Genomic DNA, 72,089 nt, shown 5'->3' on the forward strand with positions numbered 1-72,089 from the left:
CCTGATCCGATGAATCTCACGCAGTAGATAATGCAGGGTTCTGGAGCTGAGGTGGGTGAGAGGACTCGCCCAGCCTGACTGCCTTGTTGCACAGGAGTCTTTGCTGCTTGGCCTGATACGAAGAAACCTGAGTAGCCCTGCAGGCCAATTCTGAGTCACACCTCTTATGGCAGCTCCCCTCTCGATCGTGACGATGATGATGATGAACACCTCTGGGCATCCAAGTTTATACTTTACCCCATTCACATCCCATTCTCTTGCTCTCCCTCTAATATCAAGTCAACCAATTAGGTTTTGACATAAGATTCACTGATCTTCAGCCCCACCTTATTATCCTCTCCATCTCTGACCTTTCACCCACTTTTAACTAAGACAAAGGTCATTTCATGCCTTTATTCGGTTCATTAGCATTTCATTCACTTTAGCAGAATCCCTTTAAAACCAATTTTTCCCTTTTAAAACTACTCAGACTTCAGCAGTTTATTTGATCACGTCAACAAAGAGACTCTAAATGTAAGAAGAAACAGCACGATAAGTGACACTTTTCACATTTACTTTTTATTCTTTCAATTCAGCTTTCCAAAAAGTATTAATGCCTGAACATTCACACAATGTAATCAAATAAAGTTTCACTTTACATTTCAGACTGCAATAACCTGAGAGAGAGAGAGATAAGATAAAACTTTATCAATTCCTCGGGTGGGTTCCTCTGGGAAATTCGGTTCACAAACACATTTTTTTATTTGCTTTTTACACACACAAGAAACTGTAAAACCCAGAGCGCAAAAACAGAGGTTCAGGAAAATCTGTGTCCACAATCAGCGAAGAAGTGTAAAAACTGTTGAAAGGGAGAAAAGAGGAAAAACTTTGTTTAAAAAAAAAAAACCCGGAAAAGATCGTAAGAAAAAAAAAAAGAAAAAAAGTTGGAAAAAGTCTAAAATCCCTGTTCACAAAAGGTGAAGAAGCGTAAAAACTGTTCAAAAAGTTAAAAAACAGTGTTTAAAAAAAAACAGCAAAAGTGTGAAATGCTTCTCCAAAAATAGAAAAAAGGTTAGAAAAGTGTAAAAACTGTGTAAAAAAACAGACAAAAAAACAACAGCAAAAACAAAAACGTGTAAAGCGATTGCCCAAAAAGAGACAGAATATTGCAAAATGTCCAAAACGAAATCAAAGGTTGAGAAAACTGTAAGAACCGTATCCAGAAAAGTTGAAAAAGTGAAAAAACTAGGTTGAGAACCCCCCCACCCCCCAAAAAAGACCGAAATCTGTGTGGCAAAACGGGAAGAAAGCTGCCAAAGTCGTGTCTCCGTCTTTGGTGTGGATACGATTTTTAATTAAGGCCTCCAAGCTAAGACTGAAAACCAAAAATCATATAAACTACAGTGAAATGAGCAAAAGTCGAAGTGGAACCCATCTGAAAAGAATTGTGTTTAAGGGTTCAGCAGGACTAGAGAACAATACCTGAACAAGTCTGCTGAAGCCCTTAAACACAGCCTCTCAGTGGGTAAAAAGGTTTCAACTTACCGTCAGAGGCTGAAGAAAAACTTGGGCACATAAGAGCCGATGTGTCCACACCGAAGCTGAGAGACAGGCTGCTGAAGTGTTTTCAGCTTCGTGTGAGGCAAAACAGACAAGCCGCTATTCCCGAAGCTGAGCGGTCCCGAGAAATTTCCGTTTATTAATGTTGCATGTGTGAGCAGCATGTATGAGACACCTCTTTGCTCTCCGCTAGAATGGCTACACTCCGAATTACGTCACTGTTCTGGGGCGTGCTCTGCGTATGCGTCCTGGCTTGCACTGCTGAAGGCGAGCTCAGCGGTTCTTCACACACACGTGACAAAAAAGTCCCAGCTGAGTCTGGAAACAACGTCACTCTGACATGTCGAGCTCCAAACAACAAGTTCATAGTTGTGAACTGGAGCAGAGCTGATCTGGGAGAAGAATATGTGCTCTTGTACCGGGACGAGCACTTTGATACCACCAAGCAGCATCCATCTTTTAAGAAGCGGGTGGCTCTGCAGGACAGACACATGAAGGATGGAGACGTGTCTTTGATTCTGGACAATGCGACGACTGCGGATGCTGGAACGTACGAGTGTCGCGTCTTCATGGAAGAAACACGCTCGTGGGAATCTATCTGCACCTCACACCTGTTTCTGCTAGAAGATCAACCAGGAGGACTGAGAGGGGACGGAGTCAGAAGAGGACGTGCTGGACTGATAGCGAGCGCGTCACTTTGTGTTGTGCTTGTTATTGTTGTTGTTGCTTTTCTGACCTACAGAACACATGGACAGAGTCAGGATTCAGAGCGTCCTCCTGCTGAACTGCAGACTGTCTGAAATGTCTCAGAGCGTTTTGCAGATGAACTTTGAGTCTCCTGCTGCTGAGCAGAGACAGACAGCATTCAGCAACACTCCACACAGACCACTGATTTCACTCTGACACTACAGGAAGGACTTCATCATCCTGCGGGCTGACGAGTACATTTACTGTAAATATTTTTCCCCTATTGTCTATGAGACTGACCAATAGGAGCAGAAAGTACTCAGCTGAGCCAAACTTTAAGCAGCTGTTACTGAACCCAGCCTCAGTGAGAATGAACTGTTCATTGTCCAACACAAGCTTCATGTTGGAAACATCAGCAGGTCTCTTCTCTGACTCAGTCCAGCTGATTATTTGTCATTGCAGGCTGATAATCCAGATGTTTCTACACTAATGTGTAAAACATCAGTTTCTCGGTTTCAGATTATTATTTATTTGTACCACTTTGTTATTTTCCATTTTAAAGGATTCAATAACTGTCAGATAACCCAGGAAATTACACGAACGTGTCAGTGTGCAGCAGTTATTAGTTTTATTGTGTTCTCTGTTGTGAGTTGTAAAGATTTAAAGCAGAATATATTGTTGTAAATGATTATTTGTGGATTATCAAATTTTCCTTCACAATAAAGTCAAATGTAACTAAAGTATTAGACAAACTGCAGCAACTCCTTTAGGAATACTAATTTATTAATGCCTGAACATTCACACAATGTAATCAAATAAAGTTTCACTTTACATTTCAGACTGCAATAACCTGTTCACAAACACATTCTTTATTTGCTTTTTTTTTTTTTTTCACAAGAAACTGTAAAACCCAGAGCGCAAAAACAGAGAGGTTCAGGAAAATATGTGTTCACAATCAGCGAAGAAGTGTAAAAACTGTTGAAAGGGGAAAAAAGAGGAAAAACTTTGTTAAAAAAATGGAAACATTTTGTAAAACATTTGTCCAATAAGACAAAAAAAAAAGTTCCAAAGAGTCTAAAGTTCCTGTTCACAAACGGTGAAGAAGTGTAAAACTGTTCAAAAAGGGAAAAACAGGAAAAACTGTTTAAAAATAGCAAAAACCTGCGAGGAGGAGTGGAGGACGGCAGCACAAAGGAAGAACCTGGATTTAAGAAAGAATTTTTCAAAGAAACCTGTAAGTCACTTAAAGCCAAGCTCCCTCATAAAATGTGTCCGTCACAATAACGTTACAGGCTATGCTAGGCTTTGGCACACGTCAGTCTAAAATTGTATCTTACCAACGTTTTTTGGAAACTAACTGCACAACATGCAGCACTATTAGTTCTCTCAGTCTCAGAGCAGCATTTCTAATTTTGATTGAAAGTGTCAGAAAAAACGGCAGCCTCGAGCAGCCAGGATATTAGTTTACAGAGGCTGTTAAAATTATATGTCTAACGTTAAAATGTTTGTCATACAATAATTTCATCCTAATGGTACTGACATATTCATAGGGTTAATTTTTGACACAAAATATCATGAGGTAGTCATGATTTTGCAAATATTCCACCTTGTAGTGCAGTTTGCACGACAATTGTTAGGCTGCTGATGTAAATTGATTGATTAGTGTAGATTTGACAAATAATCTGAATTGACATGTCTCACTTTTTATATGGCACGAATCAATGTGTTATTTTATCAAGAGGCAATATGTCCTAGTGCAGTCAGAGGGGGAAATCCAGGGCCAAAGGTCAGGCATATCAAGCACATAATAATAATTTTGTGGTCATCTTAGATGAGTAGTTTTATGGACAAAAACCACCAGTTCATTTAGTGTTCCCTTAGTGCTAATGCATAAGAGAAGTTGGTGTACTATAACTGAAGTAATCTTGTTAAGATAAGATAAGATAAGATAACCTTTATTAGTCCCACACGTGGGAAATTTGTTTTGTCACAGCAGAAAGTGGACAGTGCAAAGTTATATAGCAAAAATTTGAATACAATAAGAATAATATACTGTACACAACTGTACAGAATAGAACAGAATAAAATAGTAGAATAAAATAGAATAAAATATATATTAGGATAAAAATAGAATACAAATGTTATATACAACTGAGTAAAAATACAACTTACAAAAATACTCAGCAAAGAGTATTGCACTTAGTCTTATTGCACATGTGTGGGTTTGTGTGTGATCACCTGCAAAAATCTTTGTTGTGGAGTCTGACAGCAGTGGGGAGGAAAGACCTGCGAAATCGCTCCATCCCACATTTAAGTCCTTAAAGTCATATTCTTCTATTGTCTTGACTGTATTTGAAGCTGTTTTTATTTTTGTATGATACCTGATTTATATGGAATATGGCTGAAGTAAACTAAAGTCTAAAATACTTAGTGAGTCATTTGTTTAATAGTAATTTAACATTATATAATTCACATATAAAACTATGAATTGTAATTTTAAATGGTTTAATAGCATGTAGAATAGCATATGTAGGCAAGTGGAAGAGCATGGTAGCTATGTGCGGATGCTCTTCGTGGATTACTGCTCAGCTTTTAACACCATCCTTCCACACAAACTGGTGGCCAAGCTACAAGACCTGGGGCTTCCATACAGCACCTGCATGTGGATCAATAGCTTCCTCTCGGGCCGTAGACAGAGAGTCAGAGTTGGCCATCACACATCCTCAGCCCTGAGTCTCAGCACTGGCTCACCCCAGGGCTGTGTGCTCAGTCCACTGCTCTACTCTCTCTACACACACGACTGCACTCCTCGCCACCACAGCAACATCTTTGTGAAATTTGCAGATGACACCACAGTGGTGGGGCTCATTTCCAAGGGAGACGAGTCTACGTACAGAGACGAGGTGGAGCAGCTGACGTCATGGTGTAAGGCCAATAACCTCCTCCTCAACACTTCAAAAACCAAAGAACTCATAATAGATTTCAGAAGGAAAAAGGCAGAGATCCAACCACTATTCATAAATGGGGACTGTGTAGAAAGGGTGGCAAGCTTCCGCTTCCTGGGAGTCAATATAGAGGAGAACCTTTCCTGGAGTGTGAACACCTCCGAGCTGCTGAAAAAGGCCCAACAGAGACTGTACATCCTGAGAATTCTCAGGAGGAATAACATCACACAGAGACTGCTGGTGTCCTTCTACAGAGCCACCATTGAGAGTGTTCTAACTTACTGCATATGCATCTGGTACACTAGCTGCACAGGGGCTCAGAGGAAAGCACTCCAAGGGATCATTAACACTGCCCAAAAGATCACTGGCTGCCCTCTCTCCACACTGGAAGTTCTACACAATGCCCACTGTTTTAAAAAGGCCCAAAACATCATAAAAGACACCTCACATCCTGGCCACTCCCTGTTCGAACTGTTGCCCTCAGGCAGACGGTACAGGGCAATCAGAGCAAGGACTAATAGACTCAAACACAGCTGTTATCCAACTGCAATAACACATCTGAATACTACAAAAAAATGTCCATCACGCCACTCTTGTGTTAATCTATGCACGGTCTGAAGCATGTGTGTGGGAATGTATGTGAATGTTTTACTGTTATATCTTATTAGTATTTTAAGTATTCTATCTATTTTATTTATTGAATTTTATTGTTTTATTTATATTTTGATATTGCTAGGGATGATGCAATGATCGGGGACCATTCTTCATTTCGTTGTTCTCATGACAATGACAATAAAGTTTCTGATTCTGATTCTGATTCTGATTTCTCCTTTTTTATCAAGAAGCAAAGACAGAAAGGAAAAAAAAAAGAAACAGGGCAGAGTTCGGTGGCTGAAACACCAATGCCAAAACCAAATCTACGCCCTTGTGTTGACAGATCGTTTTTATAATTATAATTAGCTAAGCAAGCTGGGCCAAGTGATGGTTTTTTAACTGGTGGTTTAATTTCTTCCAGCTTGAAGGCCAGTGATATGTAGTACAGTACTGAAAAGAAACTTAGGGTTTAAAGTATAAGAAATCTGCTATTTGTAAGGAAATAGTAACAATGTTAAAACAGCCAGCTGATTCACAGATATGAATTGTTTGGAATTCTGAGCAGTAACATATATTTACAGACACAGTTAAAAAAGGGTCATGTAAACTACTTAAATGTATATCTTTCAAATTACAAAAGAACTATGTAAAACCAGTAAAAGATTTAAACAGCACACTCTCTCTCTGTTTGTGGCTGTATAGACATCCTCTTATTCATGCCATACTTTACTAATGCAATATTACTGAGAGAAAGGAAAAAAAAAGGACAGATCACATAATCTCATAACTTTAACTTCCATAACTAAGAGATAAATAGGAGAACTTACGAGTATCTTCAATGATGGCAGCATTACTTTGGTGTGTGATGCTACCTGAATCGCTTCTTCCTCTGCAGTGGTAGATACCTCCTTGTGACACATTAATAGCTTTCTTCCCTTCATATTCTGTCATAGGCTCGTCTTTAGAGCCATATGTGGCAGCTCTGTACCACAAAATGGTCCAGTTGTCAGAGCCGTCCACAAAGCAGCTCAGTGTCACGTTGCCCCCTAGTGGTATCTCATACCTCGTTGGTCTCAGTGTGGCAGTGGGTGTGTCAAAAAGGTACTTCGCTTTTCCAGTAGTATTTAGAGAAAAGCAGAAAGAGAGAGATTTGTTTTAAAAGCTGTTGTTTCAGTTATTTCATCTTCACAACAAAAGCAAGAGAGTTCAAACAAGCGTCATAAAAGACAATGTTCAACTTGATCAGCTAAAATAATAGCTTGAATTAGAATTGTCCAAATTCGGATGTTAGAGGTATGTATAACTCTGAGTGTGTTAGCTTTCCCTAATACCACATATAACAGCTGCTGTTTTATCGTGAGTCCAGCTGGGTCTAGGACCTCAATAAACTGAATATGAACTGTTTACATGAAAATATCTATTTAGGAGATAAAAAATAATCTTTGGTCTTCTTAACATGAGAATAAATGCAAGACAGCTAGCTGGGTCACAGACAAACTGTATAAAATGCATAAAAAATTATGTAAGCAACTTAAATTTATAGTCTTTATTTTGTAATAGGTTTTTTTCTTCTTTTTATTTGTTCTCATATTTACTCTGCACCCAATATTAGTTTTTATCTGACAGGAAGAGGTCTTTCCAGAGGCTTTTGGTGTCATTGTCATGATAGCACACTTTAGACAGTGTTAGAAATATCGTCATGCAGCCACAATTTGAGACAAGCTGGTCATCTTACAGTGCAGGTACAGAGATTAATTGTTACATATGTATAAATAGATATGTATATATCTATGACAATGCTCAAGGTATGATATATATATATATATATATATATATATATATATATATATATATATATATATATATATCATACCTTGAGCATTGTCAGAGAAAAGTGCTGCAAGCTCTATAACAATTGTTAAATCAAGACATTATCACATTATCAGACAATCAAAATCATTAAACAATGGAAAAAAAGAAAATTAAAAAAGATTGCTATACACGTCACACACACACACACACACACACACACACACACACACACACACACACACACACACACACACACACACACTGGTATGGGTTGTATGCTTTGCCCTTTTCTCAAACCTTAATCACTTAATTTTAAATACATCTGTGTGTCGTCGGCATAACATTGATGTGCAATGTTATACTCCTCAAAGATTGCGCCTAAGGGGAGCATATAGAGTGAGAAGAGCAGGGGGCCAAGGACAGATCCTTGAGGCACGCTGCAGGGTTAGGGTTAGGTGCAGCAGAGGAGAAATAAGGGCAAAAATTGATCGAGAAGGACCTATTAGAAAGGTATGACTTAAACTAATCTAGGGCGGCACCTCCAATGCCAACTGTGTGTTCAAGCCTCACTAATAGGATGTTATGATCTACCATATCAAAGGCCGAGGATAGATCTAGTAGGACCAAGAATGAAGAGCGTCCAGAGTCAGTATTCAGAAGGAGATCATTGAGGACTCTGAGCAAGGCCGTTTTAGTACTATAACAGGGTTTGTAAGCAGACTGAAATTTATCATAAATGGCATTCACATCCAAATACGGCCGGAGTTGTGAAAGAACGATCCTCTCCAGTATTTTGGACAGGAATAGAAGCTTAGAGATCGGCCTATAGTTCCCAAGATTGTTATAACATCTACAGGTGATTTTTCATTCAGATTGTGTAATATAATTTTTCACAATCTATTCAGAGATTATTTGGAGTTAAAAAGCTGAAGTCACTTAAGATCATCTATTTCAGTTTTTTCTTACTTCATGGGCCATCACACTGAGTGATGTCTGAATGACATCTTTTATAAGTCATTTTTGGAGGTCCAATTTTGGTCCATTGGAAGGGTTGTTTTGTAACACCAGGCAATGTCTTTTTTTCGACATCTGCTGAACATCTAGTGTTGTTATTGCTAGGATCTTTACGTTTACGAGCTATTATTGTTCAAATGTAGTGGTTGTGGACGTCTTTTCAACACATTTTAATAAATGACAATTTCAACCTGGTTACAAACAAATAACTTGATTAATTAACATAAACAAACCAGTCAAAGAAAAACAAGAAAATGTTAAATAACCAAAACAATTACCCACATGTACTTATTAAATATATAGGCTAACACGTAATTAATCATGTTTGTTTATACATAACCCACATTCATATGCATCATGTTGATAACACCACATTAATGTTTATATTTGTAAATTAATAAAAATACATTTATTAATCATGTAAATTCCCTGCACCTGTAATAGACACCCATAACATCCAAAAGATTACTCAGTTAAAATCCAAATGTTGAACATCATATTGACCTTCAAGTTGGGTCACGGTTGGGCTTGGTTGTGTATAGATGTACAGAATTAGTCTTCGACCGACGGACCCAATAAAGATCTGCAAGTCTAGAGCTGGAATTCCTTTTTTGTGCCATATTTGTAGATAATAGTGTATAGAGTATGAGTATGAGTATGTATTTAATGTGCTATCTTCAAACAAACTAACTGTGGAAAATCTGAAGCGTCACTGATATTTGTGTAGCAGAGGAGCAACAGTGGGTTCACAAAAGGATTCTTTTTTGCTTCGCAGCTACGGCTCTCCTCACTGACCTGTAAAACATCCACATAAAGACATAGAAAGTTTTATGATGCCATGATGAGCCAAAACCTGAAATCCTTTAATCAAAAATACTTATATATATATATATATATATATATATATATATATATATATATATATTTATATATGTGTGTGTGTGTGTGTGTGTGTGTGTGTGTGTCTGTACTGTACCATTTCCAGTGTCTTCCATTTTTGTTTGCTGATTCATAGACAGCGGCACTACCTAAAAAAATAAATAAATCCAGCAACAATTATTTTAAAGTCATTAGACTGAATAAACAACAACAACAACAACAACAACTTTTATTGTATAAATAAATCCAGAACTATGCAATTTTTCATAATTCAAAATATTTTCATACTGTGAGTCTTTTTAAATTAAAATATTCTTCATTTGGCTGCCGGCTGCCAACACATTATCACATAGTCACCACAACACATTATCTGACTCCATCTCAGCCTCCCTGTCATTCTCCACAGTCACACCAACCCTCTACATGCTCGACTAGTTATGGATAGATGACACCTTATGCACCTTATGTCACCTGTGTCAATACTGTGTTGGCGTGTTACTCGATATGTGCTGAATTGTAAAAAACAAAACAAAAAAACCCCAAAACATTTCAGGCTACTGGGATCCCAGATGATACCAGACTGGAGAAAATCATGTTTTCTCTCAACTTGGATTGTTTAATGGAGGATAAAAAGCTAGCACCTCTCCTCTTGGTGATTTGGAAATTGCAGTCAATTTGGCTCGGTCATATGATTTTTTTTTTTTTAAAGCTATACACACACTGATGAATCTTCTTCTATGGTCGTCTGCTTTACCTCCTCTAGGGCAGCTCCATCTTCAACTTCCTTTGTCCACTATGCCCACTGTCCTCTGCACATATCCAAACCATCTCAGTCTCACCTTCAATCTTGTCAACCTGAGCTGTCCCTCTGATGTACTCATTTCTACTCTTGTCTATCCTGGTCACTCCCAATGAAAATCTTAATATCACAAATCACCCCTGACACATTGTCAAACATGTCCTGCTCCACCCTCACAAACTTCTCTGTCACTTCTGACTTCCTCCAGCAGAACCACAGTTGCTCTCTTGACACCATATCATGTCACAGTGTGTGAATGTGTGTGTGAATGGGTGAATGACTGAATGTAGTATGAAGCGCTTTGGGGTCCTTAGGGACTAGAAAAGCACTATACAAATGCAGGCCATTTACCATTTACATAAAAATTTGACTTGTAACGCAGCCTCAATCAAAATTAAAATTTTAATAATAACAAATGTAAGTACTGACCAGGATGAAGGGGGCTGTTTTCACTACTTTCATTCTGGCTGAAGATTTCAGGTGGTACAGTAGCTAGTGTGATAACAAACATTTAAACAGTATTAAGTGACACTATATGAGACATTTTTCAAAATACAATTTTAAAACCATTCTCCCAAAAAAGAACAAGATTATTTCGATGCTCATATATGTGCTAATACAACAAATGACAAGTGAGTTTCTTCTCAAAGATTACGATTATTTTAAAAAAAGTCACATTTTTTAATGCTACTCACATTTAACCGTCATGTAACGCGATGGTGACTCTTTTCCTGAGTACTGACACTTGTAGAAACCTTCATCAGACTTTGACACTGCCAAGAAGTTCAGCTCCTCTCGGGAATCATTTTGGACAAGTTTGTCATTGTGATAAAAAGCCACATTGGGAAAGATTTTTTTTCTTCTCAAGTTGCAACTAAGACTAACAAAAGTTCCCTCATTCACAGGATCAACAGGGACCACCATGAGAGGACCAGAATAAAAGTCTGCAAAACATACAGAAGATATTGTTTCAAATGAATCAGCTGGTGCTGGATTTTAGAAAATAAAAAAGAGGGAAAAAAACATGTGCAATAATAATTACTGATTGATCAAATGTCTTATAGCTTATAGCTAAAGATCTGATATGTGACTTATAAAAAAAACAACAAAATCGTCCTTTCTTTTAGCTCATAGAGCCCTTTCAACTGTCAAGTGTGTCTCAGTGAGATGCTATTCAGCCTCAGCTGAATGGGGAGTATCATCACATCATAATCATATATATATATATGTACTTGAAAAATGTTGGTAAATTAATTTATAAAACATGGAATGAAATAAAACTAATAATGAAGAGTATTATGCTGCTGAGTTGAGATTCCAAAAATAAAATAATCTTTACATTTCTGCCTCTTTTTCCATGAAAGAATTGCTTAACATACATAGTGATAGAAATATTCATGAAACGTTATAACACAAAAGGGGAAAAAAACCATTCTACAAACCCTGTAAAGTGATGTTGACTGCATTGCTGAACTCTTTTAACATAGACTCACACCAGTACACTCCGTCATCTGAATATGTTGTGTCGATTGTGCATACAGATTCTCCTGACAGCCAAAAGTTGCTACAATATGGCCGGCCATTCTCTGGGAACTTCCTCACTCTCCATGAAGAAGAGTTTCCCTTACAAGTCAGTTTGACAAAGTCAGAGCCAAAATTTTGCACTACAGGGCCGACTGTGAGAGACGCTGCTGATGAAGCATCTGAAAAACAACATGGATCAATAAGTGAAAGCACAGGAAGAACACATAAAAACTAAGCATCATTACAAGTATTGAGAGACAGAAAGAAACTGACCAGCAGACCAGACAAACTTTGGATCGCTGTAGTAGGTGTAGTAGTAGTTGCTTCCTCTTTCCGCTCTGCACACATATGCTGCTGTGCTTGTCTGCCCAGTAATGATGTACAAACTCTGAGCAGTCTTGCTGCCATCAGGTAGCAGCTCATACGTGTAGGGCTCCTCTGTTATTTTATAATAAGGAACAGCTTTATACCAGGAGAAGCTCCATCCTTCAGAAGGATATTCAACCTCACAGTTCAGAGTTACTGAGGCTCCAGGACTGAGCCATGAGGGAGACAGAGTGAGGACAGGATGCAGTTTAACTGTTGAAACAATATTTTTAGATTAGGCTTTTTTATTTATGTATTTTTTAAAATAAAATTGCTATATGATGGGTCCACAAATCAGGCCAGGTTCACTCTGCCCTTTTGAACAAAAACATTTAAATAACTGGATGAAAACATGTAAATAAATATCACCAAATCTTGACAGTGGAATTACAAACTGTACCACTGTCATACATAATACTAATTTTATTGTTGTCATTTGAACCACACCATGTCACAATACGCTGTGTGTGGCACACATAAAGTAACACACTGGAGAACACAATAACAGACACTGAGATACAACTGGAAAAACACGACATTTAGATGTGACAGACTGAGAGGGAGTAAAAAAAGGGAAATATGCACAAAGATGCTGAAGACAGAACATGGAGATCAGACAAGGACAGACTAGGCATGAAAAAGGGAACCAACATAAAACAAGAAATCCAGTGCTATAGCTACCAAATTCAGAAAAAAAACACACATTCTAGAACTAGAACATAAATAATTTCTTAACTCCAAGGCAAAGAATCACATGTTCAGAACAAACTCAAAATACTGGGTCATTATTTAATTAATCAGTCAAGTGACGAGTTGCTTTTCTTTCCAAGCTCCTTAGGTTACCATGGCCTGGATGAATGAGAATCTGCACAGACAAGTTATCGTATGTCTTTTTTTTGGGGGTTTTTTGTTTTTTTACTAATTTGAATGAAGCAGTTTATATGGATGAAAGATGCCCAACTTACATGATACAGTTACTGGAATGACATTACTCCACTGTGTGAAGGAAAGATCCGTTTTGCCTCTGCATTGATAATCTCCATTGTCATCCCAACCAACATTGTAGAATGTTCTTTCATTGGTTGTATAATATGTGGTAAACCTTTTTGGTCTCCAATCATAGCTCCAGTAAGTTCCTTCACCTCCCTGGATGTCACATCTGACAGTGAATGTTTCACCCATGTATATCTTAGTCCAGTTGGGCTTCAGGGTCAAAATGGCCGTAATAGGAACTGTTCACATAAAATATGAAATTAAAAGAAACACAGAAGCATCATCTAATTCAATCCAATTAAATTTATTTACATAGCACCAAATGATGCCAACAATTGCCTCAAGGCTCTTTATATTGTGATGTAAATACCCTGATATATATATATATATATATATATATATATACACACACATATATATATACAAACACACACACAAAGTCTCTCTATCTGTCTCGCTGAGAGGAAGACAAAACGAAGGACAGATCACATAATCTCATAACTTTAACTTCCATGGCTAAGAGATAAATAGGAAAACTTACGAGTATCTTCAATGATGGCAGCATTACTTTGGTGTGTGATGCTACCTGAATCGCTTCTTCCTCTGCAGTGGTAGATACCTCCTTGTGACACATTAATAGCTTTCTTCCCTTCATATTCTGTCATAGGCTCGTCTTTAGAGCCATATGTGGCAGCTCTGTACCACAAAATGGTCCAGTTGTCAGAGCCGTCCACAAAGCAGCTCAGTGTCACGTTGCCCCCTAGTGGTATCTCATACCTCGTTGGTCTCAGTGTGGCAGTGGGTGTGTCAAAAGGGTACTTAACTTTTCCAGTAGTATTTAGAGAAAAGCAGAAAGAGAGAGATTTATTTTAAAAGCTGTTGTTTCAGTTATTTTATTTTCACCACAAAAACAAAACAGTGTGAAAAAGCAGCATAAAACACAATGTTCAACTTATTCTGCTAAAATAATAACTTGAATTGAAATTGTCCAAATTCGGATGCTAGGGGTATGTATGTATAACTCTGAGTTTGTTAGCTTTGCCTAGCACCACATATAACAGTGGCTGTTTTATCATGAGTCTAGGACCTCAATAAACTGAATATGAACTGTTTACATAAAAATATCCATTTAGGAGATAAAAAACAAAACAAAAAAAACTTTGGTCTTTATAACATAAGAATAAATGCAAGACAGCTAGCTGGGTCACTATTTATGCATGTGTTGTTGTCTTACCTTTTTTAAGACAACTTAAATTTAAAGTCTTTATTTTGTACTAGGTTTCTTTCATCTTTTTCTTTCTTTTCATATTTCCTCTGCCCAATAGTAGTTTTTATCTGACAGGAAGAGGTCTTTCCAGAGGCTTTTGGTGTCTTCGTGATAATAGGACACTTTAGCCAGTGTTAAAAATACTCTTCATCAACCGCAATTTGAGACAAGGAACTCATCTTACAGTGAAGGTACATAGAATTAACTGTTACATATGTACAATATAAATACAGAGAAAATGTAACTTTAATTGTAACTTAGAGTGCGGATAGTTTATATATTATAAAAGAGAAAGAAAACAACTTCTTACCTCGAGCATCGTCAGAGAAAAGTGCTGCAAGCTCTGTAGCAAAGATTAAATCAGGACATTATCAAATTAGCAGACTATCAAAATCATTAAACGATGGAAAAAAGGAAACTTTACAAAAGATTGCCTGCCAAACACACACACACACACACACACACACACACACACACACACACACACACACACACACACACACACACACACACATACTGGTATGGGTTGTATGCTTTGCCCTTTTCTCAAACCCTGCTAATCGTTGGTCTAGACGGAGTAGTCTTTCCACAGGTCCTGGACTCCTGAACGTATGGCTGCGCTGTTCTAAAAAGTATGGGGGGAAAAATGGGTCACTTCAGACCTCTTACACTCTGTGTGGAAGTCAATAAAATCTAAAACACACCAACTGGACATTTTGAATTTGGGCAAATATGTGGTTCACAAGGTCAAAATAAACAGTTTATAAGGACTTTAAAGGGACAATGAGGCCATTTATTAAATCCCACCTCATTAACATAAATACACCTTTGACATAACTGTGTTACTGGAACAGCAGTATTTTAATAACAAAAATATGGTTTTGCTAAACATAACCCTAAAATATGTAAATCAAAATATATTCAAAATGTATATAATATATTTTATGAAAATAAAGAGAAAAAAAAATTACTCTTGTTTTACAAAAGCTTTTTTCTTGTTTGAAGAACAGCTGGAGGGCTGTAGTCACAGTGGGTTCTTGTTCCCCTCTCCACACAGCATCTTTGGATTTCAGAGTGGTCATCGGGTTCTTGGTCAGCGTTCTCACTAAAGCCAGTCTATGTCAACTGCTCAGTTTGGGCAGCTGAATAGTTCTCACAAGGGTCCTATTTGTGCCGAACCTCTTCCATTTGACAATTATGGAGCTCACTACACTCTTGGGAACCGTCAGTAGAGCAGAACATTTTCTGCAGCCTTGCACAGAGCTTTGCATTGTAAAACCTCATCTCTGACCTCTGCAGAGAGTTCCTTTGACTTTATGGCCTTATTTTTGCTCTGATGTGGATAATCAGGTGTGAAGCCTTCTATAAAGAGGTGTATGCTTTTCCACATCATGTCTAATCAGTTTTGGTCCACAGGTGTACTCCAGTCAAGCTTTGGAAGCATTTTATAGCAATGATCAATTCATTTATTTCATTTTGATTACAGTTTGTCATCATGAGATACTGATAGTAGATTATTAAGAAAAAATGAGACTGAATAACTCTGGAAAAAAAGTAAACAAGGATATAGACAAAGAATTAATCATTTGAATTGAATGCAAAACCAACATTTATCTAATAATAGTCGTCATGTAACTCAATGGAAAGTTAAATCATAATCCAACCCTCCTGATTCGCTTTTCCTCTTTCCTCTGTAAGGACACATTCAAAACGACTGATGCATGTGTTTACCTGAAAGTGCAATGAGAGCAGACAGGAAGAGCAGGGGGTGGAGCATCTTGTAGGGAGCCATCTAGCGGATAGGGAACTATAAGACAACAAAGATCGAAACCACTAAACAGAAAGTTAAAGACACATTCTGAACAGTGCACATTATTAAAAAAAAATCATAACATGCGAACAGACTCAGTGTTTGAACAAAGAAAGTGTAATGATTGTAATTCAGCTCTAAAATCTGATTCCTCACACTTATATTTCACACATTTCTCTAGACTGGAAGAGAACTCAGTTTGCTATTTTTGTTTTTATTTAATAATCAAATCCAAAAGTTTAAAGTGTTCCTCGCCCAGCATATTTACTATAAATAGTCTGTCACACAGTCACTAGATTTTTTTCAATAAATACCAGGCATGTTTCATTTCTGGGATGTAGAGTTTGGTGTTTACCTCAAATATAACCAGCTGTGTGTCTGTGATAAACACACTTGTGTTGTGGGTAAAGAAGTCACTTCTTGATTCTGCCTAAAACAACATGGATAAAAAAAAGTTGCATTTTTTAAATGGGTCACTTAGTGCAAATCTCCTGGAGTTTCAGTCTTTGCAGAGCAAACAATAATTTTTAATGCCATCCTTCCTTACAAACAAAACTGGGATTAAGCAATTATGAAAAATTATAATTTGTTTATAATTAAGCTTAATTATAAACAAATTATGAAAACTAACATAAAGATGTAAGCAGCCCGAGGCTCCTTTTGCAGGAACATTACAAAATAACATTTTGAATAAGTTGCATTTGAAGGTTGTACATTTAATAACATTATATTTTACATTCACCTGACTTTACATCATTATCATCACATGGTTAACTACGTTAACATTACGGCAACAATGCATAAAAGAACCATTATTATCTGCTCTACTAGTGTTTGAACTAAAATGCTAAACTGGCTGTATGTTCTTGTAAGATCTACATATACCTTTACTGACTCTGTTAAAAGTCACAGATTAATTTCAGGCAATCATTAAAATATACTTTTACACAGAGGGATGGAGTTCAGTAAAGTATTTTCATTATTTAAAAGTGTTTTTAAAAAGTCACTTCCTGTTATTTCTCCAGATGACACCACAGAGCTGCCTTTGGATCTCTGTGTTTTTATTGTTTTTCTTGTGCAGCTTGTTTACAGTCCTGATGTGTTTCAAGTAGAACTTTGCAATGTGGATGTAAGTAAGTAGGTAAAGTTTATTTAAATAACGCTTTTCACATATTTCACATATAAAAGTGTCAAATTAAAAGACAATATTGAAATGAGATTCATGTTAAAACTGAATTAGAATAAATAAAGTACAGGTGCCGGCGTGCTGAGGAGTACATTGCGGCTCATCTTACCTTGGCTCTGATGAAGGCTGCTGTTCAGAAGGCGATCCTGGTGCAGCTGGGCAGATTTGTCTCTGAGGACAGCTCTGTTTATGTGAGTCCTCGCCTTTGTTCACGCCCAGGATAGGATGGGTGGAGGTGTAGTTCACAGTTGAGCTGCCTGATGGGAACCTCCCACTGATGATTCATTATGTAAAAACGAGGCCTTGACTGCTCCAATCAGAGAGCATAATTAATTGCACCACTGCCTGAAATGGTAGCAACAGAGTTAGCTGGGGAACGTCTATAACTCACAGTACTGTGAGTCTTGCCAGTGTTTCCTGCAAATATTGCACCTTCATTTTTCTGCTTTAGTGCCTCAGTTTTCATTTTTACCGATCAGCTGGTAACTGACTGGAGCATATACAACTGATGGCTGTAGATAAACGCCTCTAAATTGATGTCTGTGACTGGTTTATGTGTGATATTAATTACACATTGCACATCGCCAGACTTCATAGCAATCAGCAGATCCTGAAAAACTTAAAAAGGTAATAATATGGGCGGGCGGGCAGGCTTTGGGACATGAGAGGCCTTTAAAATTACTTTTAGGTAATTGTAAGAATGTGGCTTAAGTGTCACAAAGCCATTAAGATTTTGTAATATGTAAAGTCAAAATAAAATAAAAAAACATCTGCTTTATATGTTACGTCTGACATCAGTGTAATCACAGTTAAAGTGGGATTTGGCAGATTTCCAACCCTTACCCGTATTATGAAAAGTTTAACCTGCCAAGTACTGTGACGACCTGAGCGGCAGCATTCTGTCGCTCTGAAGATGCTTCAGTGATAAGTCAGCGACGACAGAGCTCATACCTGGAGCAGGGGTGCATTCCTTTTACTCGTGCTAAAGTGAGCAGTAGCGCTGTGTGCATAAACCCTGCTTTTCACCTGCTGTATGTGTAATATATATGTGTGGTATTTATTAAACTTAAAGCAAAGGCTTTAAGTTTAATAAAGCCAGGCTGACAAATCATCTGTCAGCCTGGCTGTGGCACAACAGACACTGTGCTACAAATGCCAGTTTGTGCCTCTTTATGAGGTTCATGAGTCCTACAGCTTTGGTGTCACTATTGCAACTAAAGTTAAACGTAGTTAAATGACCCACACTAGTGTGATTTACTAAGAACTGCAGTATGTAAAGCCAACCCCCCCCAAACTCTAATGCTGCACTTGATGTGGGTGTGATCATGGGTTAAAGTGGTATGAAATTGGTTGCACGGCCAGTCATGGCTGCTTAGGAACCCTTAACCAGCATAAAGCATAAACAGCATTTTTGTAACTTTTAAAGTGCTCTTGAGTGATATTTCTAGGCTTTCTAAAGGTTTTTCAGTTTTTTCTTTGGACATTAGCAGGTTTTTCACTTTGTTCCAGTCCCATCCATGTATCCAGCTATTTTCAGAAGAGTGTTTCATACAGTTTGGCAGGAAGGTGCACAAGTTGATTCCCAAAGAGCTGAAGACTATCACAGCATAGTGTGCAGGATTTCCTAAAGAACTTTGAGAAAAATTCACCAGTGGAGGAGAAAAGAAGTGTCAGGCTTGAAAAACAAATTTAATAAATACAAGTGTAGGCTGGTTCTCAGGAGGATATATAATATAATCTACAACAGAAAAGGAAGAAAAAGAAATTAAGAATATGATCAAGTAGAAGGATGATACGGAAAATTAATAAAATAAATCAGACGATATCCAAAGAAACACTTTGAAAGACCTCCAGAAACCCGGTGGAACTACTTATCAACACTACTTGAAAACATAGAGAAGAATGTCTGGCTTCTTGGTAGGAAAAGATGAAGCAGTGACAAGTGAGGGGTGGGTCAAGAACACTGAACACTACTGTGCATTTCTTTGCTGTACATTCTTCCTGGGTGAAACATTTGACTTCAGTGCTATGTACCAAAACAAAGTGCAACACGAACTATGTCATGCCAAGCTTGTACACTTTGTCAAGACCTGAGTGGCAGCATTCAGTCACTCAGAGATAAGTCAGTGGGGGGACAACTCATTCCTGGAATTTAGTTTGCCATCATTTGCTCTATTTTCCTGAAGAGAACAACAGGAGACAAAAGTCTAAAGCTCATGTTTGTGTCTTTCAAATTTTTTCCAAGCAGCCAGATGTTCTAGTAGATTTGTTTAAGTGCTCTTCAGTAATAGTTCTTACCTTGACTTACAGTCCTGACAGTGGTGCTATTTAAAAAAAACAACCAATGTTTGTTGCCACATGAAGAATGCATTGGGGTTTCATTAATACTGAAGTTGCATTAAACTAAGTCACGGGGTGCAGCACTGTATCCTGGGAATAGATGAACTACATGTGGTCATTGTGAACTTAGAGAGTTTGTCATGATTAGGCTGTGTGCAGGCAGGATGAGGACCCAAACGCAAGCTCACGGAGGCAAGAATGATCTCAAAACACAGTTTTATTGCTGAGGGAAGTTAAGGCAATACAAAATAATATGAAACTAAACTGGGAAGTCATAAAGGAACTGACTCATAGTGATGTGTCCTGTGTGTCGAAGCTTCGAATCGTGCGTCGGGTAATCTCGGGGGCGTTTTTCTGAAGCGCGTATCGACGCTCGCTTTGATTACGTATGCAGTGACGTTCGAGGCCTCGCGGGCAGTCCGTACCACATGACTGATTCGGGAACTGGTTCACCGGTTCGCGCCAGATTCCAAATAAAATGGGCAGCAAAACACAGCTGATTCCCCATCACATCGTGTTGTGGAATTGGATTACATACGTGTTACATAGTTACTTGAGCATTTCCTCCCTCGATGGAACCAGCAAGGAAAAGAAAATTTTCCCCTGTCTGGCAACATTTTGATGTCATCTCTCCTAATAAGGTATACACACTGTAATAAAGAAATGATAAGTACCATAATATAAATAAATGACACCACAGATCCTATAATCAGATTTCTGTCTTTTGGTTCATTAAAAGGTGAAATGTTTGCTGTGCTCTAAAGAACTTGGATACAGCAACAACACCTCATCTATGCTGAGGCATTACAGAGCCCTGCATGAGAACAAGGAGACTAACCAAGGTGGACCAAGCTCAGGTGAGTTTTTTTTAGGTTTTAAGGATACAGTCATTTGATACATTTATATTCCCCATGTCATTCACTTATATTTGGGTTGTAATTACTGATATCTGTAATTTCTTAATGTTTTTTTGTTGTATTAGGGGAGAGGAATGATGTGGATGAGGCCTTGGTCAACATGGTGATAGAGAATTCCCAGCCCTTCACTATTGTGGAGGACAGTGGGTTTAGGAAGCTTGTTGAAGTTTTGAAGCCTAACTATGTTCTCCCCACAAGGCAGGTGTGTATCTTAAAATATGAAGCATGTTTCCATTTGGCCTTTATTTCCATATTAAGTACTGTACCTTCTTTTGTTTAGGCTTTGAAAGCTATGGTGGACCAAAGATACAAAGAGTCCAAACAAAAAGAAAAACTGACTGTGGCCAAGGTTTCTGCAGTTAGTTTGACATCTGATATGTGGACCTCCATTAACACAGAGGCTTACCTAGCCGTCACCTGCCATTTCATTGACTCTAACACTGCATTGCATTCTGTAGTGTTAGGTGTTCAGCACTTCCCTCAAGCACATACTGCTGTCAATTTGTCACGAGTAACAGAAGCGCTCATGTCAGAGTGGGGCATTACAGACAAAGTTACATGATGGAGCAGCAAACATGGGTGCTTGTGCTAAGGAGCTTCGTTTGCGTCACAGTAATTGTGTGGCACATACATTAAACCTAATGGTCAAAAAAGCTCTTGATCAACACACGACGCTGTCTGACATCCGGACTACCTGTAGGAGGATAGTGAGATATTTCAAGAGCAGTACAACTGCTAAGGTTTGTTCCATTATTTCATTGCTGCTTTAAGGTGCTGCTGCAGTGACACAGCTTGAATTAATCAGTTTGTGTTGGCTGTTTTTCTAGGAGAGGCTGACAGAGGTGCAGGAAGAAATGGGCCGGCCTGCACTTAAGTTAATTCAAGAGGTGGATACACGTTGGAACAGCACATTCCAAATGCTTCAACATGTTCATGAACTCAGGGAACCTATTGGAGCATCGTTAGCTGGCCTGCACACTGATATTTGCCCACTATCCTCTGAACAGTATGAGCTTATGGCAGAATGTCTTAAAATACTCTCCCCATTTAATGATGCCACCACTGAGGTGTCAGAGGAAAAGCGAGTGTCTGGATCCAAAGTAATTCCACTTTTAACAATGTTACACCATGCACTAAATGAAGAGGAAATGGGAGTTGTCCTAACTCCAGAGAGCTCCACCATGGTTGAGTGTCTAAGGAGACAATTAAAGGAGAAGCTCTACACATTGCAGTCAATGAGCATCATGTCACTGGCAACATTGCTGGATCCAAGGTTCAAAAAAATAGGCTTCTTTAGCCCAAATAAAGCAATGGATGCTGAGAAGAGACTCATTTTTGAATGTGCTGCTATTTTGCGGCACGTGGCCTTCTCATCAGCAGCCTCATCAGCAGCAGCCTCATCATCAAAAGCTTCTCAGCCTGTGACTCAAGGTATATGAGCACATTTCGATTACTATATTGTATTTAGTTACTTACATTCTGTTTGTTTTAGGTAGCAAACTGTGGCATCATTTGGAAACCACTGTTCTGGAGACAAAGACCCCAAATGCTACTGCTGATGCAACAGCTGAAGTACAGACATACCTCCATGAGCCAAATACCGGCAGACTGGAGAATCCGCTGGATTACTGGGCTGGACACAAATTTCTTTATCCAAACTTGTATAAACTTGCTGTGGTTTTTCTTGCAACCCCTGCTTCATCTGTGCCCTGTGAGAGGATATTTTCAAAAGCAGGAGAAATCCTCTCAAAAAAGAGGAACCGTCTTAAGCCCAGCACTGTGGAAAAGCTGCTATTTTTGAATAAAAACAAATGAAAACTTTTCCCTAGTGTCATGAGCACTGTTATAAAGTCACAAGCACATTCATATCACAACTCCCTCCCTTTTTGTTTCCATGTACATTCCTGTGTTAAGCTGCCAATTTATTATACACAAACATTAATTAAATTAATATAATATAAAATTAGTATAATATTAAATATAACTAATATTTAGAGTTCAGTTATTGGTGTCATGAACAAAAGTAATTTCTTTATTCATTCAACTTGAAGCGCCACACACTAGTTTGTGTCATTATTGAGATGTACATAAGCATGATTACGCAGTTACACAATCATCCCAAAAACTGTGTACTGATAGTTTCCACTTTCTCTTTTGTATCAGACATACTGAGACAATATTCGGGATAAATAACCATAAAAAACAATTTATTTATTCAGTTTAGAGGTTTACACATCACATCATTATAATCATTGAGCCCGTTTCACTTGAATTGTCCACTTGATGGCGCAGTAGAGCAAATGAATCATCACAATGCTTCGAACCATGAGTCGACCAGTTGGATGGGAAGCTTCAGTTGATCACGAGGCTTCATCTCACCATCACTACTGACTCACGAGGAAACACACGGAGGGGCACACAGTCATGACGGAGAACGCAACCCTGAACTGAGGTAGACGCGGACATAAATACTCAGAGAATACTCAAGTAAAACAGGAAGTACACAGAGGTTCAGACAGGAGGCGAGAGAGCACGGGGAGAGCACAGACACAAGGGCTGGGGAAAACATGGAATAAAACACAAGGAGAGGAAACGAGGGCTCACAGATAATAATAGTAATCAAATAAGGAACATCTTAACAGAACAACCAAGGCATGAATAAAGAACAAAATACAAAACACACGACAACTAAGAATACTGGGCCAACATGGCCCAGGACATTGTTTCTCATTATTACGTGTACATTTTTCACCTCAATACACAGATTCAGATTTCACTCGTTATCTAAGTAGGCAATATCACCAGTGAGTTAAACTGTCCAAATGCACAGCAGACATAAACATATTTGTAGGTTGGTTAAAAAATAAATCATTTGGACCTCTGTGTAATTTTTGCCTTTCACAATTAATTGGATATTTTTTTCAATAACTCTTTCAATAACAGAGAATAGGCTCCTGTAAGAAACTATGTGCTCAGTATTGCTTCTTTTCCACTAATCAGGTGCCTACCTTGTTTTTTTTTTAAAGTAATATTAGAGAAAGAAGTGGGAGTAATGTTAGTAGATATGTTTCTACAGCAAGAAGACATTAAACACTTGTAGACTAAACACCTCTTTTTCAATGCACCATGTTTTTGACTTTGTCTGTTGAAGGTCCATTGCATTTTGTTAAGCAGGTAAAGTTTTCAAACTTTAGGATTTATTACAGCTAATTTATGCTCAACGTGACAGATTTGGTGGTGAGTCAGTGGAGGGACAAACAGATCTCTAAAAGGTAGATAACCTGACTGCCATTAGATATTAGGAAGAAATTATTGCCAGACAACAAAAACAAACCAAAACACATTGTGGGTGAGTGGCTGAAGTCAGTTGGGAGACCGCACACGAAATTAAATACATGAAAACATGTCAGTACCTGTAAGATGCCTTCATTGGCAGTTCTTTATGTTCACTATTTGATAGCAAACCTTTCTGTTTTAATATAAGAGAATTTCAACAGTACTTATTAGTTACTTTGATTAAGTTTTGTCTTAGTATTTTCTTGTGTTGCACATTTTTGACACATTTTTTTTCTACCTGACTGTGGTTCAGCACAGAGGAAGTGAGCTGGAGGTGGTTTGATTACTGATGAGTGACTGCATCAGTAATCAGTCTGCTTTAACCACAGACTTGCTGTTAGAAAAACTGAGACACTGAGACAAAGACCAAAACTGTGACAGGATCTTGCCATCAGTGTGGGAGAAACACATTTCTAAAGTCTTTGTTTTAGCCAGAAAACAGGAAACGCTTCATGCAGGTTGACCTGCAGCAGCCTTCCTGCCAGCACTACACAGAAAAAAAAAGAAACTATGGGCTCAAATTGGGTCATAAATATTTTGTACTTGTAAATCAAATGCATATTTTTGTTTTGTAACCTCGTAAAACAAAATATGTGAAAATTCAATGTTTGTGTGTCTACAGATGAGAATTTGTGTGTTTGTAAAAAATATTTACACGAGTTACACATTTTTTGCTTAAGGTCTGGTTACAGATACAAAGCAAAAACCTGCATGTAAAACATCTGCGCTCAGGTTTCCTGGCTGCGTGTGGCTTTCAACTTACACGTACAAATTTTGACTTGATTTTTCTTCCTTTTAGCTGATTGGTCAATGTCATGTCAATCAGAAATTTAACAATCCAGTCCGAGAACAGATGGGTTTGGCTGTTGGAGGGGTGCGTTAGGCAGAGTTTTACACTCAGTTTTTTACAAAATATTTATGACCACACTTTGAGCTCATGCAAAACAGACCGTGAGCCACCACAAAGTCACGAAACTATGCAAATTTGTGTAAAATATGATGGACGCAATCTCAAAGAAAATTATACTCATCTTATACTCAGACTGCAAAACTCTGGGGTTGACATTTTTGCCAGAGTTAGGGTACAAAGTGTGCCAAGAAAATATGGCCCACACCTCTACACCATGACCATCATCAACCTGAACTGCTGATAAAAGGAAGGATACATGATTTTATAACATTGTTGTAGTGTAAACGTTGTCATAGATGCTATCCTGCATACTTTGATTGTAACAAGTGCTTATCTGAGTTATTATGAACCTACTGTGCCATCAAAGCAATCAGATCACTCACGTCAGACCTATGACATCAATAAGGCATTTTCTCCCACAGAACACTGTTTTCTACTTCTGCTTTGTATTTTGATTTACTAAAATATAAATGTTTTAGGGTCCCAGGGGAGTCTAGGTCACAGCTTTGGAAGGTGCTTCAGGTCAAGAGGAAGTTAGGTGTAAGTGGTGGTGCTACAGAAAAAGCTGAGAGCAAACACACCACAAATGGCTAAAATAGAGACACATTCAAAGTTTCAGTTACACAGAGAAGTGTCAAACGAGAGTCTGCAGGCTGTGATGTACATGAGTCTGTGGAAAACAACACAGGTTATGTGCATTTACTACCACAGTATAAAGATACGGGCGTCATGTTAACTGCTGACATGTACTTGTGTTGTTGTTGATCAAGCCTGCCTGGTGCTAACATAAAACCTATAATATAAAAATGTGCCACAGCAACATCAGGATGTCAACAAGCTCTTTCTGTTATACTGACATGTAAAAAAAAGCTGACAGAACAATCAAAATGTACTCATAAAGTTCACACAAACAAAGACTCGCATTGTGATGTCACATAAAATTCACACAGTCACATAAAATTCACTCAAAACCACAATCTGATGGAGAATAAGCTTAGAACGGATGCTCAGTGGTCACCTCGGCAACATCATCATAGTCCTCAGACGATTTCTCCTCATCATTGGTTGCTGTTTCCAAGGAGATGGTGGGGTCATTTCCTGTAACATGAGGTCATCAGATATTTTTGAGGCAAAAGCAATTGAGTTTGATAAATAATCAAGGATACTCAGAGTCTTACCTTTGGCTCTGTGTTGATATAAAGACACCAAGACGAGAGTGGAGATGAAGTATGGACAGAACACCACCAGGTGACAGACCAGCCTGATCACTAGAGGGAGGGTGGTGGAGGAAGGGGACAAAGCAGAGGTAGGGTACATATTTGTAGAGCTGGTGGGCGAGGATGTGGTTGTAGGTCTCCCTGCAGAGAGTTTTGTTCAGTGAATATATGGACAAAATAAGAGGTGAAATCAGAGTGAAGCTCCTCACCTGTGACAGTGATCCAGCTGGATGGAGACTCTCCATGACCGCTGATGTCACACTTGTAGAGGCCTTCATCAGACCTGGAAACATGCTGGATGGTCATGTGACCTGTAGGCTGCTTCCTGATGAGGGAGCCATCTTTATAGAAAGCAGCTGGGAGGTTGGAGGGAGTGGTCTTTGTTTTACAGAGCAGAGTGACGTCATCTCCCTCCATCACAGGGAGGACAGGACTCTGCAGGATCACTGATCCACCTCAACACAGAGACAAACTACAGCATTTCATCCATTTACACACAGCTTCATCAACACTAACTCCACACACTCAGCTTACCAGTGACTGTCAGGTTAACCATGTTACTGATGGGACCCTCTCTGGACTCACACCAGTAAACTCCACTGTGTGATGTGTAAATGTAACTGATGTTACATGAAGAACCAGCTGCTTCTCCCCACCCAGCTCCACACTGAGTCCTCTGTTGTTTGCTTGTGTTTCTCCTCAGAGTCCATCCAGCAGAGCTGTCGTCCTCCTCACAGCTCAGAGACACAAAGTCTCTAATAAAAAACTGAGAACTGCTGGGACTCACAGTCAGACGAGCTGTGAAGAGAATATTTAGTAATTTCTATCACATAAAATACATGATGTGACTCTACTTCCTTTATACCTATGAGGGTTACCGTAAGTATTTAGCAGGCTGAAGTGATCTGTTTCTGCATGATTGTCATGTCATGCTACAAGAAAGCTCAAAAAAGGACGAGGCACTTAGTGAGGTTCAGTTCATGTCAGGTTTAAACTGTGACAGAAGAAGGTTACTGACCTTGGTTTGTTGTGCAGCTCAGCAGTGAGATCAGAACTAAAGAGAAATGACACTTAGTTTAATTTGAGTTTGACATTTAACTAAACAGGAGTAAAAACAAATCCACCAGACTGTGAAGAACACAGTCTGAATTGATACTGATAAGCGTAGAAAGGATGAAACAGTTTTCTCTTTCGTGTCCTACACAGAGGCATGTGTGCTGGACTATAGTGCTGATAATCTGTTAATATCAGCAGGGACACGGTGTAAAGCAGTACATTTACTCGAGTGGTTAATGGAAATTCTACATACTTTATACTATGTTTAAGCATTTCTTTGTTTTGCACCTTTCAACTTCAGCTCAGCTGTATCTTGGATTAAAACATTGCACTGCACACCAGATATTTTAAAGATTTAAGTACCATATGTTGTTATATTATTATAGATAAACTTACCGAGCAGTATATATTAAGTCGGTTTTTCATTAAAACAGTTGGTTGGACACATATGCTGGACTCACAACAAGGGAAACAAACTCAAAACAGCTTTAATGCTGAAATTGTTCAAAATACAAAAAACAAAACAAGGCAGTGCTGGAGCCAGGAGTACAAAACTAGGAATCTAGGGAAAGACACAAAAAACAGGAGCACACTGCATTGCAGGCACGATGACAGACAAGGGGAGAGTATAAAGGTGGGAATAAATCAGGAATAACAAGAACAGGGTGAATTAACTAGAGACTTAAGAGACAAAAGTCAACCAAAATGAAATAAAATACAACAGCAAGTAACAGATGATAAGGCAAGGCAAGGCAAATTTATTTGTATAGCACAATTCAACAACAAGGTGATTCAAAGTGCTTTACAGAGACATTAGAAACAAAAACAAATAAAAAGCATGATTTAAAATTGATTAAAACAAGCAAACAAACAAACTAACTAAACACACACATTCACATTCACACCTGTTCGTGCGATCTGAACCCTTATCATAAGGGGAGCTACCAGTCCTTCTGTGGACGAGCTACTTTCTATTTTAAATTCCCTGAATTTAAAATACTCTCTAGATAAGCTCACATATGTGAATTTAACATAGAGAGAGAAGACAAACATGGAGGCAAGACTGAATGAACAGAATAAGAACACAAAAGGCTCGTCATAAAATGTCAAGGAACTAGAAGCATAACAAGAAATTAAGAAGCATCAGAAAAGCAAAACTAAAATCATGAACAAAGACTATGGAGCACAAACATAACATCTATCTTAAAACCAAAAATAAAGCCACAAACCCACGACACACAGAATAAATGAGCATCAGGACAGAAGAACTGAAATAACAGCAAAAGGAACTAGTATCAGGTAAACTGATATAAAGACCAATGAACCATAAGAAATAATAACAAGCTAAATGTCAACAGTGCAAAATACAGAACCAAGATACAAATACACAAAAAACTGAGAAATTCAAACAGAGGAATTTTACTTTTTGGATAGAGAAATCTTTGTACCTTTATACCTTCTGATATTTATGAAAGTAGCTTCTTTTAGAATTTTTTTAAAATTGCTGTTGAACAAAAACCACATTAAGCTACACTAAATGTCATGCATCTGTATGACGGATGTACACAAAACTGTAAATCAGTGTATCCATGTCAATTTTCTGCACTGTATTAATTTATTATGAAATATTCTGATTCCCTGTTGACCCTCTTCCTTTTTTTGGTGTCCTTGATAAAAACTCATCTACTGCCGTCCTATTCTAATCCAACCTGAATGCATGTTCCTGAAGAAATGACAGATATTCATAGATAATCATTTCAGTGTACTTACTGAGCAGCCACAGCAGAGATGTGTTCTTCATCCTACTCTCTGTGATATCAGGTCAACACTTTAACCAGTTCACGGTCAGTTAAAGTCAAACCGTAATCCTCTGCTCTGTGACAGGATGTAAGTGTTGTGGTTTTTAGCGGAAGCAAAGTTTCTTTGTCTGACTGCAACAAATACAAGAGAAAAAAAGCTTTAAAATGGTCAAACTGACTGTTAAGTGACTGTAGACATGGGCCCCAACAAATTTAGTTGACATAAAGGGGAGCAGATCCCTTCACTGACTTTAAAAAACAAACAAACAAACATTGTGAGTGGCTGAAGTCAGTCAGGAAACCACACACACACAAATCCCCACCAAAAACATGTAAATAACAAAAAAAAAGATATTTATAGATCGCCCACATGGTGCCTTTACTGACAGGATTATGTCTTTGTCATTACAGGGCAAACTATTCTTATCTCAATAATGATCATCATCAATGATTTATTTAATTTTTATCTTAGACATTGGTTGTGTTGATCATGTTGTTGATTCGTGGAAACAACTTGCATCTTCCTGTAGCTGACCACAGTTCAGCTGAGAGGAAGTGAGCTGGAGGTGGTACGAATGCTGTTTGACTGATTGCATCTCTCTGCTTTAACCACTGATGTGCTGTCATGGCTGAAAGGCTTCAGGCAGGTTGACCACCACTGACTTCCTGAAAACACTACCCCCAAAAAACTGTGAAAAAACTCACTCTTACCATCACAGATGTCCATAATGCACTGAGCAGAATCAACACTCGCAAAGGTGCTGGCCCTGACAACATTCCTGAATATGTGCTTCGAGCACTTGCTGAGCAGGGGGTCTATACAGACATCTTTAACCTCTTGCTTGCCCAGGCAGTATTACCAGCATGCTTCAAGACCACCTCCATTGTGCCAGGGAAAACGTTAAATGGATCAAAGGCATCATATTATTTTCCATTTTTTAATATTTCCATTTCTGTGTGTTCAGTGTAAACTTAAACAGTGAAAGAATGGATTACAGAACATTAAAACACTCACCATGAGCTGTGAAAAACATGCACATTTAAGTTCCAGAACATAATCATAATACACAAAATGATCAATGAAATGATGACCAGAGTCCCTGTTTTTATTTTAGGCACTAATTTTTAAGTCAGAGTCCATGTGTATTGTAAAAGACACTATGAGCATAACTGCAACAATGTCCCCTCTAACCTCTAAGTGTGCGCAATTGCGCAGTGCTGGTCTCTGATCTGCGCTGCACACCAAAAAAATCTAACCTGCATTGAAATTAAAATGAATACGTAACAATTCTTTCTGTGCTGTTATGTAGTATGAGTCAGTAAATGACCGGTGACTGGCTGGCTGCTCCAGCCAATAATGCGGTTTACATTCGTATATACGCAGCTAAATAAAGTTGTTGACAGCGTCCTTATGTGCCGCTTCCGTTGTTTTAGCTACCAAAAGTGGCCAATGTGGAGTGAAGACTCTTATCTGTCAGCTGTCGAAGTAAGTAAAAAAACAAACAAACAAAAACAAATAGGACTGAAAGAAGACCACCACTATATTGAACTCAGCAAAAGAGCAATTACCCAACTTTTTGGATATTATATCTCATTACTATTTAACAACAATAAGTTATTTAATTTTAAATATCCACATGGTTAGTAGCGGCAGCTTTATTGCTGGAATTTGTCCACTGTTATACATCAATCTAAAAAGTTACACCTGGCAGATGTTGATGGCCCTAGTGCGAGACTACGATGGGACCCCAGGCCCCAGAGAACTGCTACACATCCAACTGAGCTCCCACTACACAACAAAGAGAACCATGAAATGAAATGTAAGTGTCCTGAGGTCAGTACACACCAGCTGCTGGAAAGATAGCTTCTTTTTTATTTAATTCTTTTTTATTTTTTAATGCTTGTACTGCACCCAGGCCCCACCCTCCAGCATAAGCAGCTCCAGTTAACAATATCACAGTTGTAAAGTGGGGCTGAGACCATGGACAACAATATTTCCTGACAACCAACATTCATCTATTAGGGTTGTCAGGACATAGTGAATGGTAGATGGACTGATTCTTATATAGCACTTTTCTACTCTCCCAGAGTACTCAAAACACTGTATACAACATGCCTCATTCACCCCACTCACACTCCGATGAACTCATCGGAGATGCAACTTGGGGTTCGTATCTTGCCCAAGGATATGGGGCATGCAGACCGGGGAAGCCAAGGATCAAACCACCAACCTTCCAATCAGTAGCTGATCTGCTCTACCACCTGAGCCAAAACCACCCCAGACTCAAGCACACATATGTGTGTGTTTGAGCCAAACAACCTTGGTGAATGTTTTACTGCCATTAATAAGTGTCATTAAAAAGAATGCAGGCGTGAGGCTTCACCTACCAGAACTTGTCTGTGTCATGGATTCAGTTGTGACAGTCACAGTGTAAAAGCAGCAAGCTGTTGCCAGACTCTGATGTTTTAACTTTCACTACACTTGCATGTTTGTAAAATCCTGTAATAGGAAATAAACTAACTGAATGTTTTTTGTTTTTTTTTATCTCTATAGTCCAATGATTCCGACTCTTTAGATTTGTTTTGAAGCTTATAATGTTGTCAGCCTAAAATAAATCATTGGACTGATAAAGTATTGTGTCGGTTGTTTGCAAAACTGGCAATATTTAAATACCCAGTAAGATAAATCAGTTACAAAACACATATTCATGGAAAAATAAATGTTTCCAAAATGCCTGAAAGTATAATTTGCAACCGTAGCGGATAAAAATCACAATATACCCCAAATCAGTGGACACACACAAGTTTAGGCCTCTCTTCCTGTTTAGCCCAATGAAACATGGGTGGGGGCCATCATGGCTCAAGAGTTGGCAGTTTGTCATGTAATCGGAAGGTTTACAAGGTCAGAGGGCCTGGTGGCGCCAGTGTCCGGCAGCCTCGCCTCTGTCAGTGCGCCCCAGGGCATTTGCTTTACAAAAGATTCAATAGAAAATATCCATCCATTCATCCATCTTCATCCGCTAAATCCGAGGCCGGGTCGCGGGGGCAGCAGCCTAAGCAAAGAGGCCCAGACCTCCCTCTCCCCAGCCACCTCCTCCAGCTTATCCGGGGGAACACCAAGGCGTTCCCAGGCCAGCCGAGAGATATAATCTCTCCAGCGTGTCCTGGCCTCCTCCCAGTGGGACATGCCTGGAACACCTCACCCAGGAGGCGCCCAGGGGGCATCCTGGTCAGATGCCCGAACCACCTCAGCTGGCTCCTTTCAATGTGGAGCAGCAGCTGCTCTACTCTGAGCCCCTCCCGGATGGCCGAACTTCTCACCCTATCTCTAAGGGAGAGGCCAGCCACCCTTCGGAGGAAGCTCATTTCTGCCGCTTGTATCCGCGATCTCGTTCTTTCGGTCACTACCCACAGCTCGTGGCCATAGGTGACGGTTGGGACGTAGATCGACCGGTAAATTGAGAGCTTCGCTTTTACACTCAGCTCCCTCTTCACCACGACGGACCGGTGCAGCGTCCGCATTACTGCAGTTGCAGCCCCAATCCATCTGTTGATCTCCGGCTCCCTTCTCCCATCACTTGCGAACAAGACCCCGAGATACTTGAACTCCTCCACTTGGGGCAGGAACTCATCCCCGACCCGGAGTGGGCACTCCACTCTTTTCCGGCTGAGAACCATGGCCTCAGATTTGGAGGTGCTGATCCTCATTCCCGCTGCTTCACACTCGGCTGCGAACCGTTCCAGTGCGAGCTGGAGGCCCTCACCGGATGAAGCCAACAGAACCACATCATCCACAAAAATCAGAGATGAGATTCTGAGGCCACCAAAGCGAAAGCCTTGGCTGCGCCTAGAAATCCTGTCCATAAAAATTATGAACAGAACCGGAGACAAAGGGCAGCCCTGGCGGAGCCCATCACCCACCGGGAACGAGTCAGACTTATTGCCGGCAATGTGAAGCTCTTGCAACGGTTGTATAGGGATCGAATGGCCCGTAGCAATGGGCCAGACACCCCATACTCCCGCAACACCTCCCACAGGACACCCGAGGGACACGGTCGAATGCCTTCTCCAAGTCCACAAAACACATGTAGACTGGTTAGGCAAACTCCCATGCACCCTCAAGTATCCTCGAGAGGATAAAGAGCTGGTCCAGTGTTACACGACCAGGACGAAAACCGCATTGTTCCTCCTGTATCCGAGGTTCGACTAGCGGACGAACTCTCCTTTCCAGCACCCTGGCATAGACTTTCCCAGGGAGGCTGAGGAGTGTTATCCCCCGTAGTTGGAACACACCCTCCGGTCCCCCTTCTTAAAGATGGGGACTGCCCCTGATCTCCACGCAACATTGCAGAGGCGTGTCAACCAGGACAGCCCTACAATGTCCAGAGCCTTCAGGAACTCGGGGCGGACCTCATCAACACCAGGGGCTCTGCCACCAAGGAGTTGTTTAACTGCCTCAGTGACCTCGCCCCCGGAAATTGGCGGGTCATTCCCCTCATCCCCAGACTCTGCTTCCTCCTCGGAAGACGTGTCAGTGGGATTAAGGAGGTCCTCGAAGTATTCCTTCCACCGCCTGACAATTTTCTCAGTCGACGTCAGCAGCGCTCCGCCAGCACTATACACAGTGCAGGCAGAGCACCGCTTTCCCCTCCTGAGACACCTGACGGTTTGCCAGAATCTCTTCGAGGCAGTCCGAAAGTCTTTTTCCATGGCCTCTCAGAACTCCTCCCACACCCGAGTTTTTGCTAGACGTTCCCAGCACACCCTCACTACGCGTTTAGGTGTTCCAGGTCTGTCCAGCGTCCTCCCTCGCCACCTGATCCAACTCACCACCAGGTGGTGATCAGTTGACAGCTCAGCCCCTCTCTTTACCCGAGTGTCCAGAACATATGGTCGCAGGTCTGGTGATACGATTACAAAATCGATCATCGACCTACGGCCTAGAGCATCCTGGTGCCACGTGCACTTATGGACACTCTTATGTTCGAACAGGGTGTTCGTTATGGCCAAACTGTGATTAGCACAGAAGTCCAATAACAAAACACGCTCGGGTTCAGATCAGGGAGGCTGTTCCTCCCAATCACACCCCTCCAGGTCTCGCTGTCGTTACCCACTTGAGCATTGAAGTCTCCCAGCAGGACAACAACAGAAAATAATGAATACATAAATAAATAAATAAAATATAGTTTTGAGGAAGTTCATTACAACTGATTCATGTCATTATATCTCAGCTACACTTCCTCTGATCCTCATCACGACTCTCTGTCCACACAAACAAAGAAATGAGTTGGCGTTGACACTTCTGTTTGATGCACTTCTGTAGCTCATCAATGATTCATGTTGTGAAATTGCAGCAAAATCTAGAAAAGTGGAATTTCGGAGATTATTAACAGGTTTATCTACTTAATGTCAGCAGGTCATTTCTTCTTTCATTTCTGTTCTGCAACGTCTTTCTGTTCATGCCTGTAAAAACTACAAACTCTGTTAGATACATGCTTTGGTTAAGTCGATGTCAAAGGTCTGACCAAGTCTAACAAACGGCTGCTATTATATGAGTACGGAGAGATTCAGAACTTTATTTTTATTGGTCACTAGGACCTGAACAATTCTTTAATCTGCACCTCTTTCATGAGCCTCATTGTACTCGTACTAATTTAGACAGACAAGCTGCAAAGATCCTAACTTTTCATCTTACATGTAAATAATGTATAATGTCTTCACTTTTTTCCCACCCATTATCGTCTAAAATGAATGGTCCGGAAAGAAGAAAATATCCAGTTAGCGTGAAAATGCTAGACCACAGAGGAGAATTGCCAGAATGCAAAAGGGACTCAAATAACCAGAAGACCACACGAGTTTTACTCCTGTAAGCTAAGAACAGAAGATGGGAAACACATGTCCTGGTCTAATGAGTCTCTGATGATGATTTCTGCTGTGACCTTCATTGAACGTGAGTTCAAGACACTGTACTCAAGTTCACTGTACTCAAATTTCCTCCACACTCTCCAGGTCTTAATGTGTATGTGTGCTTCACCCTTTCAATGTTAGAACCTGAGTAAGTGCAATAATTACACTGCATTACAAATTAATATGCAAATTGTATTTTAGTGTCATAAAGATTAAATATGTTGTTTTTCAATTAAAGTCATGGATGGCATTGAGTCTCAGGGCTCTTTAGATCACTAAAATCAATCTCGGACACCTGTGATAATTGGTTCACTATGGTTAGATATTTGAAGCTGCTGTGCCTCTGGAGCCCTGCGAACATCAAGGTGTAGGATCCTCCAGAGACTTGCAGTTATGCATAAAACTTCTATTCGGCCACCTCTAACCAATGCTCACAAGCAGAATGGCTGCAGTGGGCCCAGAACTACATGAAGACTAATTTTCAAACAGTCTTGTTAACTGATGAGTGCCGTGCAACCCTGGATTATCCAGGTAGATGAAGTGGTGGATGGTTGGTGGACGGCCACCATGTCCCAATAAGGCTGTGACATCAGCAAGGAGGTGGTGGAGTCATGTTTTAGTCTGGAATCATGGGAACCATACTTTCTGCAACAAAATCACAATGCACCATCTCATGTTGCAAGGAATACCTCTGCATCACTGGCAGCTATTGTTATTAAAGGAGAGAAACTCATGGTATGACCCCCATCCTCCTCTTACTTCAATCCTATTAAGAACCTTTGGAGCAACCTCAAGCAAAAGATCTATGTGGGAGGCAGTTCACATCCAAACAGCAGCTCTGGGAGGCTATTCTGACATCCTGCAAACACATTTAAGCAGAAACTGTCCAAAAACATCCAAGTTCCATTGATGCAAGAATGAAATGTTTCTTTGTTGTGAGTAAAAATTTGGAACAGTGGATTTTAAGTTTTTTATTTTTATTTTTTTAAACATACTGTTTTCATTGGGAGGTTTGTTCAGTAATATTTGAATTATACTCTAATACTCAATGACTCGACAATTATGCTGACTGTAATTTGCAACAAATATTTAGGGAAATCAGAGAAAAATACAATTTGCATAATAATTTGGAACGCGGTGTAGATCTAGGGACAAACTGTCATGGCTAGATGACTGAGTCATGTGGGTGTCATGACTGTTCCCATCTGCAGTAGTCGACATCAACAATGGTCCAAGGAAGGAACAGTGGTGAAACAGCGACTAATGCACGCAGTGAGTTAAAGTTGGTCTGTGTGGTTCTATCAAACAGAAAAGTGATTGTGTGTCAAACTGCCAAAAAGATGCTGGTGATGCTGGTTCTGAAAGAAAGGTGTCAGAATACATGGTGCATTGCAGTTTGTGTGAGGAGGATAACAAATTTGAGATGTTGACTTGGCCTTTAAGTTCCTCAGATCTCAGCACACCTTCAGAAGTCCAGTGGGGTCTATACCTCAGTGGGTCAGGGCTGTTTGTCAGTAATAACATCAGTGCACCAATTAGATCTGCAGAGGACTGAAGTAATTATAAGCCAAGGAGTTGAGATGTTGGAACACTGCACATAGTGTATTATGTGTATGTGGGCTCCACCCTGTGAAACACTAGAGTGCACACAAAACCTGAGCACAATAAACAACCATTTTGGATCTGACCTTTATATACAGTACAACCAGAAAAATCACAAGGACATTTGTTTTCTTTTTTTAATTACAAATTAAAAGATATTGGACAAAAACTTAAACAAATAAACAGTAAAGACTAAAAGTACAAGTTGTATGGGTGCATGTATGCTTATTGTATGTTTGTTGATTATGCTGTTTTATAACCACGTTCCTTTAAATGTTAAAAAACCACTGCAACAGTAACAGAAAAATTAAACACAACTCCTTAATGTTAATGTCAAATAACAACTTAACAATGCAAAATACATATAGGGTATACACTGTCTTTTGAATGGGTTTTTCCTGTGCAGCCAGTTGTATCTAGTTTCAGGCAGTAACACGTTAGTGCTCCAGTTCTGCCCTCGTGCAGATTGTAACACGACTACTGTTGGAAATGTTTCAACAACCTGACTTACAGTGAGCTCAAACTGCACCTGTCTCACAGTCTGCGAGTTGAAGTAAAACATTGTTACACACAATTTCTGTGCCTTTAGGAAATTCTGCAGAAGTAAATCAACACTGCCTAAAATAGATTATTATGAAGGTGTAATTTTACATTACATATTTTGAAATATTAGGTAATTGTTATTTTGTTTCATTATGTATTTGTTTTAATTAAAACTTACCCTCCAAAAATAAAGATATAATTTTTTAGACATTGATTACAGAGGTACAAAGCTCCAAAATATTGCATCTACATAGTTTTTAGTGCAAACCACTTTTACTTAAACCCCCCCCCCCAAAAAAAAAACACAACAACATCAACAACAACAAAATAAAGCAACAAAGAACAATAGCAGATACACACGTGCACCACTTGATTGTTATTTTTTTACATTGTTACCCCAGTAACAAGCCAAGCATTCAGACAGTGACCTCTGAGTCAGCTACAGAGCCACGTCCCCTGAATGCTGCCCATCCTCTTCTGTTCCCATTTGGAAGACACAGGTAGTTTGTTATTATTACCTGTTATTACTCCCAAGCCTGGATAATAGGAGGAAGCATACAACACTTTCAAAGCTGCTGAGGACATGACTGAAGGTCAAGACTCACAATATGCATCTGCCTTACATGTCTTTTCGGCATTGTACTGCAGACAAGGTGAACTTCCATCTTCCTTTCTCGTCCAGTCTTGTCCCGAGCAGACACAGAAAATGTCCGTCCTCCTTCTCCCACTGAGACAGACGTTAAAGCTACGACTGCTCCGTTACTTTTTATTGTGAAACTCGGGTCCTTCACAGTTAACTGCACTGATTTTGCATCACAGCCGACGGTTTCAACTGAAAAGCAAGAAAGTGAAAGATAAAAAGAGACATAAAACACAAAACATTCGGCTTACAACACGTTTTCACACTGAAGGAATAAAAAATTAAGCAGAGCGGCACCTTTTGCTACTTGGTATCCAGCTGGAATTATTTCAGGTACAATTACGTAGAGAGATCTCAGCAGAAAGCACGACTCCACACAGGACAGGATCTGGAGGTGAAAGTGAGTTTCAAACTGACTTGTCACGTTTAAATGTTTTAATGCTTCTGGGCATTAAAATGTTGGCTATGGCAATGAGGAATGACTGAAGTAACAGAAATGAAACACATATTAGTGATGCAGGAGTGCCATAAAACCCAACTAGAAGGAGTTACCTGGGTTAGGCAGATGGTGAATATTAAAAATTTCCACATCTTTAGATGAAAAAAATAAGACGGATTTTGTCCTGCATCCAAGTGTGGAGAGTTCAGTTAGTGTTTAACAGACTAATAGATGACAAATGTGTCTCGTCTACTCCAGAGCTTTGTCTCCTGTTTGTTCCTTCACTCCTCTATTAATGCAAAAAGGCAGGTTTTTCTCAGATGGCTCTAACTGTCGCTATTGGGTGAGTCAGCAGACACACCTTTGATGACACACCCAAGTGTGAAGTGAAGTCCCTTTAGGGCAGGGTAGGGAACGTTAATCCTTGAGAGCCGGTGTCCTGCAGGTTTTAGATCTCACCCTGGGTCACCACACCTGAATCAAACGATTAGTTTATTACCAGGCCTCTGGAGAACTTCAAGACATGTTTAGGAGCTAATTTAGCCATTTAAATCAGCTGTGTTTGATCAAGGACACATCTAAAACCTGCAGGACACCGGCTCTCGAGGCCTGGAGTTCCCTACCCCTGCTTTAGGCTGTGCTCTCTGTTGTCTGCTGAGAAAGCCAACGCCCTCAAAGTTGTGTATATTTACATTTTTTTCCCCACCAGCAGGGGGAAACTGTTTTTTACTGCAAGACATTAAACCGCTACCAAATGCTTTACTATTTCCCCTTAAACAGTTTTAGCAGGACTATAAGAGCTACAAATACACATTAATCCATGCATATGAAGTGAAAATTACACTATGGCATTCTTTTTTTTTTGTTTGTTTTTTTGCCTGTCCCATTTGGTTCTTTAGCCATCAGAATTGTTGTCTGAAGACCAACAAGGATACCCAATGGATTTACTTTGCCAAATGGATCATCGTGGCATTGCCGTATTGGTCCATTTGATCGATCTTTGTTTTTATTATTTATTATATTTTATTTTCAGATTTTACAGCCGGGACAGACATGAGTGAGGGACAGGAAAGGGAGAGAGAAAGAGGAAGGAAAAGAAAAACAGAAGGGGAGAGGGACAGTGAGAAAGGGGGGGAGAAAATAAAAATCTCCTGGATCACCTGTTGAGAGAAGAATAGAAAACAAGCAAAAAAACCAAAAAACAAAGCAACATACTAAACACAACACCATCGCATTAATCTAGCTAAGTGTAAACAGCAGTAAATACTAAATATTCAATGTTGTTGTGCAGCACGCAGGACAGACAGCGCACAATGTGCTTCGAAGTAGCAGCCAAGAAAGGTGTAATTTAAGTCTACGTGCAGTGAACACCCGTGTGCACACCTGTGTGGATCAGCGTGCTTGTATTCAAATGGTTTCCACATGTAATGGTCTGCAAGAGGATGTAGCGAGCCATAGCCCCGTCCCCCAGGGCATGAAGCAGGCATGGAGGAGATCCAGGCCCCAGGCATCCAGAGGCCTCAGAGTGCGAGAGCCCAAGGAGGACCACCGGAGGGGCATCCGTGCCACCTTCATGGGAAGGGCTGAGGATCCCCAGACGAGGCGTCACCCAGTAGCCACCGAGCAGAAGCTAGAGGGGGCTGCACCGGCGTGCCCGCCGGCTCTGCCGGCAGCCAGCTGTGCCAGAGTGAACCGAGCCGCAGGCCCAGGGGCCAGAGGCCCGAGGGCCCCCCGCACCCTGGAGGAGGCCTGACCGAGCAACAGGCGCCAGGCCCTGACACTATGGCATTCTGCAGGTAAATGCATTAGATGAAATACTGGTGTGTCTGTTTCTTTTGTCAAGACTAGAACTGGAGCTGAACGCTCTAGTGGGAGAGGCTGTGCTTGTCACAGCTAAATGCTCACTATCCCTATAAACTGGTCATAAATGTGAATGTGATGTTATTCCCTCAATAAAAATGTGAAAGTTAACTGTTGTCATACTCAGGCTTCAGAGTGTTTGCATAATTCAAAGTCTAAACAAGCCGTTATTTCAGGTTATTTAGTTGGTCTCACTATTTCTGATTACTTTTCCCACCACAGTATCCCAGTAATATTAATCATAACAGATGTTTTTAGATTCTATTGTTGCATTTGCTGAGTTGTGCACTGCTAAAAAACCCTAGAGGTTATCTTTCTCTGGAAGACCCATAAGCCATTTTAAGCTCTAAGTTAAATTCATAAAATGTACAACATGACTACAAACTTCAATTCTCTGTTAGTTTGAACCAGGAGCGATTCTAGGATCAGAGCTTTGGGGGTGCTGTTGTTAAAGAGGGTCAAAAATGTTTCAACCCAGTTTGTTTTGCAGATTCTGTATAGCAGCTTTAATATAGGGAGAACACAACTTCCAGATTGTGTGAGTAAAATCAGGTTTTTTCCTCTTTGTCAGTTTAACAGTTTCTGTTGTGCCTGTCACTGTTCACTGTCTGTTTTCTTACCTGGTTCTTCCTGACCTTGTACTTTCTCCTCACATTCCGCTCTTTCCTCTCTCCCTCTTTGGACTGTCAATCATACACAAATAGATGGTATTCAATTAGATGAAAAATTACATTAATATGAAAAAATACCATTAAGATCAGTGATAAAAAGTCCTCTCTCAGTGTACTTTCAACCAAAAGGCAAATAACCGAACTATATGCACATCTAATAAAAGATATAAATATTGAAACAGTGATCCAACATTATTTTGATTGACGGATCATTTGTTCTTACACTTTTACCTGCATGTGGCTCCCTTTTTTGAAAAATAAAAAAAAACTTCCTTATATCCATTATGAACCTGGCTGTCTCTCTGTACACACACACACACACACACACACACACACACACACACACACACACACACACACACACACACACACACAACAGGATTTATAAGGTTAATGGGCATCCAGTCAGTTAGCTAGTTAGTACCTTGGCTTTAATATCGGCACATATGACAAAATAAGCAGCTTCTCTCAAGTCAAGTCAAGTTTATTTATAAAGCACATTTAAAAAACAACCGAGGCTACCAAAGTGCTGTACAATAAAATACAAATATAAAATACAATAAAACACAAATACATAAAAACACTGATAAAACAATAGATTAAAACAATAAGTTAAACCTTGCTAAAGGCCAATGAGAAGAGGTGAGTTTTAAGAGCAGTTTTAAAAGTTGCTAGGCTTGTGGAGAATCTGATGTGAGGAGGTAAACTGTTCCACAGTCTGGGTGCAGCCACACCAAAAGCCCTCTCTCCCCTAGTCTTTAGTCTGTTCCTGGTCTTTGAGGTCAGCATCAGGTCTGCTGACCTCAAAGACTCATCCCTCTCATCCCATTTCAAACAGGACAGTGGTAACAACAGCACGCTACGGACAATTTTAAGTTTTTTGATTTTAAATAGGCTCTAAAAATTTTAATGGGAGCAACAGGACAGTCGAATGACGCTGATTTTACTGCAGAGTAGGGTATCCAACATCGCTCTGGCAAAAGGGCACTAGGGCCGGAGTAGGGGCGAGACGAGCTGGAACAAAATGTTTTTTGGAGGGGGGAGGGGCATATCTATACTTTAGTTGTTAAAATATTACATCTCAACCAAGTACTGTATGGTTTTTATATTTTTAGTATTGTGTCACATAAATAGCAAATATTGTATAACAAAAAGTAAGAAATCTTTGGGGGATCTTTGATTCATTTTGAAATGGGATAAAAACGACCCTGGTTTGAACACATCTGTTACAATTTCACGTAAATGCTGGAGAGCTAAGAGAGGCTGTTGTGAAAATCAGTGTTTTAAATGAAGTTCAAAATAAGCTTCAAATGCCCGTATAAAGGGAGTATAAAAGCTATCTAAGCAGCCATTTCAGTGGTTATGGAAAATACATGTTCAAGTTCCTCACCTGCAAGGTTTTCTACCACTGCTGTGAAAGCACAGACTAGTTTGCATTAAGCAGGTTTTGTGTTTTAAATGCTTATTAATGTTGCACTAATACAAATTATAGGGATTATTCTATGAAATCTCCTGTTTTTATTTCATTTCATAACATTTCATCCCAAAGAATACTCTTGCTATCTACACTTTTAATAAATTATATTTACAATAAATCTGATAACCTATGTTTTCTTTTTCTCCAAAATGAAATATAAATATGAATATAATGTAAAAAAAAATATACAGTGGGGCAAAAAAGTATTTAGTCAGCCACCGATTGTGCAAGTTCCCCCACCTAAAATGATGACAGAGGTCAGTAATTTGCACCAGAGGTACACTTCAACTGTGAGAGACAGAATGTGAAATAAAAAATCCATGAATTCACATGGTAGGATTTGTAAAGAATTTGCATGCATCTTAATTTAGACATAATTTGTCATATATCTTATTTGCTATGACAATGTTTTTCTATTTAATTACTTTAAATTTTTGCACCTCCAAAGTTAAGGTTCGAACACAGAACAGATTATTTCAGTATTGGATGTTATTACCTAAAAACCCAATGGCTGTTTCTGTTCAGTGATAACATTGATAAATGAAACAGCAGGACGACAATCACAGACCAGCTGGAAAAAGCCATTTAAGATTTCAAATAGGCTGCATTTCAGCTGGACGCTGGTATGAATCCTGACTCTGTTGTTGTTTATGTTTTCTGTATATCAAAAATCCAACGACAGCAACAAGAAGAACAGCAGAAAGACTCAGACCGACGATCAGTCTAACAGGTCCAGCCTCCTTCCCTCCAGCCTCCTTCCCTCCATCCTCTGTGTGTCCTCCTGTCTGACCTGCAGGTGAGAAACAGGTGTGAGGTGTCAGCTGTCAGGTAGGTGATGAGTGAAGAACAGAACAGAATCCATTTCCTCTTCAAACTGCTGTCAGACATTATCTACTGCACTCTGATCACATCACTCAGACCAGCTGCTTTCTACAAAGTCTCATCAACAACATCTTTAGAAACAAACATCAACAACCAGGAAACAGCTTCACCTCTGATCACACACACACTCAACTCTACTCACTCACCTGGAGGATCAACAACACTCAGGTTGATGATGCTGATAGAGGTGTTCTTAATGATGGTGGCTGTGAACTCTTTGGACGACACGACACTCGTATGTTCCAGTGTCATTAATTGTCACATTGTTCATAATAAAAGACACGTCTCCATCCTTCATCTGTCTGTCCTGCAGATCCACGCGGTTCTTAAAAGATGGATGCTGGTCTTCAAGTAAAGACCCTTCATCACGGTACAAAAGAACAAAGAGGTTGAAGGCCAAATTACAAGTGTTCACTTCTACAGCAGCCGATTAAGGTGAGCAACATTTATTACTGTCGTACCTTTCAGTCATTTAAATAATTTAGAGTAAATGTAATTTAGAATTTTTATAAACCAAAGATCAGATCAAAAATCAGTCGGCAAATGAAAACAATCGGTAGTTACAGCCTGATGTGTAGTAAAACTGGGCCACCTCCTTCAAGTTCAGCAGTAACACAACACACGCCTGTAAAAATCTCATCAATAAAAGTTTGCTAGAGGAGTTAAACATTTATGTCTTTAAAATGTTTCAGCATTTTTAATCCAGGTCACTACAGTGACTTTGATTCATGTTTATGATGCAAAATTCCAGTTTCTTAGAGCAGCAGAGTTGCCATGCAATGACAAAATGGCAAATTATCACCATCAGTGTTAATTTAAGCCTGCTGTAACATTCATCAGATAACATGTACGTGTTTCCTAAATCATCAGCATGCAGGTCAACTCGGGTTGAGCTGCTCGGTGATATCAGATGGAAGATAGTTGCTTGTGATGTCACAGAAACACATTGATTATAACTTTCTTAAAACATTTGTTATAATATTTTGCGTTATTATCTGGAGATAATATCGACATCTATGCATTCACATGAACTGGAAAGATTGCAAAGTAAACAAACGTGAACAAGTAAACTACTGATGTAAAAAAAACAGTTAATCTGGAACACCAACAAAGACAGCTGAGATAAAAAAGTGGACATGCAGCCTGCACAACAGAGAAAGGATGCAGGACTAGATTAGAATAGACTAGAAAGGATGCACTCACTACAGATGAAGAGTTTTTGAAGTAACTCTGGAGTAAAGATTTAGAATTTGCCGACTGTAATATCACATATTCCCTGTATCATACGTAGTATAAATTGGGAGGCATAAGAAAACAGAAATCAGTTAAAAGCAATCTAAAATGAGCTTGTAACGGTGGACCCAAGAAATACCAGCCGGAGCGACTTTGACAATGCAGAACTTTTTATTAAACTCGGGGTTGTACGTGGACACATATACTCCCGCGCTCTCTTTCTCTGCTGTCACCTCCGTCTCCGTCTGTCACTGCCAACATATAAAGAGACACAATCACTGTCAGATCCCAGCACACCTGTTCACCCCGCCCCTGCGCCGCCCCGGGAGCTCACTGCGTCACCCCTCCTCTGCAGCTGGCCAAGGACCACACCCACGCCACACATCCCCACCGCCCGACTGAGGCCGGGGCCCATCCGGCCGAACCTACTCCCCCCCCCCCCGCGAGCGAGAGAGGAAATCGGCCACGACCATCTGCGCGCCCGGCCTATGGATCACCTTGAACTTAAAGGGCTGCATGGCCAGATACCACCGAGTGATCCGGGCGTTGGCATCCTTCATGCGGTGGAGCCACTGCAGCGGGGCGTGGTCCGAGCAGAGGGTGAACGGGCGGCCCAGGAGGTAGTAGCGAAGGGAGTCGACCGCCCACCGGATTGCCAGGCACTCCTTCTCTACGGTGCTGTACCGTGACTCGCGGTCCGTGAGCTTCCGGCTGATGTAAACGACCGGCCGGTCAACTCCCCCCACCTGCTGGGACAAAACGGCCCCCAGCCCTCTGCTCGAGGCGTCAGTCTGCAGACAAAAAGGGAGGGAGAAGTTAGGTGTGAACAGCAGCGGCTCTCCACAGAGAGCCCGCTTCACCTGCACAAACGCCGCCTGGCACCGCTCCGTCCACTGGACCAGATCTGGGGCACCCTTGCGGGTGAGATCAGTCAGGGGGCTGGTCAGGTCCGCGAACCCTGGGACGAACCGCCGGTAATAGCCGGCCAGCCCCAGAAACCGTCTCACCTCTTTTTTCGTCTTGGGACGCGGGCAGGATGCAATCGCCGCCGTCTTCTCCACTTGAGGTCGCACCTGCCCGCTCCCCAAGTGGTACCCCAAATACTGTACCTCCCTCCGTCCAACCGCACACTTCTTCGGGTTGGCCGTGAGCCCCGCCTGCCTCAGGGACTCCAGCACCGCGGCCACACACCGCACATGCCCCGCCCACGTGTCACTGTAAATGATGACGTCGTCTAGGTAGGCGGCAGCATAGGCAGCGTGGGGCCGCAGCACCCGGTCCATGAGGCGCTGAAAAGTGGCAGGGGCGCCGAACAAGCCGAACGGAAGCGTCACGAATTGGTACAACCCATACGGAGTGGAGAAGGCCGTCTTTTCCCGGGACTCTGTAGACAAGGGAATCTGCCAGTAGCCCTTGGTTAAATCCAGAGTTGTAAAAAAGCGAGCGGTGCCCAACCGGTCCAGGAGCTCGTCGACCCGGGGCATGGGATAAGCATCAAAACGTGACACCTCATTCACTCTGCGATAATCGACACAGAACCGTATAGACCCATCCTTCTTTACTACAAGGACGATGGGGCTACACCAAGCACTGTGTGATTCTTCTATTACTCCCAGCCTCAGCATTTCCTTCAATTCCCGGAAAACAATTTGCCTTCTATGTTCCGGCAGCCTGTAGGGCCGTGAACGCACCGTCACGCCAGGCCGCGTCTCAAAATGGTGCTCTATGAGAGAAGTACGGCCGGGCAAGGGGGAGAACACGTCGGCAAAGCGCTGTTGCAATGCAGCAACATCCGCCCTCTGGGCCTGTGTGAGATGGTCACTGCAATGGAGGGAGGCGGGGATGCTAGACTTTGGCGCCTCCGGCCCCAACTCATCTCTCCCTCTTACCAAGCTCACTAGAGAAGCGGTCTCCGCCTCCCTCCAGGCTTTGAGGAGGTTGAGGTGGTAAATCTGCGTGGCCCCGCCCCTGTCCGACCGTACCACTTCATAATCAACGTCCCCCACTCGCTGTGTGACCACGAAGGGTCCTTGCCACTTGGCGAGTAATTTAGAGCTGGAAGAAGGAAGTAACACAAGCACCTTATCTCCCGGTGAAAATTGCCTGAGTCTAGCCCCTCTGTCATACAGGCGTCGCTGCCGCTGCTGGGCCTGGAGCAAATTCTCCCGTGAGAGCCTCCCCAGTGTGTGCAGCTTTGCTCGCAGGTCCAGCACGTACTGAATTTCACTTTTCGCAGGGCTCGGACCTTCCTCCCAGTTTTCCTTAATCAGGTCGAGCACCCCCCGCGGCTTCCTGCCGTATAACAGCTCGAAGGGAGAAAATCCCGTGGAGGCCTGGGGCACCTCCCGCACTGCAAACAACAGAGGGTCTAACCAGCGATCCTAATTGCGTTCATCCTCGCGAATGAACTTACGAATCATGGATTTTAAAGTCTTATTCAGCCTCTCCACCAACCCATCAGTCTGAGGGTGGTAGACGCTGGTCCGAATAGATTTAATACCCAGTAATTCGTACAGTTCCCGCAATGTGCGCGACATGAACGACGTGCCCTGGTCAGTCAGTATTTCTTTCGGAATACCGACTCGGGAGATGACCTGAAACAGTGCCTGCGCCACGCTCTTCGCTGAAATGGTGCGTAGCGGCACTGCTTCCGGGTACCGCGTTGCGTAGTCCACCAGGACCAGCACAAAGCGATAGCCGCGTGCACTCCGGTGCAATGGCCCGATGAGATCCATGCCAATACGCTCAAACGGGATCTCCATCAGCGGTAATGGGCGCAACGGAGCCTTTGGCACGGCCGGCTGGTTAACCAGCTGGCATTCGGGGCACGACGCACACCAGCGGCGCACGTCGGCCCAAATGCCCGGCCAATAGAATCGGGCCATTATGCGCTCCAGAGTTTTCTCGCCACCCAAGTGCCCTGCCATGGGGTTCGAATGAGCCGCCTGGAAAATCATTTCCCGGCGGCTTTGCGGCACCAATAACTGTGTGCGGATTTCATTAGTGTGAGTGTCACGGCTCACTCTATAAAGCCGATCGTTCCGCAATTGGAAATGAGGGTACGTTCGCGCAGCGTCGGGGCGCACCGAGCGACCATCAATATCCATCACTTGGTCATAGGCTGAGCGTAGGGTGTCGTCCCGAGACTGCTCTAGTGGAAAATCTTCTGTGGGGTACACAACGGGAGGCAGCGGGGCTTCCGTGGAAGTCCCCGCCTCCTCCTCCCCCCCAGAGTCAGCGTCGGTCGACCCCGCGTCACCGCCGAGCTCCGCGCAAACGTCACACGAATTTACAGACCGCGATCGCATCCCCGCGTACTGCCCCAGTAAGCTGTGGAACCCCGGCCAATTCGTACCCAAAATAAGGGGATGCGACAGGCGCGGGCTAACCGCCGCCTTCACTCTATGCGTTTTGCCCCTGAATTTCAGCAACAGTGACACTACTGGGTACTTGTGAATATCCCCGTGCACACATTTAACCTCCACCCAGTCAGCCTCCAACAATGCCCCGGGGCGAACCAAACTTTGGTGGACCAGAGTCTGCGTGCAGCCCGTGTCCACCAAAGCATGGCGAATACCCCCTTGACACCTTACCGGCACGCGGTACGTCACTCCTGGACCGGGGGCGGGCGCTGGAGCGCCGGCAACGCGGAACACCTGCCCCACCTCCATGAGCGGACAGTCTCGGCGCAGGTGCCCCGGCTGCCCACGCTTCCAACAGTCCGGCCCCGGCGTCTGTGCGGCTCCCCGTGGCTCCGGGGCAACCTCGGCGGCCGCCGGGGTTCCGGCGGGAAGCAGCGGCCGGAACGGGTTCCTGGGGCTCCACCCTGCTGCCTGCTCCGTTCCCGCAGGGCCGCCGCCCCTCCTCTGCGACGCCGCCGCCGGTGGCCTGGGCGGCGGAACACGGGCGCCCCGCCGCGGCTCCTCACGGCCCGGTACCGGGTCGGCCGCCAGATGGTCCTCTGCCAGCGTCACCGCCGCCGTCAAATCCGCCGGGCGGTGGCAGCGAACCCAACGAGCCGTCGCCTCGGGCAGGCCTCCCACGAACTGCTCGAGGACGACCATGTTCAGCATCCGCGTCTCCCCAGCCGAGGGGCCCGGTCGCAGCCACCTTGCTGCCGCATCCTCCAGCTGCCGAGCCCAGGCAAACGGCCGCTCCCCCCCCGACATCCTGCTGGCCCGGAACTGACGGCGGTAATCCTCTGGGGAGAGCCCCAAACGATCCAGCACCGCCCGGCACACGTCCTCGAACACCCCCCGCGAGCCGGGGGGCAGGCTCAGCGCCGCCGTCTGGGCCTCACCCGACAGAAGCGGCAGCAGCCGGGCGGCCCACTCCTCCTCCGGCCAACGACAGGCCACCGCCGTGGCCTGGAAAGCCTCGATGAAAACCAGCGGGTCCTCCCCATCCCGCATCCGGTGCAACGTCACCGACAGCGGAGGGGCGGGAGCCGGCGCAGCCGCATTCCCCAGCAGCTGCCCCAGAGCCGCGGTCTGCTGCTCCGATTGCAGGCGAAGCAACGCCAACTGTTGGTCCTGCGTGGCCGCCTGACGAGCCGCCATCGCCGCCATGTCCACCATCATCTGGCCCAAGATCTGCAGCGGCTGGGCGGGCGGCGGCACCGCCGGGGGAGCAGGGGGAGCCGGCAGGGGACCGGACATCACTCCTGGGTTTCGGCACCAGTGTAACGGTGGACCCAAGAAATACCAGCCGGAGCGACTTTGACAATGCAGAACTTTTTATTAAACTCGGGGTTGTACGTGGACACATATACTCCCGCGCTCTCTTTCTCTGCTGTCACCTCCGTCTCCGTCTGTCACTGCCAACATATAAAGAGACACAATCACTGTCAGATCCCAGCACACCTGTTCACCCCGCCCCTGCGCCGCCCCGGGAGCTCACTGCGTCACCCCTCCTCTGCAGCTGGCCAAGGACCACACCCACGCCACAGAGCTGATGGGAAGTGGTTAAAAATGTGGCACACTTAAACTTTAATAGTCAAACATCAACTGAATTACAAACAAAACACCTTAAATTAAAATAGAATGTAAAAAAATTCAGATGTCACCTCCAGAAGCAGCTGAACAGAGGACCAGGAGAAACAGGAAAATCCATGGAAGTGGCAAAAATGTGGCAGCATTCATTTATACATTACATTTAGTTCCACCAATATCAGACTGAATGCTGGAATAAGTTTCCACTCTGAACCAAACTTTACTTCTGTCGTCTGGGGGAAAGGAAAGTACCTGTCCCTTTGCTTGGTTTGATTCATCATTGGTCCCAACCCTTCTGGGTTTTTTTTCTCTTGCAAGTATCTATGTTCCTCTACAACATTGTAGCCACAGCCGCCCTCGGGCGCACTGACAGAGGCGATCAAAAAAAGAAGGGAAAAGAAAAAAGAAGTTAGCAGGATCCACCAACCCCCACTCATCTCCCGTCATATTGCTGCCAACAGTCCAGCTTCCCACCAAAGGAGTAGATTGCAGCTCATCTTACCTTGGCTCTGATGAAGGCTGCTGTTCAGAAGGCGATCCTGGTGCAGCTGGGCAGGAATGTCTGCGAGGACAGCTCTGTTTATGTAAGTCCTCGCCTTTGTTCATGCCCAGGATGGGATGGGTGGAGGCATCTCAGATCACAGATCTCAAATCATCATCAGACGTCAGTGTAATCACAGTTAAAGTGGGATTTGGCAGATTTCCAACCCTTACCCGTATTATGAAAAGTTTAACCTGCCGAGCACTGTGACGACCTGAGCGGCAGCATTCTGTCGCTCTGAAGATGCTTCAGTGATAAGTCAGCGACGATTCCTGGAGCAGGGGTGCATTCCTTTTACTCGTGCTAAAGTGAGCAGTAGCACTGTGTGCATAAACCCTGCTTTTCACCTGCTGTATGTGTAATATATATGTGTGGTATTTATTGAACTTAAAGCGAAGAATATGGAACAAATCATCTGTCAGCCTGGCTGTGGCACAACAGACACTGTGCTACAAATACCAGTTTGTGCCTCTTTATGAGGTTCATGAGTCCTACAGCTTTGGTTTCACTATTGCAACTAAAGTTAAAAGTCGAACTGCAGTGTGAACTAACCAAGAACTGCAATCGTGGCTGCTTAGGAGCTCTTAGCCAGCATAAAGCCAATGTAAAGGGAGAATCTGCCAAATCATAAAATTATTACAAACTGGTAGTTGTCGTTCTGTTAACAGCTGCACTGCAAACAAATCAGTCAAATCAGAGCCTGATGTTCCACTCCTTGTAACTCGTGTAGTTTTGATGCCAAGCAACAACACGTACAGTCATACAGTGCGGTGCAAAACTCTTGAGCCTCCTCTCACTTCATAATTGTCATCTTCCAAACAGCATTTTTGTAATTTTTTAAAGTGCTCTTGAGTGACATTTATAGGCTTTCTAAAGGTTTTTCAGTTTTTTCTTTGGACATTAGCAGATTTTTCACTTTTTTCCAGTCCCATCCATGTATCCAGCTATTTTCATAAGATCCAACATAAAACATAAAATCCTTTATGTTCCAGGGATAAAGAGATTAAACGTAGAAGACTGTGAAGACAACATTTCCAAATACAAATGTGAAATATATGATTTTATTAGCTGAGCTTTGTACATTTCCAGACTGGTATTTATGAAGGTACAAGTAACTTCAACAAGTAATGGAATCTGAATGTGCAGTATTATAATTACTGTGAAGTGGAGTTGCAGCTGGAATTGGCTGTCAGTGGCAGGGCTGAAGTAGCTACCCTGGACAGTCACCTGCCCCCTACTGTGTACCATTCCCTCACTGCTTTACTCTGTTCAGGACAGGTCATGACAACGATCACCCAAGAAACCCCTCCCTAGTAAACCCTCAGACAGAACCAGCAGGACAACAGCTGCACTTTAACAGATTCAATTCACTGACAGGAAACAAGATTAGAAATAAAATCATCCTTAACTCATCTGCTCCACTGACACTGACACCTTCAACGGCAACACCTTCACTTTACCATTAGTGTAAATGTATGGAATTATTTTATGAGTGAAAGTGTTATTGAAGGTGTGTATGTGTGTGTTAGTGTCAGGATCATAGAACAACAGCTTTCGATTGTTCCAGTCAAGATTCACGCTGATTTTCTGGAACTTCTTCTGAACTGAGAGAGGAGTTTTTGGAGCCAATGGTGAGACTGCGTAGTATTTATCTAATATGTGCCGTATTCCCCATAATCCAGACAGTTTATCTCCCTTCCTCTCATCAGATTCTGCTAACAGACCCAGTACCCACCCTGTACTGTCTCCAATTTCCATATTCCAGCTGTGAGTCCCTGAGGTAAAGCCCACGGAGCCCAGGATAGAGATGTAATAATCAAACCTCTCTGGATTATCAGGAAACTGCTGCCTCTCTTCTCGTCGTCTCACACTGGTCAGATCTTTAGACAGGATGAGTTGTGGATGAGCAGTGTTTGGGTCCAGAATGAGAGGAGTGTAGGAGACCATGTCGTTCATGTTGTTCCAGATGTTGAAGGTCAGGTTGCCCAGGTGTTTGGCCTGGTCTATCAGAGCTCCTGAGGGCAGCTGTGGATCATCCAGCAGTGAACAGCGCTGGACTCTTTCCACTGCAGCCTTGTAGTTGTGCAGTAATGAAACATCTTCAGCTCTCAGCTCCTCCTCTGTGGCTCTGACTGTGTCTGAAAGAGCTGCTATCTCTCTGCTCAGAGCCTCCATCTTCTCCTTCATCATCCCACTCTTCTGCTCCTCTTCCTCCCTCAGTGCAGCCAGCCTGGCCTCCTCTTCCTCTGCTAGAAACTGGTGAAGCTTCTTAAACTGCTCCTTAATCTGCCTCTCTGTGTGTCGGGTCTGGACCTTAATGTGTTTTGCTGTTTGATCAAACTTCACTTGAACGTCTTCACAAATCTTTAACTTCTTCTTTAAGGCCTCCAGATTTTCCTGTAGTTCCTCCTTGTGTTGTTGTGCAGCCTCATCGATGGGTCTGAATCTATGGTTGGTGTGTTTGTCTGAAGCACAGCAGACAACGCACACTGGCTGCTGATGGTCCAGACAGAAGAGTTTGAATTTTTCAGAGTGCAGACTGCAGAGAGCCTCTGGAGCTCTCTGATCTCTGTCCTGTAAGAACAACTCACACAGGTTTTTTAAAGCCCGGTTTAAAGGAGGTTCTGGCCTTGAAGACCTTCTCTTACAAATTGGACACTCGTGTGTTGGTCTCTCTTTCCACCATCTCTTCAGACAGTCTTTACAGAAGCTGTGGCTACATGACAGAATAACAGGATCTGTAAAGACCTCCTGACACACTGGACAGCAAAGATCCTCCTCTGATCTGGAAGCCATTCTGTGAGTAAAGCTGAAAACAGCAGATAGGAAGTACAGTCAGTCCTGGCTCCTCTCCCGTCAACAGCTTCAAGCAGCAGTGTTGGAGTTTTCCGCTTTTCTGTCCTTTAGCTGGACTCACTCAGAGGAAGCTGATAGTGTTGTCTGAACTCAGTTTGATCATCTGTGTGTCTTTACTAAGACGAATAGCCTGTTTCCTGGTTAGAGTCGGTTAAGGGCTGTGGAGAAAAATGTTGTTTCACTTGTAACTCAGGTGTTTCATTCCAGACTTTAAATGTCATCCTGCAAGTAGCTAAAACTATGTAAACTAGTTTTTTACAGCTTTTGCTTCACCCATAAACAAGGTTCAAGGATTCAACACATTCGCATCACATGTCAACATGAGGTGGAACAAAATTGTGTACACATGGTCCCGGAGTGAAAAGAAACAAAAATAATGACGAAAAAGATTTTTTTAAGTAATAAATAAATAGTTGGGTTTTTTTTTTTTTGAACAAACAGAAATGACAAGTAATAAAACAATACAATAAATAATACTATAAGTAGAGTGTAACAACCTGAGTACCAGTATGGAGTATGGGTATAGAGTGTAGGTATAAATATGGGTGTAAAGAAATACTTTAGCAGCAAAGGGCATGATGACCTGCATTGATAAAGTGATAATAAGTGTCAATAATGGTTAAGATGCTACAATATCAGTTCTTGTCCATTTATGCATTGAGAAGTGGTGGGTTTGCATTTAATGCTCCTCAGCCTCCTGCCTGAGGGGAGCGGGACAAAGAGTGTGTGTTCTGGGTGAGTGGGGTCCTTCATGATACAGGCGGCCCTCTTCCTGCATCTGGAGCTATATATGTGACTGTTGGGAGGCTGCCTCTGACAACTCTCTGAGCAGCCTTCACCACCCTGTAGAGCTTTCCTCTCTGCCACGGTGCAGTTTCCGTGCCACGCGTTGATGCCAGAGCACAGAACACTCTCCACCGCACAGCTGTAAAAGGAGATGAGGACTGAGCTCTCATTTCCTGCACGCTTCAACCTCCTCAGGAAGTAACTTTACTGATCAGGCTGAAAGTGTTATTTTTCCAGGTGAGGCTGCTATCCAGGTACGTACTCAGGTACTTCTAGCTGGGTACTACTTTGACTACAAATCCTCCGATTGTGTGTGTGTGTCTTCCCCTCCTGAAGTCCACAATCATCTCCTTTGTGTTCTTCTCATTTAAACAGAGATCGTTTTGGTTGCACCAGTCCTCCAAGAGTTCCACTTCCTTCCTGAAGCCAGTCTCATCATTGTTTGTGATGCAACCAACCACAGCTGTGACGTCCACAAACTTTACAATATGACAGCCTGGATGGTTGGGCGAGCAGTCACATGTAAGCAGCGTAAACAGGAGGGGACTTAGCTCACAGCCCTGAGGGGAGCCAGTGCTGAGGACTCTGGAAGATGAGGAGACATTGTGGATCCTCACAGACTGCAGTTTGTAGTCAGGAAGTCCAGGACTCAGTTACAAAGAGAGGAGCTCAGTCCCAGGGTTAGTAATTTGTCAACAAGTTAGTTGTATTTAAAGGGTCCTCAAAGTGGGCGTAGAAGCGGTTGAGAGTCTCAGGCAGAGAAGGGTCCTGGGGCATTGTACATCCCTGGTTTTGTAGTCAGTGTTGCACTTGATACCCCTCCACATACTGTGGGTCCTGGGAAGAAAGATGACCGTGAGTCTTCCGTGCGTATATGGCTTTGGCTCTTGTTACACCTGCAGTCAGTTCTCTGCTAACCAGAGTCTCTGTGCATCACCAGACCTGAAGGTGGCGTCCCCGGCTTCAGCAGGGCACGGACTCCTGCATTCAGCCAGGGTTTCTGGTTTGGATAGCACATCACAGACTTGATGGTGGTAACATCCTCCACACACTTACTAATGTAGCCTAGGACAGCAGACTCCTCCAAATCCAGCTTCTCCTTATACACCGCAGCATCCCTGAAGACACCACATAGACAAGTTTTTTATGAGAACGTGCAACTAAGAAGTGGCCCTACAACGGCAACTGCCAGGGCTGGCAGTCATTAATAGGTTATTATGAAAGGGTGAGTTTTGAGTTTAGACTTAAAAGAGAGAGGGAAGTGATATTTTCTTATATCAAGAGGAAGGGAGTTCCAAAGTCCTGCACCCCATGGTGGCTAAATGAGGGGACGGGATGGAAAAAGAAAGAGAGGACGAGGATCTAAAACTCTGAGAAGTAATGGTGATCTGAACCATATCAGCGTGGTATGAAGGGATGATGAATAGCATTAAATGTATACAAGAGTATGTTGAAATTGATGTGATATCTGACTGGAAGTAAATGGAGCTGCTGCAGTACAGGGGTGACGTGGTGAATAGAAGGCGTCCTGGTGATAATACAGGCAGCAGAGTTGTGGGCACGTTGAAGTTCATAGATGGACTTTTGACTAAGACAAAAAAGAAGAGATTTGCAGTAATTGATCCGGAAGGTGACCATGCCAACCATGCGATCGGAAAGTCTTTGAAGAAATGATTCAAGCCATACCTTGGATATCAAATGAGCCCTATCAGTCCTACCCAGGTAGTAGACAATAGTTTGGGTTTACTCTAAAGGACAATTCATACTACAGGATGGGAAAACTTTAATTTGCTTCTATTGGCACTCAGTTAAGGGAGCACCAATTTAAGTATTTTCATTAGCTTCTTATTTTATTGTATTTTTTATTTTCTTTTTAAAAAGCACTATTACTGTGCAAACTTTGTTTACTGCAATTGATTGTGCAATTGTGAGTGTTTAGGAGTTTTACTGAGACAAATTGGTCCTTAATTGTTCACTTAAGCCCCTTGTGTGAAATCAAAACCTTCTGAACCTAGCTTCAGTAAATGTCTGGGGTCTCTATTTGAATTGATATTGTACTGGTCCTGAGTAGAGGCACTACACAGTCAAGACTTTTAATCTGTTGATTCACGTTGCAAACACACTTTCTCCATTTTTTTCTGTTTCCAGACAAGAGTTTGATCCCTTATTGTGATTTCTCTGAACACTATTTTCCACATGAGCTCTTATAGATGTACTGTTTCATGTTAATGTACAGAAAATGACATTTTCCACTTTTAAACAGTGAAACTTCATAGTCCGGGTTGAAAGGCTTGGCTGGAGACCAGAATCAATAGTTTGAGTCTTAAATGTGTGTAACAAGCTGTCTGAAAGTAGGTGACAAGCGGGGAGTTCACACACAAAGTTTACTTAAATATAAAATAATGTATTACGTGCACATGGAGGACCATGGGGGAATCCGCAGCCAGTGAAACAATTAAACAGCATATGAGTGATCATATACTGTACATAGAAAGAGCAGAGGCCATACTAGCAGAGGTCAGAGAGGGCCTTGACATAAAGAAAAGATCTGTAACTGGTTGGGATGCTGGTGGAGTAGTTAGCGATGGTTAAAATGTCAGTTGGGGTCTTTTTGTGTGTGCTTCCTCACGTGTTCATCTTCGGCCCACAGTTCACACGTGTGCATGTTAGGTTAACTGGTGATTCTAAATTACATATGTATGTGGTGGAAGTGTGTAGTCAAAAGGATTTTGACTACAAAGCATAATACATTTACTCTAAGCTCAGAGTGGCCTTTCAGTAGATCACAGCAGGTTCCACTCCTGTCAGCTAACTGGAAGCTGAGGTTACATTTCTCACTGACTCACAAAAAATGCACGGGAGTAGATTAAAGAATGAATGATTCTCAGTTCCTGCTACAATAAAACGCATGAGATCAAACACATTGGTCTTTTTTAATGTTTAAAAAAATGTGTGAATGTCTTCTTTTAATGGCAGTTTGTTTGATAAGAGCTGTCAGGTGTCATGTTCAAGTTTGACCTCGTGGTGGCAGTGTTGCTTCTCTGTTTTAATGGCTGCACCCAGCCTGCAGAAAATCACGATAACAAAATTGTCAAAGTGCTTGAGTGTTTTCACTTGTTTTTCTTCAATGCTTTAATGATCAAATATAGATGTACCACAAAAAAATAACAAAAAAATAATTTTATAATAATTCAAAAACCTTCAGAGATTAATATGTGCAGCTTTCACTGTTTTCAAATCAGGAATGTGATTCATAAAATCCATAATATTTCTATACAATTTTTTTCTTTTTATGTTACAATTCAATTCAGCATGAAAGCTGCATGAAAATGTAATTTCATGTTTTGATTAAACAGAAAAAAATCAACTAAATCTGATTCTTTGCTGCAGTTTTGTTAAGTCTGCTAGTACGATTTCATTTGAATGCATCAATTGACACATATGTGTGTCTGTGTAGCAGACAGCACTTTTATTTTAGATAAGACTTTACTGATATGATGCACTTAAAGGGAATAAGGGGTGATTTCTGAGAATAAATCACAAATTTTCAGGAAGCAAATTGCAAAAAAATGTTGAGAGTCAAGAAATAAATGTTAATTTAGACAAAAATAATTTTAGGGATGAGAAACTCATCAAAATAGTCAGTGATATGATCATGATGATATCTCTTTTTATAGCTGATATAAAAACTGTCAGCAATCATCTATTTTAAAGGTTTACAGTAAACATAGATATACTCTTTGCTGTGAAAATGATTAAAACTCAAAAACATTAGTGGGGCAAAAATTGTCAGTTCAGCAAATATGAACCATATCTCCTACAGACATTCTTATTTTATTGGATCTTAATTTAAACTGTCACATATCTTAGTTACTATGGCAATAGTATTCTTTTTAATTACTTTGGATTTTTGCCATTCTGAATCACATTGCCATCTTTTTTCTTGTTGATTTGTTTGTTTTTTAAACCATCACAGATCACCATAATCATAAGAATTGAAAGACGCTACCAGATCCATTTTCTCCAAAGTTAAGGTTGAAACAGAGCAGACTATTTGAGTATTGGATGGTATTACACAAAAAACCCCAATATCCATCTATATTCACTCATAACATGGAAAAGCAGCAGGAGACTCAGAGACCAGCTGGAAAAATTTAAGATTTCAAACAGGCTGCATTTCAACTGGAGGCTGGTATGGATCCTGACTCTGCTGTTTATGTTTTCTGTAGATGAGAAAAACAACAACAGCAGCAACAAGAAGCACAGCAGAAACTAACAGACAAACTATCAGTCCAACAGATCCAGCCTCCTTCCCTCCATCCTCCTTCCCTCCAGCCTCCTTCCCTCCATCCTCCTTCCCTCCATCCTCTGTGTCTCCTCCTGTCTGACCTGCAGGTGAGAAACAGGTGTGAGGTGTCAGCTGTCAGGTAGGTGATGAGTGAAGAACAGAACAGAATCCATTTCCTCTTCAAACTGCTGTCAGACATTATCTACTGCACTCTGATCACATCACTCAGACCAGCTGCTTTCTACAAAGTCTCATCAACAACATCTTTACAAACAAACATCAACAACCAGGAAGCAGCTTCACCTCTGATCACACACACACTCAACTCTGCTCACTCACCTGGAGGATCAACAACTCTCACGTCCATGATACAGATAGGCTTGTTGTTAATGAGTCTCTTCTTGGGGCTGGGTTCTCTCTGGACGACATGACACTCGTATGTTCCAGTGTCATTAATCGTCACATCCTTCACAATCAAAGACACGTCTCCATCCTTCATCTGTCTGTCCTGCAGATCCACCCGGTTCATAAAAGATGGATGCTGCTCTTCAAGTACAGACCCCTCATCTCTGTACAAAAGGACATACTCATCCAAGTCAGCTCTTCTCCACTCCACAACTATGGTGTTGTTGTTTGGAGCTCGACATGGCAGAGTGACATCCTGTCCAGACTCAGCTGTGATGTTTTTCTGTTCTGAAAGAGGAAACAACACAGAGCAGAGAGGTTAAAGGTCGAAGTACAACTGTTCACCTGAACAAGGTGGAAACAACAAAGAGTGGAGTTGCAGACTATGTTTTTCTCTGTTATCACTAATCATTTATTTTTAATTCTAACTTATTTGGGAGGCTTTCTCTTTAACGCATGAAATAGTTGATGGCACTGAGTGTGCCTATGGTGAGGTAATAAAGAGGAGGTGCCAGGACTCGAGACTGGAAATAAGTAGAAAGAGGAGAAAATGTGAATTGTTCATTGTGAGTGTCAGCATCAGGGCAAATGCTACCAATGCATTGCAGTGCAAAGGCACCCCGACCTCCTTGCATCAGCAGATCTGCTGATACTGTAGTCCTGTTGACAGTGAAGTATTCTCTTCTTGTTAAAGGACAACCTGTAGTTACTTTTTTTTTTAAATTATGTGCAAGAATTTTTGTTAGTTAGTTTGGAGAACATTTTTTAAAAAACCAAAAATGTCACACTTTGACAGCACAGGCTGAGAGTTTTGAAGGATGCTCAATCATCCAGGTAAATAAATCCCAAAAGGTTGATTCTGTTCATCTATAAATGCTACGTCCAGATTAACAGAACAGAACCATCTTCGCATCAATGCCAGCAAGACGAAGGAGCTGGTGATTGACTTCAGCAAGGAGCCACCCCCTATTACACCTATTACACCAGTAAACATCCAGGGTTACAGAGGAGTACAAATAACTGGGTATTCACCTCAATAACAAACTGGACTGGTCTACAAGCACACATACATTTTACAAAAAGGGTCTAAGTCGTCTCCATCTGCTACGGCTGAGATCCTTTGGCGTGAACAGGACTCTCCTAAGGACATTTTAAAAAATGTCATTTTAGGACACTGTGGTGGCGTCTGCTATTTTCTATGCTGTGGTCTGCTGGAGTGGTGGAATGGCAGAGAGGGACGGGAGGAAACTCAAAAAACTGGTCAGGAGGGCCAGCTCTGTGCTGGACTTTCCGCTGAAGTCCATTGAGCAGGTTGGGGAGAGAGGATGTTGTCTAAGCTAACATCCATCATGGACAACACCTCCCACCCCCTGCATGAGACTGTACGAGCTCTGAGCAGCTCGTTCAGCAGGAGACTTTTACACCCACAGTGTAGGAAGGAGCGCTGCTGCAGGTCATTCTTACCAGCACCTGTCAGACTCTATAACACAGTTTAACACTGTTATCTTACTCATCACCTGTTTAATTGACGGATCCCATGTTTTTTTATTGCTGCTACTTATTTGCAGCTTGTTTGTACACTGTTTATTTCACCAGGAGCATCAATACACCCACCACACTTACATGTACAAATCTCTGTACATTTTTATCTGTGCATACGGTTGCTTATCTATATAAGACCACTTTGTGTCTTCCTTCTAAATGTCATATTCATCTTGCTATAAGAGCTGTGCGACGGCCAAATTTCTCATTCGTGGGATATTAAAGGTTTTCCAAAAGTTGATTCTGTTCATCTGGACGTAGCGTTTTGTGGGAGAAATGTTTCGTCACTCATCCAAGTGACTTCTTCAGTCTCAGCTGACTGCAGGTCAGATATTAAAGGTTTATTCTATTCTATGTCCAGCAGGGGGCGTTGCGCTCGTTTGCTATATATTTGTGATGCATGTTTTTCTGTAACCCCCCCCAAACACACACACACACAGACACACACACACACAGACACACACATAAATTTATGATAATCAATAAAGCAAAGGCCATAACTAATGCAAACTGTATCGTACAACTGAACAGATGGTCTGATAAACAACTGATAGTCCCTGTACTACACTGCGCAATAAAGGAATAATGAAGCTCCTTAAGATTAGGAGAACAGAACCGCCACGTACACAGTTTCTGTTCTCTCCACAGGAAGCATCATAACTAATCAATCCACTGATTCAATCATTTGTATTCTCTGATCAGCAAATGAATGAATGGACGTCAGTAACCTCCTGGCGGGTTATGTAGGTAAAATATGTCAAGTGCTCACTACCGCAGGTCATTCTTACCAGCAGCTGTCAGACTCTATAATACAGTTTAACATTCTTTTGGTCATCTTACTCACCAGCTTGTTTGTTTACTGTACATTTTATAAATAGCTCTATAGATTTTATACATTACCCTGTACATTTTACACATATCTCCGAACAATTTTCTAAAATTTTGCTTTACATATTCTGTACACTGTTACCTGTATATACGAACTCCAGTTGCTTATGTTAATAGGACCACCCTGTGTCTCCCTTTTATATTTTATTTTCCTTTGCTTTAAAGGCTCTGTAACACCGAAATTTCTCATCTGTGGGATTATAAAGGTTTTTTTTTCTATTCTATTCTATTCTTTTGGGTACAGGCTGAGCGGTAACTGTGATTCCCCCTGGGTACCTCAGAGGGTTGATGCAGAGCTTTCTATGACAATATCTACAAAAACTACAATTGTTGTTTTACATGCAACTGCACAGGTTAAATTTATACTGTAGAACATGAAGAAAAAGCTTTGTAGCTGTATACTGACCCCTGAAACTACAACACATCACACTGACGCAGACATCTTTGTCTCTGTGGTAAAAGCTGCACTTGACCAAGCACTTACATCCACACTGATGCCACAAGACCTCATGATGCCTTCACAGACATAAACAAACTTAATATGAAATATGAAAATAATTATTTGGGAAGTAATGTGTAAACGAGGCAGATACTGTTTATTTTTCTTACTAAGAACATGCTTCGGTCTATAAATCTCACCTGCAGTGACAAATGTGAAGACGCCGACAAACAGCAAAGCCAACGCAGTTACAGCAGGTATTTCCATGTTGTCCAGGTCTCCTGATCCAACACGTTGGTTGTCATAAACGTGGGCAGGTTGGTATTTTCTATGATAGAATAACAGAAATTGAGTTTCAAATCTGACTACATGAGACTAAATTTAAGGATTAAATAAAGCTGAACGATTTGTCTATAATATAGTCGCTCAAACTTGACGCTTCTGTATCAGTTCTCTTAAAGAAGTCACATTAGAGTGATGTTTGGTAGCATGGAGGAGGATCAGAACATGTGTCATCTTTGAAGAGCAGGACAGGTGCAGTTCTTGAATGATCTCCACAGAACAACACAAACATAACCTTTGGCTACACTCATCAGCCAAAGGACTTCAGCATGACGTCACTGTATAAAATGTATATTGTACTATGGAGGAGGCAGCATTTAGCTGTAGCCTCCATAAAGCCACAGCTGTTCTGGAGAACTTTGTCGACCTTTGATTGTCTTTAAGTTGTGTTGGAGCCACAGAGAGCAAATCTTTGTTCTTTATGAAGAACCAGTGAGACTGTTTGGACTTTCCTATGAAACATCAGTGCAGGAGTCTCTCAGTACATCTGTTTACAGTGAGAGACAAAGAAGCAGCAGAAACACACACAGAGAAAAAATTCATAACAGTAATCAGAGTACAGGAGAGTAACTCAGTACATTTCCTGTTTGTGATTGATGTGATTTTCTTTTTTAGATTGTGTCAGATAAAGTCTGACAGCTTTTGGTTCTTCAGATGATGAAACAACAGTCATCCACCCATTCACACACACAGTCACACACTGGTGATGGCAAGCTACATTGTAGCCACAGCCACCCTGGGGCGCACTGACAGAGGCGAGGCTGCCAGACACTGGCACTGACCACCACCAGTAGGCAACGGGGGAAGTGTCTTGCCCAAGAACACAACGACCGAGACCGTCCAAACCGGGGCTCAAACCTTCCGATTACAAGGCAAACTCCCAACTCTTGAGCCACGATCGCCCCTAATAGGCATTTGTCCCTTCACACAAAATACTACGATCACCCCAGATGATAAAACGCATTGAATTCATTTCATATGATGTGTTTTCATAGATGAAACCAGCCAACAGTAAATCAAATGCTTCACACTAACTACACATGACATTCATCTGTAACCAGAAAAGTGAAGCTTTAATCCTGGTTCAGATGGATTAACATTAACAATCTGCTAATCCACTGAAGCTCACAGACTTCTGTCAACCTGTCGGATTAGCTAAAAGACTGAAAGACATCATTTTAAAGACTTACTGTTGTTCTGAAGGATCTCCAAAAACTATCCACTGACAGGTTAACTAAACTGTGTAAGGTTAATTTATCCTGTTGCCTTTTAATCAGTTCAAAGGATTGATTCCAAGTAAAAAGTTAAATAAAAGTGAAAGGTTTAAAAACTAAAAACCAAAAAGATGAAATACATCAAGTTAAGAATCCAAAAGTAAAGATACCTCTGTACCAAACAGCCACCAACAAGTGCACCTTTATTTCCTTGTTAACCTGGTTTACAAGACAAAACTTTGACCTGTTTTAGGCTACTCATCATTATGTGGATTTCTACGTCTCTGCATCCTGGACAAACTGGCTCAGCAGTGACTAATAATAATAATAATAATAATAATACATTTTATTTAAAGGTGCCTTTAAAGACACTGAAGGTCACCTTAAATAAGTAGAACAAAATAGAAACATGTAAAAATAAAAGAACGCAAGTATGAAAGCATAAAAGCTGACCAAGGTGGGAAAAAAAGACTATGATCATAATGAAGGATATGCAATTATTAAAACATTGGTTTTAAGGCGTGATTTAAAAGTTAAGAAAGAGTTTGTAGATCTGTTGGAAGTGGACTGCGTTCTAAACCCAATCTGCCAAACCTTGAACCAGCTTGTTAAATGAAGTGCATAGTTGGCTCATATGTTTCATTTGCTCTTTTGCCAAAGAGCCGGGAAACACATGTCACGAAGGTTTCCCAGGTTTCAACTGAGTGTTCTTTGAATGAAAGTCTCTCTCTGATAACAAAAAACACACTGTGCCAAATACTAGAATCCAATGTATATTTGGTGGGTGATGAAGTCTTACAAGTATATGATATTTCTGAAAACAACTTTATAAACTTCATAGTACAATAGTAGTCAAGGGCGTAGATTTGTCATGGAGGGTCCCCACCAATAATTTGATCTCTTCGAGTAAAGACAAACAAAACAGATAGGAAGAAGAAAAAAAAAGAATCTGTCAAGGTCTCGTTCAGCCAGCGGTGCAGAAAGAGTTAAATTACGTTCTCTACTGGAGTCCTACCTCATGTGACAAATATGTGTTTGGCTGTACATTTTCACCTATTTTAGTTTTAAAACTAAACAGCAAGACAAATGCTATATATATATAAAAAAAAAAAACACCCAGCACGCCCCTGCAGGCGGTTTATCCTTCAAGCTCGGGTCCTCTACCAGAGGCCTGGGAGCTTGAGGGTCCTGCGCAGTATCTTAGCTGTTCCCAGGACTGCGCTCTTCTGGACAGAGATCTCCGATGTTTTTCCCGGGATCTGCTGGAGCCACTCGCCTAGCTTGGGAGTCACCGCACCTAGTGCTCCGATTACCACGGGGACCACCGTTACCTTCACCCTCCACATCCTCTCGAGCTCTTCTCTGAGCCCTTGGTATTTCTCCAGCTTCTCGTGTTCCTTCTTCCTGATATTGCTGTCATTGGGAACCGCTACATCGATCACTACGGCCGTCTTCTTCTGTTTGTCTACCACCACTATGTCCGGTTGGTTAGCCACCACCATTTTGTCCGTCTGTATCTGGAAGTCCCACAGGATCTTAGCTCGGTCATTCTCCACCACCCTTGGGGGCATCTCCCATTTTGACCTCGGGACTTCTAGGTTATACTCGGCACAGATGTTCCTGTACACTATGCCGGCCACTTGGTTATGGCGTTCCATGTATGCCTTGCCTGCTAGCATCTTGCACCCTGCTGTTATGTGCTGGATTGTCTCTGGGGCATCTTTACACAGCCTGCACCTGGGGTCTTGCCTGGTGTGATAGACCCCAGCCTCTATGGATCTTGTACTCAGAGCTTGTTCTTGTGCTGCCATGATTAGTGCCTCTGTGCTGTCTTTCAGTCCAGCTTTGTCCAGCCACTGGTAGGATTTCTGGATATCAGCCACCTCCTCTATCTGCCGGTGGTACATACCGTGCAGGGGCCTGTCCTTCCATGATGGTTCCTCGTCTCCCTCCTCTTTCTTGGGTTTCTGCTGCCTGAGGTATTCACTGAGCACTCGGTCAGTTGGGGCCATCTTCCCAATGTATTCTTGGATGTTCCTTGTCTCATCCTGGACTGTGGTGCTGACACTCACCAGTCCCCGGCCCCCTTCCTTCCGCTTAGCGTACAGCCTCAGGGTGCTGGACTTGGGGTGAAACCCTCCATGCATGGTCAGGAGCTTTCTTGTCTTTATGTCAGTGGCTTCTATCTCCTCCTTTGGCCAGCTTATTACCCCAGCAGGGTACCTGATCACGGGCAGGGCGTATGTGTTGATGGCCCGGATCTTGTTCTTACCATTCAGCTGACTCCTCAGGACTTGCCTGACCCTCTGCAGGTACTTGGTGGTTGCAGCCTTTCTAGCGGCCTCTTCATGGTTCCCATTTGCCTGCGGGATCCCCAGGTACTTGTAACTGTCCTCTATGTCTGCAATGTTGCCTTCTGGTAGTTCAATCCCCTCAGTTCTGACTACCTTCCCTCTCTTTGTTACCATCCGACTACACTTCTCCAGTCCGAACGACATTCCAATGTCATTGCTGTATAGCCTGGTAGTGTGGATCAGTGAATCGATGTCTCGTTCACTCTTGGCATACAGCTTGATGTCATCCATGTACAGGAGGTGGCTGACAACTGCTCCGTTCCGTAGTCGGTATCCGTAGCCAGTCTTGTTAATGATCTCACTGAGGGGGTTCAGGCCTATGCAGAACAGCAGTGGGGACAGAGCATCTCCTTGGTAGATCCCGCACTTGATGGTAACTTGTGCTATGGGCTTGGAGTTGGCCTCTAGTGTTGTACGCCACATCCCCATTGAGTTCCTGATGAAGGCTCTTAGGGTCCCATTGATCTTGTACAATTCTAGGCATTCCAGTATCCAGCCGTGGGGCATTGAGTCATAGGCCTTCTTGTAATCAATCCAGGCAGTGCACAGGTTGGTCAGTCTGGTCTTGCAGTCTCGGCTGATTGTTCTGTCTACCAGTAGCTGGTGTTTTGCACCTCTGGTATTCTTGCCAATTCCTTTCTGTGTCCCGCTCATGTATTGACCCATGTGCCTGTTCATCTTAGCCGATATGATGCCTGACAGGAGCTTCCATGTAGTACTGAGGCAGGTTATTGGTCGGTAGTTGGAGGGGACCGGTCCCTTCTTGGGGTCCTTGGGGATCAGGACCGTCCGGCCTTCAGTTAGCCATTCCGGGTGTCTTTCGTTAACTAGCAGCTGGTTCATTTGTGCTGCCAGACGCTCGTGGAGTGCAGTCAGCTTCTTCAGCCAGTAGGCGTGAACCATGTCGGGCCCTGGTGCTGTCCAACTCTTCATACTGGAGACCCTTTCTTGGATATCTGCCACTGTGATGGTTACTGGACCCTGTTCAGGGAGGTCGCTGTGGTCTGCCCTCAGATCCTCTAGCCACTGAGCATTGCCGTTATGGGTTGCATCCTTCTCCCATATGCTCTTCCAGTATTGCTCCGTCTCCAGCCTTGGTGGTGCTGTTCTCTTATTATTATTGTTCCCTTGCCACTGAGAGTACACCTTTGCTGGTTCTGTGGAGAACAGCTGGTTTATTCTCCTGCCTTCTATCTCTCTGGTGTACCTCCTCAAGCGGCTGGCCAAGGCTGTGAGTCTTTGCTTGGCAGTTTCCAAGGCCTCAGGTATGGACAGCTTGCTGTATTTCTTAGGCACCTTATTTGTCGCACCTTTCTGCAACTCCGTTAGTTGGCTAACCTCCCTCCGTGCTACTTTGATCTTGCCCTCTAGCCTCCTTCTCCATGGAGGGTACTGCCCCTTGTGGCTGTTCAACTTGTAGCCAAGCATCTCACTGATCACTGCTGCCGTATTGTAGATCAGCTTATTAGTGTCGGTAATCGTGGTTGTAGGTATTGCCCGTAGTGCTGCATTAACATCATCTAGCAGACCTTCTGAGGGTACTTCACGTAATCTTGGTAACCGGCTACGGGGGATCCAGGTTTCAAGCTTGGCCATGATCCTATTTTTCAGGTCAGTTCCTCTCGCACTCAACGATCCTTCTCCTATCGCACTTGGGGCTATGTACCCAATCTCGGGTGGGGGTGATGATATCTCCCCCTGACCTGGCGTCCTGACTCCTCCTTGCCGTAGCATTTGTGTTGTACCTCGTCAATCTCTAGCTGTGAGAGCAGTCCCTTCTTTCGAATGTTGGAACACTGAGCTACTAGTTGTTTCGCCGTCATTGTGGATGTTGGGTATCGAAGAATCCATAGGTCCCTCATCCTATTCATGTAGCCCCTTCCGCCGGGGTTACTTGCGTAGTAGCATTCCAACAACGCCCTGTTTTCGTCTCTTGCCCACCGATGCCTTCTTGTTCCAGTAGCCCACTTTTCATCAGGGTGCCCTGGTTCCTCAACACCTGACGCGGACCTTGTTGATCCGGGCGACGTCCGAGCCGGCATGCCTTCATATTTATCTGTCTCGCTCATGTCTGCGGTAGGCTTGCTTAGCATAGGGGGTCTAGCCTTAGGACCCTTACTGGATACAGACGCCCCAGGCAGGAATCGAACTTGCGATCCTCTGTTCCAAAGGCGTGTAGTTTAACCACTACGCTATCCAGCTGCTATATATATATATATATATATATATATATATATATATATATATATATATATATATATATATATATATATATATATATATATATATATATATATATATATATATATATATATATATATATATATATATATAAAAACACCCAGCACGCCCCTGCGGGCGGTTTATCCTTCAAGCTCGGGTCCTCTACCAGAGGCCTGGGAGCTTGAGGGTCCTGCGCAGTATCTTAGCTGTTCCCAGGACTGCGCTCTTCTGGACAGAGATCTCCGATGTTGTTCCCGGGATCTGCTGGAGCCGCTTGCCTAGCTTGGGAGTCACCGCACCTAGTGCTCCGATTACCACGGGGACCACCGTCACCTTCACCCTCCACATCCTCTCGAGCTCTTCTCTGAGCCCTTGGTATTTCTCCAGCTTCTCGTGTTCCTTCTTCCTGATATTGCTGTCATTCGGAACCGCTACATCGATCACTACGGCCGTCTTCTTCTGTTTGTCTACCACCACTATGTCCGGTTGGTTAGCCACCACCATTTTGTCCGTCTGTATCTGGAAGTCCCACAGGATCTTAGCTCGGTCATTCATCCTGGACTGTGGTGCTGACACTCACCAGTCCCCGGCCCCCTTCCTTCCGCTTAGCGTACAGCCTCAGGGTGCTGGACTTGGGGTGAAACCCTCCATGCATGGTAAGGAGCTTTCTTGTCTTCATGTCAGTGGCTTCTATCTCCTCCTTTGGCCAGCCTATTACCCCAGCAGGGTACCTGATCACGGGCAGGGCGTACGTGTTGATGGCCCGGATCTTGTTCTTACCATTCAGCTGACTCCTCAGGACTTGCCTGACCCTCTGCAGGTACTTGGCGGTTGCAGCTTTTCTAGCGGCCTCTTCATGGTTCCCATTCGCCTGCGGGATCCCCAGGTACTTGTAACTGTCCTCTATGTCTGCAATGTTGCCTTCTGGTAGTTCAATCCCCTCAGTTCTGACTACCTTCCCTCTCTTTGTTACCATCCGACTACACTTCTCCAGTCCGAATGACATTCCAATGTCATTGCTGTATAGCCTGGTAGTGTGGATCAGTGAATCGATGTCTCGTTCACTCTTGGCATACAGCTTGATGTCATCCATGTACAGGAGGTGGCTGACAACTTACATATATATATATATATATATATATATATATATATATATATATATATATATATATATATATATATATATATATATATATATATATACCACTCCCCCCACCAACAGCCCTTTTGAATGACTCCCTATCTGAGGTCTCAAGGTTGGCAAGTATGTGCAAAGCTTTGGCCCACATCAGTCTAAAATTGTATGTAACCATGAATAACATGTTGCCATGTCCACCAGGAGAGACTGGACAGTATAGATGTAAAACAAATATGCCAGCAGTTTATCTCAGTTAACGAGAGGAGAAGGCATGTGTTTGGCTCCTTCACATAGTGAACATTGAGTTGTTGTGTGGGCACCAGTAGTCCATGTCTGTTCCTGTAACAGTAGTTCATGTTTAGAATATAAAATCCCAGCTCACTGATCTGATAGGGGCAATAGTGCCAACAACGTTGCATAATTTTGCTGAGAGATCTTAGATGAGTAGTTTTATAGACAAAAACCACCAGGTCATTCAGTGTTCCCTTAGTGCTAATGTGTAACTTCTTTGGCTCTCGGAGGAGGCGGACGCACTTTTTCTCCTCTCCTCTCCCTTATCTTCCCTGCTTAGCTCTTATGTCCTTGTCTAGTCTCGTGTTTTTTGTATTACTTTTCCCTGGAACACTCTCTCACAGTCTGTTTCTAAAATCTAAAAGAGAATTATGGATTTGATCAACTAGTCTCTGAATGCTATTGACACCCTTTTCTCAACGAGAAGTCTGGGCTCGGGAGAGCCCGAGTGCCCTGGAGGGACTTTCCCTGCCGGATACACGATGGACAGGTGGCAGACGTGGAGGATCATGTGCCTGGCGGGACTGTCGATCGAGGACGCTGAAGATATCTACCTATTCGGAACCATGATAACAGGGTTCTTGCTGATCGGAGCTGGCTTGGCCCTGGCTTATCAGAGAATTAAGAAAGCGGAACCGGCTGTTCAAACCCCCCCAAGGCTGCCCGCTGGGATTGAAACGATGGGACGAGGCGCGACTTCTCAGAATGGGCTCACTGAGTGCAGCATGGTTAAGACCTTGGAGAAGCTTATGGCTGCCATGAATACTCAGAATAAGACCTTTGAGCGTACATTGAATTACATCAAGGAGAAGTTCACTCAGATTAACACCTCTGAGCGAAAGTTGGATCACATCTTGGAGCAGCTCACTGCAGTCGTGAGGTCTCAGAATCTGCTCTTTGAGCACAAGAATGACAACATCACGGAGCGTAAGTTTGATAACATCATGGAGAAACTCACAGCTATTAACGGGAGATTGAGAGACCAGTGTCGGAGTGTTAAGGAACAGCTTTGAAATTCTCATGAGTTGTTGCAAAAGAAAAATCACCATCATAATGCGGCTACCCCTTCGGCGCCAGCTGTGGGCTCAAGGCTGGAGCCGAACAAAAACTCCCTGATAACGACTGTGTTTAGACTGTTCTTCCCATTCCATGCAAGGCCACCTGGGTTGGCTGGAAGACTGTTTACTTAGCCTGGCAGGGCGAAGGACACTGTCTCAGCTGAACTATGGACACGCACACACATACATATACACTGATAAGCACTCACTCATCCCCCCTCCACATGCACACGCACGAAACATGTACACTGATATGCCCTCACTATCACCCTCCCCACCCCGGATCCAACTCCTCCTCCCATGCTTACCTCCCATCCGATCTGGACACCGGATCAGTTGGAGGCGCAATCGAAGATTGCAGCGGTCCCAGATCAGCTGTACACACTGGAATGCTCTCCCATGTTGCTTGTCTGTGTTTATTGTGCTATGGTGTGTCAATATCTGTGCATTCCTGTATTATTATCCTTTTGTGTTACACATTTCAATGTTTTTTTTCCCCCTTGCTACCTAGCCTGACCTGTCTCCCCAATGTAATGTTTGTGTATTGTATGTACGGTTGGCAAGGTCTGTCATCTCTGTTTTGGGCAACTGCAACTGACATATAAAGGCTATCTCATCTCATCTAAGAGATGTTGGTGTACTATAACTGAAGTAATGTTGTTAAGTCCTTAAAGTCATATTCTTTTATTGTCATGACTCTATTTGAAGCTATTTTTATTTTTGTATGACACCTGATTTATATGGAATATGGCTGAAGTAAACTAAAGGCTAAAATACTTAGTCAGTCATTTGTTTAATAGTAATTTAACATTATATAATTCACATATAAAACTATGAATTGTAATTTTAAATGGTTTAAAAGCATGTAGAATAGCATATGTAGGCAAGTATATTTCTATTTTATTTATGTATTTATTTAAATTTATTTATCTGTTTTTATCAAGGCAATCATAATGAAGCGCTTCGTTTTATTTTGTAGATTCGAGCTGCTCTTTGTATTTTTGGCCACCAGATGTCACCAGACAGGACTGTGTTTTAAAGCTTCGGGTAATGAACCATTTTTAGATACGAGGTTGAATGCTTCAGAAAGCTTCATTTGGCCATCACTATCAGACAAGAAGTGGTGACTCTGAGTCACCACTTCTTGTCATTAAAAAGAATCCAGGTGTGAGGCTTCAATTACAAGAACGGGATGGTACAGCCAACTTTTATCCTATGGCAGGAAATCAGTAGTGACAGTCAGAGTGTAAGAGCAGCAAACTGATGCCAGACTGATGTTTACAACTGCGTCACCTTCACTACCCCTGTTTGTTTGTAAAATCCATAATAATAATAATCCAGTGTGGAGTCTATGCCAGTCTATGCCAGTCTTACAAGATATAAAATTATTATCAATAAATAAACAGCCACTGAAACTAATATGAAGAAAAGTACTGTTTACTGTACACTACTATTCTTAGTGTATATATTGTATATCGTATATCTTATTCATCTGTTCCTCTGTCTCTCCTGCTGCTTTGAGCATGTACATGACAAAATAATTTCCCTCGGGATAAATAAAGTTGTTCTTATTCTTATTTACTCAAAAATGAATTAAACAGATAATCACTTTTAATATTTAAATACCCTGTAAGATAAATCAGTTACAAAATATATATTCATAGAAAATAAATGTTTCCATAATATCTGAAAGTACAACTACATATGTGACTAAGTGATGGTGTCCCACTGATTAATGCCCCTCTACATCAGTGACTCGTGAAAGCTTTGCATTGCAAAGGTTAATAATAATAATAATAATAATAATAATAATAATAATAATAATAATAATAATAATAATAAAGAAATAAATAAAATGTACTTTTGAGGAAGTTCATTACAACTCATGTCTCAGCTACACTTCCTCTGATCCTCATCACAACTCTCTGTCCACACAAACAAAGAAATAAAAGAGTTTGTGTTGACACTTGTGTTTGATGCATTTCTGCAGCTCATTCATGATTCAGGCTGTGAAAGTTTGGGCGATTATCAACAGGTTTATCTACTTAATGTCAGCACGTCATTGCTCGTTGCATCTTTGCCATCTTTCTGTTTATGTCTGTAAAAACTACAAACTCTTTTAGAAACATGCTTTCTTTAAGTCAGTGTCAAAGGTGCGAAAACTGACTGCTACTAAATGAATATGGAGAGAGCCAGAACTTTATTTTTATTGGTCACCTGAAACCTAAATACGTAGTCAACAACTTTTATGTGCTCTAATAAGCAGCTTGTCATGTGAAAATCCTCCAGGCACCTTCTGTACAGAGTGTAGAAATAAGTGTCAAAATGATCCGGAAACTATATTCTATGGAACGCCAGGACTGCCATAATGAATTAATTAAATACACCATTAAATAATTAAATAAATGTGGCAATAATTAATTAAAATTGGAATTAATTAATTAAATAAATAGTTATGACACATGTAATTAATTAATTATTGACACATT

General features: G+C 42.0%; 3 protein-coding genes across 4 annotated transcripts; 1 reads left to right on the plus strand and 2 right to left on the minus strand.

Moving 5' to 3' along the window:
- Positions 1 to 1,118: 1,118 nt before the first annotated feature.
- LOC113018494 (uncharacterized) lies at positions 1,119 to 2,600 on the plus strand. Its single transcript, XM_026161559.1, has one exon. The coding sequence runs from the start codon at positions 1,734 to 1,736 to the stop codon at positions 2,337 to 2,339; it is 606 nt and encodes a 201-aa protein (XP_026017344.1). The 5' UTR covers positions 1,119 to 1,733; the 3' UTR covers positions 2,340 to 2,600.
- Positions 2,601 to 8,824: 6,224 nt separating this feature from the next.
- LOC113018460 (sialoadhesin-like) lies at positions 8,825 to 17,583 on the minus strand. 2 transcript variants are annotated; one of them, XM_026161520.1, is made up of 13 exons: positions 17,525 to 17,583; positions 16,585 to 16,659; positions 16,151 to 16,226; positions 14,937 to 15,044; positions 14,730 to 14,762; positions 13,694 to 13,975; positions 13,125 to 13,391; positions 12,067 to 12,372; positions 11,712 to 11,972; positions 10,965 to 11,213; positions 10,699 to 10,761; positions 9,568 to 9,619; positions 8,825 to 9,386 (listed from the first exon to the last, which is right to left on the minus strand). In XM_026161520.1, exons 3-13 carry the CDS (start codon positions 16,209 to 16,211, stop codon positions 9,338 to 9,340), a joined length of 1,731 nt encoding a protein of 576 aa, XP_026017305.1. In that variant the 5' UTR covers positions 16,212 to 16,226; positions 16,585 to 16,659; positions 17,525 to 17,583; the 3' UTR covers positions 8,825 to 9,337. The 2 variants fall into 2 exon arrangements, with proteins under 2 accessions (XP_026017305.1, XP_026017306.1); XM_026161521.1 differs by lacking the exon at positions 14,937 to 15,044.
- Positions 17,584 to 25,897: 8,314 nt separating this feature from the next.
- LOC113018500 (low affinity immunoglobulin gamma Fc region receptor II-like) lies at positions 25,898 to 28,992 on the minus strand. The gene is made up of 6 exons (XM_026161567.1): positions 28,962 to 28,992; positions 27,154 to 27,189; positions 26,670 to 26,933; positions 26,345 to 26,590; positions 26,097 to 26,276; positions 25,898 to 26,016 (listed from the first exon to the last, which is right to left on the minus strand). The coding sequence occupies exons 1-6, from the start codon at positions 28,990 to 28,992 to the stop codon at positions 25,913 to 25,915; spliced, it is 861 nt and encodes a 286-aa protein (XP_026017352.1). The 3' UTR covers positions 25,898 to 25,912.
- Between the last annotated feature and the right edge of the window lie 43,097 nt (positions 28,993 to 72,089).

The sequence above is a fragment of the Astatotilapia calliptera genome, unplaced genomic scaffold (assembly GCF_900246225.1).
Source record: "Astatotilapia calliptera unplaced genomic scaffold, fAstCal1.2 U_scaffold_9, whole genome shotgun sequence".
In the NCBI taxonomy this organism is placed as follows: domain Eukaryota; kingdom Metazoa; phylum Chordata; class Actinopteri; order Cichliformes; family Cichlidae; genus Astatotilapia; species Astatotilapia calliptera.

What these genes read in the sequence shown, in the direction of transcription:
- LOC113018500 (XM_026161567.1), bottom strand. Translation starts at nt 28,992, where the DNA reads ATGAAGAACACATCTCTGCTGTGGCTGCTCA. An exon ending in GGTTAACCTGACAGTCACTG is followed by an intron (nt 26,591 to 26,669) that starts GTAAGCTGAGTG and finishes CTCTGTGTTGAG; the next exon opens with GTGGATCAGTGATCCTGCAG. An exon ending in ATATCAACACAGAGCCAAAG is followed by an intron (nt 26,017 to 26,096) that starts GTAAGACTCTGA and finishes CTCATGTTACAG; the next exon opens with GAAATGACCCCACCATCTCC.
- LOC113018494 (XM_026161559.1), top strand. Translation starts at nt 1,734, where the DNA reads ATGGCTACACTCCGAATTACGTCACTGTTCTGGGGCGTGCTCTGCGTA.
- LOC113018460 (XM_026161520.1), bottom strand. Translation starts at nt 16,211, where the DNA reads ATGGCTCCCTACAAGATGCTCCACCCCCTGCTCTTCCTGTCTGCTCTC. An exon ending in AAAGCATACAACCCATACCA is followed by an intron (nt 14,763 to 14,936) that starts GTATGTGTGTGT and finishes TCTTTGCTACAG; the next exon opens with AGCTTGCAGCACTTTTCTCT. An exon ending in AAACAGCCCCCTTCATCCTG is followed by an intron (nt 9,620 to 10,698) that starts GTCAGTACTTAC and finishes TTATTTTTTTAG; the next exon opens with GTAGTGCCGCTGTCTATGAA.